Source organism: Myotis yumanensis, unplaced genomic scaffold, assembly GCF_028538775.1.
Source record: "Myotis yumanensis isolate MYYU_CA2020_CCGP unplaced genomic scaffold, mMyoYum1.0.hap1 SCAF_10, whole genome shotgun sequence".
NCBI lineage: Eukaryota > Metazoa > Chordata > Mammalia > Chiroptera > Vespertilionidae > Myotis > Myotis yumanensis.
The window spans coordinates 1,717,731-1,771,703 of NW_027223761.1; the positions used below are offsets into that span (position 1 = coordinate 1,717,731).

At 67.8% G+C, this 53,973-nt stretch overlaps 1 protein-coding gene across 1 annotated transcript; it reads left to right on the forward strand.

The window, feature by feature from the left end:
• The first annotated feature begins 3,460 nt into the window (after positions 1-3,460).
• MUC5AC (mucin 5AC, oligomeric mucus/gel-forming) lies at positions 3,461-42,268 on the forward strand. Its single transcript, XM_070426273.1, is given in 50 exon segments — positions 3,461-3,518; positions 16,831-16,946; positions 17,778-17,850; positions 18,372-18,431; positions 18,616-18,775; positions 18,777-19,227; positions 19,503-19,593; positions 20,293-20,402; positions 20,504-20,717; positions 20,822-20,947; positions 21,184-21,301; positions 21,473-21,611; positions 21,745-21,855; positions 22,224-22,293; positions 22,421-22,558; positions 22,665-22,829; positions 23,249-23,343; positions 23,778-23,904; positions 24,045-24,300; positions 24,410-24,462; positions 24,900-25,000; positions 25,199-25,350; positions 25,481-25,619; positions 25,722-25,835; positions 25,982-26,161; positions 26,729-26,968; positions 27,138-27,294; positions 27,765-27,893; positions 28,113-28,275; positions 28,664-28,707; positions 28,792-28,986; positions 30,091-34,509; positions 34,754-34,962; positions 35,410-35,584; positions 35,883-36,133; positions 36,407-36,590; positions 36,927-37,134; positions 37,569-37,747; positions 37,971-38,058; positions 38,145-38,248; positions 38,394-38,425; positions 38,710-38,881; positions 39,213-39,314; positions 39,563-39,600; positions 39,833-39,955; positions 40,038-40,136; positions 40,462-40,581; positions 40,768-40,831; positions 40,919-41,033; positions 41,693-42,268. Coding segments are annotated over 50 exon segments (11,310 nt in total). The 3' UTR covers positions 41,976-42,268.
• The last annotated feature ends 11,705 nt before the right edge of the window (positions 42,269-53,973 follow it).

The window sequence follows — 53,973 nt, forward strand, 5'->3', positions numbered from 1 at the left end:
GAGGGGTGCAATGCCCCGTGCGACCAGGAGGGGGCGCCAGCATGCTTGTGAACCGCAAGGCTGGTTTCAGGAGAAAACCCCTTAACAGACACAGAAGACACACCTGGGAAAGGTGCCCGCGTGTGTGTGTGTGTGTGTGTGTGTGTGTGTGTGTGAGAAAGCAAACGAAGACGAAGGAAACATGCTTAACATGTTAAGGGGTATTTGTCCCCCCCAATTCAGCCAACATTAGATTCAGGCTGGGCTTTCAGCAGCCTGTGGGGTCCTGGGGGTTCTCCCAACACGAAGGGACAGACGTGGAAAGAGGGGGCGCTGCCTGAGCTCCCGACACCGACTCTCCAGGCGAAGGGGAGCCCAGGGCGCACGGCCGTGACTGGCACCCGGAACCAGGTCGGGTCGGTAACACGGTAACGAGGAAACAACGGCTCTCGCTTACCCAGGAAACACCGAGTAGATATGATATCAGAGCCCGGGCCACGCAGCTCAGCTGACGGGAGCCTCGTCCCGATACTCCAAGGCTGGGGGTTCGATCCCCAGTCAGGGCACGTACAAGACTCAGCCAATGAAAGCACACACGAGTGGAACAAATCGATCTCTCTCTGATCAATCAATCAATAAAAAGAAACTATAGCCCTGGCCAGTGTGGCTCAGTGGGCAGAGTGTTGGCCTGTGGACTGAAGGGCCCCGGGTTTGATTCCCGGTCAAGGGCACAGGCTCCATCCCCAGTGTGGGGCGTGCAGGAGGCAGCCGATCCATGGTTCTCTCTCATCATGGATGTTTCTCTCTCTTTCCCTCTCTTCCTCTCTGAAGTTAATTCAAAAATATGTATTTTTTTAAAGAAACTGTAACAGGACATCACCTCTGTTGGGCGCCGTATGTGCTGAGCCAGCTCAGCCAGGTTCGGGAGCCTGAGAGGGGGCGATGGAGGATTGAGAAAAGACAGACGAGAGAAGAAAGCTGGGTCTAGTGGGACGCTGTCCTCCCTGACGGAGAGCCTCTCTGGTGGAGAGACAGCGCCCGGCCTGCAAGCCGAGTCTTCATTTTATAACCAGATTCCAGGAGGCACAGTCAGGGCGTGGTCAGATGTTTACAACATTCTCGCGGGTTTCGAATCCACTCAATCACATGCACCTGATCGAGCTTTGTTTACTCGCTGCCCCTCCCGCCGCCCACATCACTCAGCCACGTGGGCCCACAGGTTCGGACCATGAGGTCAGGCTCACAGCCACAGCCGTTGGCTATAACTGTGCTGGGACCTGCACGTGGCTTTGCCACGAGAGGGGATCGTGCCCGCTCATTAGCCCCAGGCTTGAACCTGTCCCCTCACCAGAGCAGCCGCGAAGCCTCCCTAGAACACAGCACGGAACACGTCCCAGGCCGTGCCTCGGGGCTGCGGGGAGAGGTGAGCCGCTGCCAACGGCCGGTTCCCTGTTGAAAAGGAAGGTCGGCCTCGCAAATGGCTGCCTCGCCCGGGACGCGCCTTTCCCACAGCGAGTGCCCTCCCTGCAGCCGCACGTGGAGGCGAAGGGCCGAGGAGAATCGAGAGTGTTCAGACTCCGGGCGCGGGGGCTCGGTGTGGGGACGGGCAGACGGGCAGGGGGGACAGACCCCACGCTCCACAGCGCCTGCGCGGGAAGCGGGGAGGGCCTCGGTCACTGCGGCCGCGCCAGGGCGCTCTCAGCGCAGAAATCCACGCCACCCTCCGCCTGCACCGGGGCCAGGGCCAGGCTGTCCCCCGGAACCTGATCCAGTGTGACCGGGGTCCTCATGAGAAGAGGGACCAGGACACAGGCACCCACAGAGGGACCCTGTGGGGACCCGGGAGGAGACGGCGCCCACACGCCCGGGAGAGGCCTCGGCTCCAGCCTCCAGGACGGGCAGTGCGTGTCCAGGGTTCCAGCCGCCCAGCTCAGGCCACGAGGACGCTCGCGAACGACCATCTTGAGGGGCCGGCCCCCATCTTCACTTCACAGATGGCGAAACCGGCTGAAACCGGCCACCGGCCAGGGTGTCACAGGGCTGGGCCCGCAGCACCCACCACGTGGCGCGTCTGCCGGAGACGCTGTGCCCGTCTGGGCGAGGGGTGGGGCACGGGGACCTGGCCAGGCACTGCCCCCCCTCAGAGCACCCACTTTGTCCCGCCCGGAGCACCTCCGAGCCCTGGGTTCCCGCTCCCCCAGCTCGGGAAGCCCGGCCCCTGAGACAGCCCCGCTGCCGCCCGGTCTTGTCCTGTAGCCGCGTGGCCCCCACAGCCGACGCCCCTCCTGCATTATCGATCGTTTGGGCCTTTCACCCCCTATCTCCTCGCACGGCAGCAGCTTATTTAACAAGGCCCAGAGCTCGCGGCCAGGAGGGAGGGGCCCCTCAGTGGCCGGGGACCAGCGGTGTCCTCTCATCTCAGCGCCCCCAGGCCTGCACCCAGCCCGGCGCCCCCAGGTCTGCACCCAGCCCAGCACCCCCAGGTCTGCACCCAGCCCGGCACCCCCAGGCCTGTACCCCCAGCCCAGCGCCCCCAGGCCTGTACCCCCAGCCCAGCGTCCCCACGTCTGCACCCAGCCCAGCACCCCCAGGTCTGTACCCAGCCCGGCGCCCCCAGGTCTGCACCCAGCCCAGCGCCCCCAGGCCTGTACCCCCAGCCCAGCGCCCCCAGGTCTGCACCCAGCCCAGTACCCCCAGGCCTGTACCCCCAGCCCAGCGCCCCCAGGTCTGTACCCCCAGCCCAACGCCCCCAGGTCTGCACTCAGTACGGCGCCCCCAGGTCTGTACCCCCAGCCCAGTGCCCCCAGGTCTGCACCCAGCCCAGCACCCCCAGGCCTGTACCCCCAGCCCAGCGCCCCCAGGTCTGCACCCAGCCCAGTACCCCCAGGCCTGTACCCCCAGCCCAGCGCCCCCAGGTCTGTACCCCCAGCCCAACGCCCCCAGGTCTGCACTCAGTACGGTGCCCCCAGGTCTGTACCCCCAGCCCAGTGCCCCCAGGTCTGCACCCAGCCCAGCACCCCCAGGCCTGTACCCCCAGCCCAGCGCCCCCAGGTCTGCTCCCAGCCCGGCGCCCCCAGCTTGTGCCGGCCCCCAAGACCTCACTGAGAAGGACATTGGGCAGGTCTGGGGGGTGCGGCCTGTCCCAGGCACCAGGGCCCCCGGGGCCTCCTATCTGTGAATCCAGGGCTCAGATAAGACCAGACCCAGAGCAGCCGCTCGGGGCCAAACCGCAGGCACCGCAGAGCCTCCGGCCATTGGCGGGAGACGGCCGCACCCAGGCCCCGGAAGTGCACCCACCTCCTGGCCCTCCCGTGGCGGCAGCTGCCAGGGCCCATTGAGCTCTGGATAAGCCTCGGTGGGGAGCCCGGTGCCGTCCCCCGTCCAGCCTCCGCCGCTGCCGGGTGGGGGCGGGGCCTGCCATCACTTCCCAGGGGGCCCGTCGGTGTCCGCTGCCACGCGGAGAGCCACGCTGCCCGCACCGATGGGGCAGCAGCGGGGGGAGAGGGCCGAGGGCTCTGAGCGCAGCCAGGTGGACGGAGGTGCCTCCCCCCGCTCTCCCTCCCGCAGCCCCGAGTCTGGACGCCCCACCGGGCCCCCCGTGGATCCGCCCCTGTGGCTCGGGCAACGGCAAACTCTCCCGCACGCCCTTTGGGACCGTCCGGCTCCTCAGTCCTCCTAGACCTGTCGTCACCGCGGTCTCTTCGTGGCTGGAGAACCGGACAGTTTCACGTCCTCACGCTGGAGTGACAATTCGGCTACAGCGGGGTCTTTCCTTTCAGCACTTTAAAGCTCTCACCAGTTCTTGGCTCTTACGAATAGAGTTGCTATAAACACACACACACACTCACACACTCACACACTCACACACACACAACTCACACACTCACACACACACACTCACACACACCCACACACCCACTCACACACACACACACACACACACATACACTCACACACACACTCACACACACACACTCACACACACACATACACACACACATACACACACACACACTCACACACACACATACACACACACACACATACACACACACACACACTCACACACATACACTCACACTCACATACACTCACACACACACTCACACACACACACACACTTGCACACGTGTGCACACACTCATGCACTCCTGTGCACACACACACGCACACACATGCACACTCACACACCCACACGCGAGCACACACACGCACACAATCACACACACACATGCACACAGTATGCGACCATCATGTCTGTTGGGCAAAGACCAGGAGCGGAATTGCTGGCCCTATGTGGGGGGCATGGCTTCCCACAGTGCTCACGGCCGCCAGCCCCGCCCAGGGCTCCACGTGCTCCCCACACGCTCCCCACAAGCTGCCGCTTCCTTGTGCCGGGCTGGGCCGGGCCGGTCTCCATTTCCCTCTGGCTGGGCTCCGTGTTCCCCCCCTCAGCCCCCAGGCTCTGAGGCTCAGTCCTTTGCTTTGGGAAGGTTTCCCGTTGTGGCTGTAACACGCTTCCTCGCCATTGAAGTTCTCAAAAACATTGTCTGAGAGGGTGGGGGTGTGGGGTGTGCACATGTGGGGGTGCACATGTGAGTGTGCATACACGTGTGTGCATGCGTGTGTGAGAGTGTGTGCATGCGGGTGTGTGTGAGTGTGTGTGTGAGTGTATGTGTGAGTGTGTGTGAGTTTGTGTGTGTGTGTGCATGTGTGTGCGTGTGTGTGAGTGTGTGTGTGCATGTGTGTGTATGTGTGAGTGTATGAGTGTGTGTGCGTGTGTGTGCGTGTGTGTGAGTGTGTGTGTGAGTGCGTGTGTGTGAGTGTGTGTGAGTGTGTGTGTATGTGTGAGTGTGTGAGTGTGTGTGCATGTGTGTGTATGTGTGAGTGTGTGTGTGAGTGTGTGTGCATGTGTGTGTATGTGTGAGTGTGTGTGTGTGTGTGTGTGTGTGTGTTTATAGCGCCTGACAAAATCTACCACCTTCGCATCTCTAAGGGCTCGGCTCAGGCGTGAGCACATTCGCGCTGAGGGGCAGCCGTGACCACCACCTTCTCCAGAACTTTCCACCCTCCCAGACAGAAGCTCTGTCCCCGTTAAACACTCACCCCCGGCCCCACACCTCCTACTTCCTGTCTGTGGGTCTGACTCGGGGACCTCCTCTGAGCGGGTCCCACAGGGCCCGTCCCTCTGGGTCTGGCTTATTCGCTCGGACAGCGTCCTCACGTCCGTCCCCCCGGGGCAGGCGGAGGGTCCCTTCCCCTTTAAGCGGGCGAGGTCCGCGTGCGGAGAGACCGCGTGCCGTGTGCCCATTTCTCGGTCAGCGACGGACACCCGGCTGCCTGCCCTCGCCCGCTGTGCCTGCTGCTGGGCCGGCCTCAGTGTCCGGGGGGCACTCGGTGTTTTCACGCAGAAAGGAGGGGGGCCCAGCCTTCGACCCCCTCGGCCAGGCCCCGCCGGTCGAACCCTCCCCTGAGCCCGCCCTGCAGGTCTGACCCCCGCCCGGGGCTCGGAGGGAAAGAGCGAACCCGGGAGCACCGGCCCAGATATCGTCATGGTCACCCACGCCTTCACCCCTCTGGCGGGGATGCTGATGCCGACCTCTGACCCTGACCTTTGACTTCCAATCCAGGCGCCTGATGCGGGGTGAGACCAGCGAGAGGCTGCAAGGCCCTCATCTAGCCTGCGGTGGCCTCCGACTGACCCCCGCCCAGCGGTGCCAGCTGCAGCCACTGCCTGACCCCCCGGCCCCGGAGGCACCCAGGTCTCTCAGCAGCTGCCTTTTCCTCGTTCCCTTTCTCTCCTTGTCTCTGTCTCTCCCTGTCTCTCTCCCTGTCTCTCCTTCTGTCTCTCTCTCTGTCTCTCTCTCTGTCTCTCCCTCTGACTCTCAGGCCGCTCCCTGGCCCGGGTGGTGCCCGGCGGCGGTGTCACCCGATACGGCTTAATTAAAACCCCATCCATCTAGCTCCCCGGCAGCTGGGCCAGCCCAGTGCGCAAACAAGCATTGTGGCCCCCGCCCTGGGTTTGGGGATTTGGGGACCGGCTGTGGGGCTGCAGGGGGACAGCCCTCCCCCCTGCCCTCCCCCTAAACACGCTGACACCTCCTCCCTCCGGGCCCCTTGGAAATGGAGGGGCCTGAGGCTGCTCCCCGGACCCGCAGCCTGCCCGGCCTGCCTGGTGTGGGCTCCCTAGGCGGCTGGCAGGGCCGGGGGAGGGGCGGATCCTGGGGTCTCCGGGAGCCACTTGGGGAACCGCTCGGGCTGAGGGCACCGGCCCCGCCCCCGCCTCCTCCCTGAGGCCCCCCTGCAGGCCGCTCCTGCCCGGCCGTGGGCGCAAGGTGCCTTCTGGGGGGCGGCTGGTGCTGCAGCCCCTCCTCTGTGGCAGCCTCGGGGTCTGAGGCCGAGAGGAGGGTCCCACCCACGGAAATCGCCGTCCCCGGCATCAGTGCTGAACCCCGAGTCCGACGGGGCCGGCCGCCAGGGTCCCACATGCAGACGGCCCGGTTGGGGGGGTGGCGAGTCTCAAGCCTCAGGAAGCTCTGCTTTGAGAGGAAGCCGGGCCCCTCCGCGGCCCCATTCCTGCTCCCCACCTGCTGTCATTCTCCCGTGGGCTGGCCCCGCCCGTCCTCACACCTGGGCGCCCCTCAGGTGTGCCTGTGGGACGTGGAGAAGGTGTCCGTGCGGGGCAGCCCCTGGGGCGGCCGGGCGCAGGGTCCCCGCCGCACAGCCTGCAGCCGCCCGGCCCTGGGTGACCACCACCCGCCCAGAGCCCCGGCCAGCACCGTTATGGACGGGCCCGCGAGTGGCCTTAGAGCCCACGGACACGCCGCCCAGGCAGCCCCGCACGCAGGGGGTGCCTTCCGCTCCGAACTGGACGCTGCTGCCCAGAGGCCCGGGGCCTTCCGACGGGGGCGTCGGGGAGCCTGACCGGGGCGGCAGTTCGGGGCTGGGTCGCGGTTCTGAGCCACACTCCCCGTCAACCTCGGCGACCTCTCCCCCGGTCACACTCCCAAGGCCAAGGGGACAGGGGGGCCCGGCCTGTTTTCCCGGGGGAATAGACGGGACTCCCGCTGCCCCCTCTGTGCCGACTGCCTGGCTCAGGGGCCCCTCGAACCCGAGGGGCTGTAGCCGGACTCGCCTCCCCAGGGACCCGGAACCGCCCGCCCGCAGGCGGGAAGAGGTCGGGTCAGCTGGACGGAAGGCGCACAGGGCCCGCCCTCTGCCTCCACTTTGGGGAAGCCGTGCCCCGCTGATCCACCGCAGGCGCCCACAAAGTGCACGTCCTCGGCCAAGGGTGCCCTCCGGGGCCCCAGGCTGGTCACCCCTCCCACCCCGACCCCACCTCCTACTTCCTGCCTGTGGGTCTGACTCAGGGACCTCCTCTGAGCGGGTCCCACAGGGTCCGTCCCTCTGGGTCTGGCTTATTCGCTCGGTGCAGCGTCCTCACTTCCCGCACTGTCTGGTTTCTCCGCCTCCGGGCGGCTGGGAGCCTGTGTGCAAAGGGCTGACTGTGACCTGAGGTCACAGGGGGCAGGCTGCCCGGGGCGAGGGCTCTCTGGGTGGGCAGCTCCCCGTGGCCGTGGCTGGGGGACAGGGCCGTGGTGCTAGAGGGGCCCGGGGGCACCCCCAGCGCCCACTGCCCAGGCCTGCCACAGCCGCAGAAGCCCACTGCCGCTGCCTCTCTGCCCACCACGGCCCGAGTGCTCCAGCGCCCACCGCACCCCGCTCCCCGTGCCGGCGGCAGCCTGGGGGCTCATTTCTCCCCGCAGGTCCCGGCTCACTGCCGGCGGGACCCAGCCCTGCACCCGTACCAACGCTCTCAGGTGTGGCCGGGGACTGAGGCCCAGGGTCCCCCAGCAGTGCCACTCTGCCCCCCGCCCGGAGCCGCCTGATTGGCAGGGACCCAGGGGGCAGGCCTGGGGTGTGCGGACATTGTCCAGTCTCGCGGGAGCGTCAGGACAGCCCAGCCTTCCCTCCCACTGACTGGGGGACACATGGACGGAGGCCACTGCCTCGCCCAGCCGTCCTGCCGGTGGGCACGGCCCCCAGGTGAGCCCGCAGGTGTGGAGAGCAGGGGGGAGGGCGGGAGCCTGCTGGACCCTCAGCTCTGGCCTCGAGGGACAGTGAGGCAGCAGCGAGCCACGCCCTCCCGGTCTGGGCCCAGCGGGCTCCCCTCGGGCGCAGCCTGGCCAGGGCCGCAGGGAGCAGATTAGTGCGTGGCCTCCTGCGAACCCGGCCTTATCGAGGCCAGGATGTTGTCTCAGGTGGAGCCGGGCAGGCCCGGTGTGCTCGGCCCCCACCCACGGCCGGGGAGCGGGAGGGTCACTGGATGGCCTGCTGGTCACGGGCGGGGACGGGGCCAGCGTTCCTGTCGTTGGGGCAGGAGGGGCCACGGCTCAGAGGTGGGGTGCGGTTAAGAGGGGTGAGTGGTGGGGGTTGGAGAAGTGGGAGCGTGGGGTTGCCCGGCCCGCCCCCCTCCCCCCATGCTCCTGCGTGGGAACATTCCCTCCCCGAATCACGGCCCTGGGACGCCTGCCCACTGCCAGCCCACGCGGAGCCTCAGCCCCGTGCGCCTTCCAGGAGACCGTCTGCCCCCCACGGGCAGTGGGCCCCTCCCCCGGATGCCGTGTCCACGGGCAGGCCCCTCGGCCGAGTCCCAGAACTGCCACGTGTGGGGGCTCGCTGCAGCCAGAGTCTGTGGTTGTCTGTCTGTCCCCCCGCGGTGGGCCTGGGCCTGGGCCCCGGGGCGGCTCTGAGCGGGTGGAGTCACTGGGAGAGGAAAGCAAACACCTCTTTGTCTGCGGCCTTGGCTTCTGCTCGAGGGGCACCGGGGACAAAAGCCCAGCGGGCCAGCAGCCTGCCGTCTAGACAGCCCCCCCCACCCCAAAGTGGGCAGTGGGGCTGGGCCCCCAGGAACCTGCTGAGGGGCCGGAGGAGTGACAGCCGAGAGCCGAGACTCCAGATGCCGGCTCGGTGGGCCTGTCCCATCAGACACCTCCTTTCTGCGTCCCCCCATTATCCTCCAAGCTCCTCTCGTGGAGCCAGGATGGGGCCCCCTGCAGAGCCTGAGCTGCCGGTCACCGTGTGGGGTCCCGTGTGGTCCCGTGTGGCCCCGTGTCCTCCATATGCACTTCAGACGCCCTGGGCCCACAGGGACCGCAGTGCGCCCACCCTCCCAGCATGCGTGCCCCCAGCAGCTGGTCTCCACTCCCGTCCTCACCGCACCCTGCAGGCCCCTCGCCCTCCAGGCCCCTCGCCCTCCAGGCCGTGTCCCTGTGGCCCACCCCCTCCCCTCCCGGCTGTGTCCCCATCACCCACCACCTCCCCTCCCGGCCACAGCCGCCTCCCTCATGCACCAGCTCCCAGACTCGAGTCCCGAGCCTGCCTGGGAACATCTCCGACACCCACGGGCAGCCCCGGAAGTCGCTCCCTGTTGCCTCTGCCCGGCTCACGGAGATGGTCCCCTGGCCAGGCCCAGAGCAGGACCCCCGCGGCAGCCGGCCAGCTCCCGGCAGACAAGCCGATGAGCCCCAGCCGGGAGGTCTCTGCTGTTCAGCCACTGCCGACTCACTCACACCTGGTGGCCTGAGAGGCCAGATAACCAGCCTAAACATGACCCACTCGGGCCTGGCGACCCACCAACAGCTGACCGCCTGCAGGAGGCCTGGAGCCCGAGGCCCCGCGTGCATCCGGCACAGGGTCCAGGTCCAAGACACCGGTGACCAGGGGCCTCGGCCACGAGGAAGGCAGTCGGTGGACACGCCCACGGACCACACACTGCAGCCTGGGCGGTGCACCCAGTGGGGAGAGCCTCCGCCACCCCCCAAAGGGTCACGGGTTCGAGTGCTGGTCAAGGGCACGGGCCCAGGTTGCTGGTCTGATCCCTGGCCCTGGTCGGGGTGAGTGCAGGAGGCAACCAATCGCTGTCTCTCTCATATCAATGTCTCTCTCTCTCTCTCTCTCTCTCTCTCTTCCTCTCTCTCTCTCTCTTCCTCTCTCCCTCCCACTGTCTCTAAAATCAATAGGCCCGGCTGGTGTGGCTCAGTGGTTGAGCATCGACCTATGAACCAGGAGGTCTTGGTTTGATTCCCGGTCAGGGCACATGCCTGGGTTTCGGGCTCCCTTCCTCTCTGAAAAATAAAAAAATCTAGCTATATTTAAATCAACAGAAAACTATCCTCGGGTGAGGATTAGCAAATTAATAAATAAAATAAAATAAATAAAACTCTGACGCGTCACCTCTTGGGGAACAGCAACCCGAGGGATAGCAGATTCCTCATCAGAAACCAAAGCCCCCAATGAAGCGCAACCCTGGGCAGGAGCAGGAGGAGGCCCTGCCCTCGTGAAAGCTGCCCCCAGAGCACACCCCCCGCCCCCCCCCCCCCCCCACGGGGAGGACAGACAGGCAGGGCCTGCCCCGGAGGCGCGCCGAGAGCTGCGGGCACGGGAAGAAAAGGGGGGATTACGGGTCAGCTCACCACCGAGACTGTAGCGCCAACACCCCTGTCCTGACAGCATCACAGAAACCAACACGGATGCAGGGAACCTGACACCGCCACCAGGATGTCGCGCGGCGTTCCCAGGACGCGCCCGGCCCCACGCTCAGCTCAGCGCCCGGGACCTGGGCCCAGACCGGCTGCGTCCCGGCCGGAGAACCGCAAGTTCACTTCATTGGAATCGCAGTTTCTCCTCTGACAACAAGGGAACCAGCTGGGAACCAGTAACAGGAAGTTAAAGGAAAGTTTACAGAAAACCCTCAAATACTCAGAAATATATTTCTAACTAATCCTGCCCCTGCCCCTGCCCCTGACCTGCCAGGGCAGGGCTGAGGGATGCGGCTGAGCAGGGAGGAGGGTAACGCAGACCAGCAGCCAGCGGCCGGGGCAGGGACTGAGGTCCTGGTGCAGGGACCCGAGGGTCTAAGGGCCCACGGCTCTGCTCGCTGCACTTCCTCAGCTCAGGGCACGTGGCCCCGGGGCAGGACCCGCAGCCCAGCACCGCCCTCTTCCAGCCCAGGGCTCAGAGAGGGCGTCTGACCTCGGGAGGGGCCTGGCCGTGCTGGGGGGCCTCTGCTGCCCGCCCCCCGAGAGCTCCCCACTCAATCTCCCGGCCAGAGGCCCGGCTCCATCTGGTGAGGATGTCAGGGACCCCAGGACCCTCTGCACCCCCAACGCTACTGAGCAGGCGAAGGCCTAGGGGGCTGAGGGGAGAGAGTCAGCTGTTCAGTGAAAGAGCTGCCACGGACGCAGGGGGCCACAGCTCAGGGGTCCACGGGGGCCACGGAAAACGGGGGCCACAGTGTAGGGAACCCAGATACCGGCTGAGGGAGGTGGGGAGTCAGAGTCCAGGCTCCATGCAGCCTGGGGGCCGAGGGCACCCCGACTGGGGGGGGAGGGCAGTGGCTCAGAGCAGGTGTGCGGGGCGCCTGGGGCCGTGCACCGCACATTCCTAGGGCCGGGCGGGAGCGAGCACACAGGCCCCTGTGTTTGCCAAGGGGGAGCCCGGGCAGAGCGGGCCCTGAAGTGGGTCCGGGGCTCGCGCTCCTAGAGGTGGGTGGCGCCGGCCTGGGAAGACCTGCCCCCGATCCTCTCAGCCACACTCGGTGAAGGGCCCTGGAGACACGGCTGGTCTGTGCCCTGGGGTGACACGGGGTCAGGGGTCAGGAGCGTGCCCTGTGACCCCCCCTTTCCAGGCCTGGTGGGACCTGGCCAATGCACTTACGGCGGCTTGCTGGGCGGGGGGGGCGGGTTTGCTGTGATTGTTTAATTTGTGCTGAAATACACATCACATGACAGTCTACCACCCATTGCCCATCACAGGGCACAGCTCAGTGTCTGCCCAACTGACACCGTCCCCATCAAACACTGGGCCCTCCCCCCGCGCCCGCCCTTGGCCCCCCGCCCCCCACTTCCTGTCTCTATGGAGCCCCTGGGGACCTCTTCGGCGGGGGCCACACAGCGTCTGTCCCTCTGGGCCTGGCTGATCCACGCTCCGTCGGGGGCAGCGCCAGGGCCCCTGCCTCTCCCAGGCGGAGTGAGGTCCGTGTGCGATGGGCCGCCTGTCATGGGTCCTCGGCTGCCCCCCCACCCCTGCCTGCTGTCCTGCGCTGTGGGGCCGTGGGGGCGCACGTGTCCCGGAGACCTCACCCTCCATCTGTTTGCAGATGCGCCCAGATCAGTGCCTGGACTTCTGTGTGTGATTGACACCGAGGACGGCGTCTGCTGAAGAGCTGAGCCCTCAGACAGCCTCCCCAACCCCTTCCCCGCCCCCCCCCCCCCACTCCGTGCTGAGGGTCCCCTCCTCCGGGGTCGGAGGGACCGGCTGCGCCTGCAGGTCCGTGCCCTGGGAGCCCCGAGGGGCGGTCACACAGCAGAGCCGCCTCCACCTGCCCCCTCGGGGCCCTTTGTCCTCACGTAGGCCCCCCGCCTGGCAGGCCCCCAGGTGCACGAGCTTGGGCTGCGGGGAAGTTGGGGGGGGGCAGAGGAGAGGGGTTCTGAGTGCAGAGAGCCACTCCGCACCCTCCGTGCCAGCACCTGGGCTTCAGGGAGCAGCACCCCTGCCCGGGCCCCGGGGGCAGGAGCGAGAGGCACTCAGGTCAGGAGGGAAGGGATCTGGGAGCAGCTCTGCCCCAGGGTCTGTGAACACCCCACCCCGATTCCATGGTGGGTGAGTGGCACCTGGGGGGCTGTGGCCTGTCGGGGGGCTGAGGACCTTTGCATTTCCTGGGGCTGGAGGAGGGCGGGGTGGGGGGGCCGGGCTGCAGGAGGCTGTGCCCAGGTGGGGAAGAGCCCTCTAGCCCAGCAAGGCCGGCCCGGCCGGGGCAGGAGAGGCAGGAGTTGGGGGGTGAGGGGGGTAGCGGGGGGCCCAGGCGGGGCCTCCCTGCGGCGGGAGTTGTGGGGGCAGAACCGGGTCCTGGGCAGAGACCTGGGGAGGAATTCTGTTTGTCCAGTGATTCAGACGAACAAACACGCACGGAGGCCCTGACCAGCGGGCCCCGCCACGAAACCAAACGTAATCCGCCACTCAGAGCGCACCCGCCCCTCGCCCATCGGGGAGGCGGGCCCCACCCGCGGGCCCCCCCCCCCCCCCCCCCCCCGTGCTCTCCCTCGGCCCCAAAGCCAAGCAGAGGGGCCCGGGCGCCTCCTCCTTATCGGGAAGTTCCCGGCCGGGAGAGAGGGCAGCCCACCCAGCCTCTGTCAACAGGCGATAATCCCAGAGCCTCCTCCACGCCGCCCGGCCCGGGGCCTCCCCGCCAGCACGGCCGCTTCCGCCTCCCCGAGGGGGGGCCGGGGTCCCCATCACACGGAGGCCCGGTGATGCCCCCACCTGTGACCTCGGCAGCCGCAGCAGCTGGTAGGGTGGGTGGCCCCTGACCCCATCGCATCGCATCCCGCTCACCGGGCGTGCGGACACTAAGCCAGGGCGATGGGCGGCCACGGAGATGTGCGTGCCCCCAGGACCGAAGGCGCGGCCTTAACATCCCGAGGCCAGCCGGATCCGGGAGTCACGGCCACTCCGGACGCATTAAACCTGCGAGGGTGGGAGCAGCCGCCCGCTCAGACTCTCGGGGGGGGGGGGGGGCAGTGGGGCAGGTGGGGGTGCTCCCCGGGCACCGGACAGCCCAGAGGGCGCCTGGCTGGCTCATCCCCGCGCTTGGTCCCGGGGCAGCCTCCTCTGGTCTCCGTTTCCCAGATGAGAAGCCTGGCGCAGAGAGGGTGGTGCGCTGGCCCAGGGCCACACAGCTGGTGGGTGCGGGGCGGGTACCACCTTCTCCCAGGTGTGGGGCCCCGGCCCTGGGCCTGGCCAGGCACCTCGCTCCCGTGTCACCTGGGAAGTGGGGATGACACCGCTGTGGTGTGAGGCCTGAATTAAAGACGCGACCAGAGCCTCCCCAGGGACTGTGCCTGGAGACGCCGTCCAATCGCCGTGTGGGGGACACAGAAGCCGGGGGGGCGGAGGGGGACTCCTTTCGGATGTGTCCGGGCCGGGCCCTGCCTTCTGGCCTGAGGGGGGGTCGGGGTGCAGCTGTTGACCTCTGGATTGGAGGCGCCCCGAGTGGGGTGGAATTCGAGGTTCTGCGCTGCGCTCGATTCTCCTGGGCCCTGAGGGTGAGCGCCAGCCCCACGGAGCCTCTTTTCTGCCCCAAAGCCAGGCCGGGCAGAGGAGAGGCAGGCAGCCCGCGGGGGGCGGGGGGGGCAGCCCCAGGTCCCCACCAACCAGTGACCCCTGTGCCAGGACCTCGGCTGTGCCCAAGACTGGAACATCCCGGCCGGCCGGCGGCTCAGGGCTTGAGTGGGGACCTGTGAACCAGGAGGTCAGGGTTCGATTCCAGGTCAGGGCACAGGCCTGGGTTGTGGGCTCGATCCCCAGAGGAGGGCGTGCAGAATCAGTGATTCTCTCTCATCATTGATGTTTCTATCTCTCTCCCTCTCCCTTCCTCTCTGAAATCAATAAAAATTATTAAAAAAAAAAAAAAAAGGACTGAAACACAGCGATGAGCAGGGAGAAGCCAGCACAGGGACAGGCCGGGCGGGAATAGCCCCCTGGTGATCTTGACAGGAACAGGCGGGGTCAGGCTGGGCCGGGTCAGGTCGGGGTCAGGGCTGGGGTCAGGGCTGGGGTCCGTCCAGGGCTGGGCAGAGCCGGTCCTCGTGGTGCCGGCAGCCCAGCGCTGCCTCCTTTACTGGCGGGTGTTGAGGGTTGAGGGAGCAGGAGGGCAGAGGAGTGGGTGGGACCCCCCAAGAGAGACCCCTGAGGAGAGAGACCCCTGCGGGGGCGGGGGGCTGCGTCAGTCCTGTCACGAGTCCCGGGGCCCAGGCCTCATCCTCATCCTCCCCTGAGAGGGGCACGTGGAGGGGCAGCTGGTGCCGGGCCAGTGGGTCCCCCGGCCCCACAGTGCACCCCACCTGCAGGTCCGAGTCCCTGTTCAGGGCGGGACCCGGCTGGCGGGTGCCTCGTCCTCACCTGGGTGGGCTGGCCGGCACCCCCACACACAGATTATCTGTTGCCCGCTTCCTGTCCCGCTCCCAGTGCCCCCGTGAGTCATGCCCGTGATAGCGTGGCAGCAAGAGCGACACTCTGGGATGCAGCCAGGGCCTCCTCCCAGCTCCCCACACCCCCACGGTCCTCCCGTCCCCATGGCAACGCCTAGGACATCCTGAGGGTGGGACCCCAGCTCGCTCTCCCTCTCTCTCTCTCTGACTCCGAGAGCTTATCAGACCTGGGAGGGGGGCTGGCACGACCCAGGCACCCAGGGAACAAAGCCTGCTTGGGCCGCCGCCCTGGGCCCGGGTGTCCTCACATGTCCCCCCCCCCCCCGCCCCCCGCTCCCTGCACACAGCCCCGAACTGTGAGTCCCCTGCCCGTGTGACCCTCTTCCTGCGGGGACGTTCACAGACCCCCTTTCCAGAGGAGGAAACTGAGGCTCAGAGAGCCAGCGGCTCGTCCCAGCTGGGCCTCCCTGCACGCCCCTCCCTGAGCGGGAAGCCCCCAAGAGGGGGGCAGAGCGGCTGCCAGGCTGCGTCAGGGACCCCACTGGGCTCGGGAGGTCACAGGGCGGACCCTGAGTTTCGAGTCCGGGCCAGGACCCAGGCCAAGGGAGTGTGAGGGACACAGGCCTGTCCCTGTCACACCCCAGAGGCTGGGAGGCCACAGGTCAACCAGTCACAGGCCTGAGCCCACGCCACAACCCCTGACCCACCTGACTCACCAGCCTGGCCCTCAGAAGGCCATGCCCTGCACGTCCGAGGCCGAGCTGACCCGCCCCGGCAGCGGGCACAGCCGGCCGCCCGGAGCTCGCACCCGAACTTGCACGCTCATAAGATGCCGGCCTGGCCGCGCTGGGCTTCCCCCTGGAGCCCCCCTCGAACCACCTGACGCGGGCCACCAGGCCGCCCGCCTGGCCCCTGAGACTCTAACCCAGATGGACACCTCGGGGGCCAGGCCGGGGCGCTCAGCCTGAGGGTCCCTGGCTCCCGAGGGGCCACGGGGAGGGCCGGAGTCAGGCCCTGGTTCCCACGCCCCTCGTCTAAGGACAAGCAGACCCGTCCGCCTGCCCGACCCCTCCGCCCGGCTCAGCACCAGGTGACCGGGAGCCTGGGCAGGTCCAGAGCGCGGCCGCAGATTCTCAGAGCAGCTCTGAGCCCCTTGGGTCCCAGCCCCCAGCCCAGCTGCCCCCACTCCCTGAGCTGCCTCCCCTCCTCCGGGCGGGGGGGCCGGGGGTTCACACACTCTGGTGCCGTTTCTGCCGGAGCCATCAGGGCTGAGACCTGGGGGGACGGTGCCTGGCCAGGTGGCATCGCCGCACAGCTGGGCACCAACACCCCTGCCCTCACAGCCACAGGCCACCGTGAATCCAGCTGCCCACTGCCCGCTGCCCGCTGCCCGCTGCCCGCTGTCCGCTGCCCACTGCCCGCTGCCCGCTGCCCGCTGTCCGCCGGGGCGAGGAGCTGAAGCACAGCAGGTAGCAGTGGGCTGGGCTGAGCGGGTGGGGGGTGGGGAGGAAGGGCCTGCCCTGGGGAGCTGCCCCCCCAAGGCCCTCTCCAGGGCGCGCGAGGCTGGCCTGGTGAGGAGACCCGTGGCCTCTGGCTGCATGAGCACGGGCCAGAGAGATCCCCAGGGCGGGGGCCCAGCAGCAGGACGCCTGAGCTAGGACTGGGGGTGCCCTCAGGAAGCCAGCCCCCCCCACCCCCCCCACCCCCCTGGCACACACGCTCATCTCTACCTGGTTCTGGCCGCCGGCCAGCCCACAGCCCGTGCCCACTGTTTACCTGGGTGAGGGGGGCCGCGGCCGTGCCCCGCCTGCCCGTGGAGTCACGTGGCCTCAGCCCCGGGTACAAAGCCTCCTGCCTGCAGCCCTCCCCAGAGGCGGCCACTTCTCCCACCTCTCGCCATGGGTGTCGGCCTCAGGGAGCCCGCGCGGCTCTGGGCCCTGGCCCTGGCCCTGGCCCTGGCCTGCGCCCAGCACACAGGTGAGGCTCTTCCAGGGCCGCCCCATCCATGGTGGCCCTGGGCCCGGTGGGAGCGGCGGCTCAGGGGCCCGGCCTGCTCGCGACCAGCTGAGGGTGCCCGCCAGCAGCTCCGGGAGCTCGGCCTCCGCCTCAGCCGCCCGCCGTGTCCAGCTCCCGGGGCTGGTGGGCGCTCGGGCTGCAGGCCTGGGGCTGAGGAGCGGAGCCCGGGTCCCGGCCCTTGCCCGCCCGCCGCCCTGTCGGTGGGCAGCCCCAACCCTCAGGACTCGCCCTCCGGTTCCCCTGGCTCACAGCTCTCGGCCCCCTTCCCCTCGGGCCCCGGGGGTGGGCTGGCGCCCCTCCTGCCATCTGGGCTGCCTCTGAGGACCCCAGAAATCAGCCTCCAGTACTTGGGCGGCCTCGGGGCTGACACCACCTTCCCTGGGCCCCCGGCCTCGCCAGCTGCAGCCCCCGCTGCGTGGCCGGCACCCCCTGTAGGGTCAGCTCCTCCCCACTCTCGGGCCCTAACCTGCTCCCCGTTTCCCTGGGGAGCCTGGTGCCTCCTGACCAGCTGTCGGGACCCTGGGTTTACTGACGGGCCCCTCAGAGGCCGCGCCCCGGGCGCTGCTGGGCACGGTGTCTGCCGTGTGGACACGCATTGTGAACGAGGGAATAGCGAGTGGCTGCCCTGGAGATCCCAGGTCTGGCTGGAGGACCCCCAGCTGGTGGACTCAGCTGAGGGGTGCTCCTGGAGGGCCCAGGCGGCCGGCCCAGAGCCCCCGCAGACGGCCCTCCCTCCAGGCACCGCACGCCTCTCGCCCGCCCGGCTCAGGCCAGCGCCTCCTCTCCCCACAGGCGGGGCCCAGCTCGGCTCTGCACCCAGCGAGGAGCACCCGCACCCCCCCTCCCGCCCTCCAGGGGCCCGGCGGTGAGTCTGCCCCTCCTCTCAGGGCCGCCCCACCCGTCCCGGGACCCGAGGGGCCACCCACCCTGCGTGCCTGCCAACCGGCCCCACCGCGGGGCCAGGGCTTGGCTGGGGACACCCACGTGCAGGCAGGGGGCTGGCGGGCGCCTCTCGGGGTGTGTCTGTGTCCACGCTGCCTGTGCGGGGCCCAGAGCTCGGCCTGCTGCCCTCCCGGCCCTGGCGCGGGGGGAGGCGAGGATCACCTCCCAGGGGCTCCCAGGGGCTCCCTGCCCCGACCTCGGCACCGTGGGGCCCGCTCCAGCGCTGGGCCCCTTTGGGCGTTTTGAGATTCTGGGCGTAAGGAGCCTCCGGGCCACGTGGGCATGAGCGCCGCCAGCAGGTGGAACTGGGCGAAAGCCTGAGGAAGCAGAGCCAGCTGGTGTGGGAGCCACAAGACGCGGGCAGACCCCCCCAACCCCTCCCCCCCCCCCCCCCGTGGGCAGAGGAGCGGGAGGGGCTGTGTGTCACCTGCCCTGTCCCCACAGGCGACGCCCTGCGCGGGGTGACCATCCTCCCGCCTCTGAGGACCGCCCCGGTGGTGCGCGGTGAGTGACCCCGCAAGGCTGGGGGCTGTGGTCGGGGGTCCTCCTCCCTCAGGCCGGGGCCCCGCTTCCTGGGTGGACAGTAATTGTCGGAAAGGGCCCCCGGGTGCTGGCAGGACCCCCCAGGCGCCCGGGCTCGGGCAGGTGCCGCCGGAGGGGGCCCTCAGCACGGCCGCGCTCCCCACAGCCCTGAACCCCGCGCACAACGGGCGGGTCTGCAGCACGTGGGGCGACTTCCACTACAAGACCTTCGACGGCGACGTGTTCCGCTTCCCCGGCCGCTGCAACTACGTCTTCTCGGCGCACTGCGGGGCCGCCTACGAGGACTTCAACGTGCAGCTGCGCCGCGGCCCCCGACGGCCCGCTCAGCGTCACCATGAAGCTCCGCGGCCTGGTCCTGCAGCTGAGCCCCGGCTCCGTCCTGGTCAACGGCCGCGCCCGTGAGTCTGGGCCCCGGGGCAGTCCTGGGGGGGACGTGGGGTCACCTTCGGGAGTGAAGACGGGTGGCGTGCCCCCAGGCCCTGCGCTTGGACACCAGGGCTCTGTGCTGCTCCTGGAAGTGTCCCTGTCCCGCCCGCTGCCCCGTCCGCGGCTCAGGGAACTTGTCACAGCCATGGCCGTAGGACCCTCCCTGCCGGGGTCCAGCCCCCGCCACCCTGTCCACTCCGGCCCCTCTCCCCGCAGGACCCAGCTGCCCTTCAGCCAGTCGGGGGTCCTGGTGGAGCACAGCGCCAGCTACCTGAAGGTGGTGGCCCGGCTGGGCCTGGTCTTCATGTGGAACCAGGACGGCAGCCTCCTGGTGAGTCGGTGCGAGCGCAGGCCCCGCGGTGGCGCGGGGAGGGCGGGCGGGAGGGCTCGGGTGAAGCTGGGTGGGCAGGTGGGGGCCGGGGCCGGGGCGTTGCCTCCAGGGCTGGACGCCGCTGGGTCCGTGGCTCCGTGGGGCGCGCGGGCGGGTCCCCAGCCCAGGTGCCCTCTGAGCGGCCCGAGTCCCTCCCTGGGGTGCCAGGCTCCACCCTCGCGGTCCCTCCTGCCGGACGCCCTGGTGGGCCCGGCCTGACGCGGCCTCTCCCTCAGCTCGAACTGGACACCAAGTATGCCAACCAGACCTGCGGGCTCTGCGGAGACTTCAACGGCGTCCCCGCCTTCGACGAGTTCTTCTCCCACGGTGAGCCCCGCGCCCCGCGCCCCGCGCCCCACAGGGTGCCGCCAGGGCCCAAGTCCAACTTTGTGCACCTGCACCCACACACATGTACACTCACACATGCGTGCAGACCTGCACACAGCTATGTTCAGGCATGTGCATGGATGCACCTGCACACATCCACACGATCCCAGCATACACGCACACACACACGCACACACATGTGATCCCGGCCCAAGGCATGCTCTCAGCATGCTCATGTGATCCCAGCTGCCGGCTCTTTCTCAGTGAGGTTGCTCAGGGCTGTGGTAGACCCTGAACACACACCCTCACCTGACATCGGGCCCTGTCACTGCCCTGAATGCTGAGGCTTTGCCACCCAGCAGTGCCCCAGGCCCCCTCGGCCAGGCCCTGGGAGCCCACCCATCAGGGGTTCTCAGCCCTGGGGGACCGAGCCTGCCCAGCGTCCGGGGGGCCCTGGCCAGGGAGCTCCAGCGCAGGCGTGGCTGGGCTCCGAGGGCGGGCAGGCGCTCAGGGTCACTCTCCCGCCCTCTGGGCTGCGTGCCCGCCTCAGCCTGTGCCCAGTGGCTCCTCATGTCATCTTCACAGCCCCGCATGTCCATGTAGCCAGTGTGGACAGGGCGGCGGGCATGGCCGGGATCCCTCGGGTGCAGGGCGGGAGGGGCCCCAGGGCCTGCACAGCCAGCCCGGTGCTTCCCGCAGGTACCAAGCTGAGCGCCGTGGAGTTTGGGAACCTGCAGAAGATGGACGGCCCCACGGAGCAGTGCCAGGACCCCGCCCCTGAGCCCCCGGGGAACTGCTCCATCAGCTCGGTGAGCCCCGCGTGGCCGGGCCGGGCCAGGGTCACTGGCCAGGGTGAGGGGACCGGGGACCCAGGCCCCGAGCCCGGACTCAGGTGCCCGCTCTGCCCCAGGGCCTCTGTGAGGAGCTGCTGCTGGGCGAGCAGTTCCTGGGCTGCAACGCCCTGGTGGACGCCGGCAGCTACGTGCGCGCCTGCCAGCAGGACCTGTGCCTGTGCGAGCACGCCGACCCGGCCCGCTGCGCCTGCCCCACGCTCGCCGAGTACTCCCGCCAGTGTGCCCACGCCGGCGGGCGGCCCCTGGACTGGCGGGGCCCCGGCCTCTGCCGTGAGTGTCCCGCTGCCCCGCCCCCCCACCCCCCCCCCCGCCCTCCCCTCGCCATCCTGCCCCGCGCTGGGCGGGGTGTGACGAGGCCGGGCTCCTCTCCACAGCCCAGACCTGCCCTCACAACATGCAGCACCGGGAGTGCGGCTCGCCCTGCGCCGACACCTGCTCCAACCTGGAGCACTCCCAGCTCTGCGAGGACCACTGCGTGGCCGGCTGCTTCTGCCCTGAGGGTGAGCCCCCTCCCCCCCGCACTGCCCTCCCCCAGGACCGCACGGTGCCTCCTGCATCCCGCTGCTGGAAGGCCCCCCGACCCGGCCGTGGCCGCTGAGCCCTGGGACGGAGGGGCCGAGGCGCAGGGCCACAGAGCAGAGGGCCTGCCCCCTCCACACGCTCACGTGTGGACAAGCCCCCCCCCCCCCCGCCCCCCCCGCCCGGCACCTGCCACACAGCCTGCCTGCTTCCTCAGGGACGGTGCTCGATGACATCGGCCAGACCGGCTGCATCCCCGTGTCCCAGTGTCCCTGTGTGCACAACGGGGCCACCTACGCCCCGGGGGCCACCTACTCCACAGACTGCACCAACTGGTAGGACCCCATCCCTCCCCCCACGTGGTCCCCACCCCCCCCGCCCCGTGCCCTGGGATGGCCCCTCCTGGGGCTGCCGTCACACTCCGTCCTCTCCCACTCGGCGGTCTGGGGGTGCCCGGGGGGCTGGGGAGGACGTGGGGCGGCACCCAAGGCCTGTCTCTGCCTCAGCACCTGCTCCGGAGGCCGCTGGAGCTGCCGGGAGCTTCCGTGCCCCGGCACCTGCGCGGTGCTGGGAGGCGCCCACTTCTCCACCTTCGACGAGAGGCCCTACACGGTGCACGGGGACTGCAGCTACGTGCTGGCCAAGGTGCGGCGGGTCCTCGCGGGACTGCTGTCAGGCTGCGGGGGCCACCCCCCTGGGCCCTGGGCGTCCTGGGGTTCGGCGTGGGCGGGAAGGGGAGGCGGCGGGGCAGAGTCTGAGGCCCGGTGTCTGTCCGCAGCCCTGCAACAGCAGCGCCTTCACCGTGCTGGCCGAGCTGCGCAGGTGCGGCCTGACGGACAGCGAGACCTGCCTGCGGAGCCTGACGCTGAGCCTGGACGGGGGGCGGACGGTGAGTGCAGAGCCGGGCCGGGGAGGGGCGGGCCTCATGGTGGGGACACTGCCCCCGCCCTGGCCCTGGCCCCAGGACCTCCCGCCCCGGCCGCTGCGTCCATCCCCGAGGGCAGCACGGTGGGGTGGCTGCTCCAACCGCCCACAAGGGTGGTGGCTTCTCTGTGGATAAAAGCACCTCGGATTTTACGTGATTACAAAAGCGCATCCTCGGTCCCTGTAGAAAACTTGGGGTGAACATGAGTCCAGGGGACACCGGGCATCCGCTCTGGTGGGGCCAGAGGCCTCAGGCACATTTCACAGCCTCCGGGGCGGCTGGGGCCCCGCAGAGCCCCCCCTACCCTTTGCTAACACGCCCGCTGCCCCCAGGTCGTGGAGGTCAAGGCCAGCGGGGAGGTGCTAGTGAACCAGCTAGTCACCCAGCTGCCCGTCTCGGCAGGTGAGGCCCCGCCCCGCCCCAGCCCCGGGACGCCCCTGAGGCCCGCCCCGGGACCCCCCTGAGCCCGGCCCTGGGACCCCCCTGAGGCCCGGCCCGGACCCCCCTGAGCCCGGCCCTGTGTCCGCAGCCGCCGTCACGCTCTTCAGACCGTCCACCTTCTTCATCGTGGCGCAGACGCGGCTGGGGCTGCAGGTGGAGGTGCAGCTGGTGCCCGCCATGCAGGTGTTCCTGAGGGCGGCGCCCGCGCTCCGAGGCCAGACCTGCGGTAAGAGCCCCCCATTCCCGCCCGCCGGTGCCCCGGGGCCGCCCCGCCCCTAGGCCGTTCCCCGTCTCACTCCCCCGCCCCCCCCCCCCCCCCCCCCCGCCCCCAGGCCTCTGCGGGAACTTCAACCAGAACCAGGCGGACGACTTCCGCGCCCTGAGCGGCGTGGTGGAAGGCACGGCCGCCGCCTTCGCCAACACCTGGAAGACCCAGGCCGCCTGCCCCAACGTCAGGGGCAGCTTCGAGGACCCCTGCGCCCTGAGCGTGGAGAACGGTTCGTGCTCGCACCCGCACCCCGGCTGCCCACGGGGCAGGGGATGGGGACAGGGGCGCTCCAGCTGCTCACGGGGCTGGGGAGGGCAGGGGCGCTCCAGCTGCCCACGGGGCGGGGGGGAGGGCAGGGGTGCTCTGGCTGCCCATGGGGCGGGGGGGGGGGGGCCCGGGGGCGCTCCAGTTGCTCACGGGGCTGGGGGGGAGGGGTGCTCCAGCTGCCCACGGGGCGGGGGAGAGGGGCGCTCGGCGGTGAAGGTGGGCGCGCGGTGCGCCCCGGAGAAAAGGAACCAGCGCTGGGGGCTGCGGACCCAGACAGGTGGGCGCCCGGGAGCCCGGGGGCGCGCGCCCCAGCACAGCGGGAATTCGGGTAGAAGCCCGGCGCCCCGGCTGCCCGCGACCCCCTCCCTCCTCTGCCCACAGAGAAGTACGCTCAGCATTGGTGCTCGCTGCTGACCGACCCGCAGGGCCCCTTCGCCCCGTGCCACGCCGCCGTGAGCCCCGGCCCCTACTACTCGGTGAGCCGCCCGCCCCGTGTGGTCCCGGCCGTGCAGCGGGGTCCGGGCCGACCAGTCCCCATTCAGTCAGTGGCGCACACGGTCTCTGGAGTGTCGGGAGCCTCCAGCCCTGCCCCCAGCCCGGCAGAGGATGGGGGGGCGCCCGGATGCCCTAGCCCAGTGCTCCCCACCTTTTCTTGGCCACGCCCACCCAGGCGTCTCTAAAACCCCGATGCCCCGCCCCCCGTGACATATCATTCTTACTATTCAAAAAGCAAACTCCTGCTCACGTGGAGGAAGCCCAAAAGGCCATGAACTTGGTCCAAACCAGCTTCCCAAGAACATGGCAGCCACGGAGGAAAAAATCAAAGAACGGCAGTTCTGCTGGGGGTGGGGGTGCGGGGCAGGCTCCGGGGTGCGGGCCGGGTCCCTGACACCCCGCGCCCCGCCCCCAGAACTGCCTGTTCGACACGTGCAACTGCGAGAAGAGCGAGGACTGCCTGTGCGCCGCGCTGTCCGCCTACGTCCGCGCCTGCGCCGCGCGGGGCGTGCTGCTCCGGGGCTGGAGGGCCGGCGTCTGCGGTGAGTGGCGGTGGCGCCCGGGCTGGAGTCGGGCTCCGTGGGTCCCGGCGCGGGAGGGCGGCCGGTGGGGACGGGAGCGGGGCCCTGGGGCGGCGGGCTGCGTGCTGAGTGCCCCCCCCCCCCCGCCCTGGCTCCTGCAGCGGCGCCCATGGACACCTGCCCGCCGTCCATGACCTACCGCTACCACGTCAGCACCTGCCAGCCCACCTGCCGCGCCCTGAGCGGCGAGGACCCCACCTGCGCCATCAGCTTCGTGCCCGTGGACGGCTGCGCCTGCCCCCACGGCACCTTCCTGGACGACGCGGGCAAGTGCGTGCCGGCCGCCAGCTGTCCCTGCTACCACGGGGACGCCGTGGTCCCCAACGGGGAGTCTCTGCACGAGCGGGGGGCTGTCTGGTAAGGGCCCCTGCAGGGTAGGAGGGGGCAGGAGGGCAGGGGGGTGGGCAGGTGGGCGGGGGAGGGGCAGGAGGGGCGGGGCGGACCCCTGACCGCCCTCTCCTCTCAGCACCTGCACGCAGGGCACACTGACCTGCATCGGAGGCAACACCCCCGACCCAGGTGAGGGAAGGAGGGAGAGGGGTTGGGGGGGGGGAGGGGGCAGGGGGGAGAGGGGGCAGGGGGGAGAGGGGCAGGAGGGAAAGGGGGCAGGGGGGAGAGGGGCAGGGGGGAGAGGGGCAGGAGGGAGAGGGGCAGGAGGGAGAGGGGCAGGGGGGACGGGCCCTTGGTTATCTTCCGGTGAAACTTCAGGGTTAAACACCCCGAATGCCAGCGGGTGGGTGCTGGTCAGCGTCGGGGCCAGACAGGCCCTGCCCTCGGGGCTCAGGGTGGGGGTGTCAGGGGGGCGTACACACACACGAGCTACACACACACACTGCACACGCACACACGCGCACAAACACATATTCCACACATGCGCACAGCACAGCCTAGGTTGGAGGGAAGCACGGGTGGGGCGCCGTGGGCGGGTCCCCTGAGCGCCCCTCCCTCCCGCGCAGTCTGTGCCCCCCCCATGGTGTACGTGGACTGCCGCAACGCCACGCCGGGGGCCGCGGGCGCCGGCTGCCAGAAGAGCTGCCACACCCTGGACATGGACTGTGTGAGTGACCGTGCCCCCCACGCCCAGGACCATAGTGACCCCACACCTGCTGGGCCTTGGGGGTCCCTGTGGAGACCCCCGCCCAGGCTGGTCCCAGGAGGAGCCCCGCTGGGAGTGTGCGGGCCTCGGGGACCCTCCGCCCTCGGGGCAAGTCTCTGCCCGGTCCCTGGGCACTGAGTGCGTCTGCCCCGCCCACAGTACAGCCCCCAGTGCGTGCCCGGCTGCGTGTGCCCCGCGGGACTGGTGGCTGACGGCGAGGGCGGCTGTGTGGCGCCGGACGCCTGCCCCTGCGTGCACAACGAGGCCAGCTACCGGGCCGGCCAGACCATCCGCGTGGGCTGCAACACCTGGTACGTGCGGCCGGGGCCATGGGGGGGGGGGGACGGGGGGGAGCCGGCAGGGGGTGCGAGGCCTTGGGCTGGAGGTGCCCCCCAGCCAGCCTGGCTGGGGACTGACCACCCCGCCCCGCCCCTCCCCCAGCACCTGCAAGAGCCGGAAGTGGCAGTGCACGGACCAGCCCTGCCTGGGCACCTGCGCCGTGTACGGCGACGGCCACTACCTCACCTTCGACGGGCAGCGCTACAGCTTCGACGGCGCCTGCGAGTACACGTTGGTGCAGGTACGGCGGCCGCCCCTCCCGGAGGCCCCAGCCCCCGGCCTGCAGGCTGGCCCCGCCTCCCCCAGTGCGTGAGCTGTGAGCGTACCCTCCTTGTCCCCGCAGGACCACTGTGGCGGGAACGGCAGCGCCCAGGACGCCTTCCGCGTGGTCACCGAGAACGTCCCCTGCGGCACCACGGGCACCACCTGCTCCAAGGCCATCAAGATCTTCCTGGGGGTGAGCGGGGCTCCGGGCGGGGCCAGGGCACCCGTGGGGGCTCCAGAAACCCCGAGGAGGCCGCACGCCACGGCCGAGCCAGGATGGACCCTCCCGGGAGGTGGCCTGGGGTCCCCCCAGCCCCTGAGTGACCCCTCCGTGCGCAGAGCTACGAGCTGAAGCTGAGCGAGGGGCAAGTGGAGGTGATCGAGAAGGGCCCGGGGCAGGAGGCGCCTTACTCCATCCGCCAGGTGGGCATCTACCTGGTGGTGGACACCGAGGCCGGCCTGGTGCTGCTGTGGGACAAGAAGACAAGCATCTTCCTCAGACTCAGCCCCGAGTTCAAGGTGAGGCTCCGCCCACCTGCCACCCCCTTGCCCAGACCCACAGGGAAGCAGGGGGTGTGGGGTGGGGGAGAAAGACAGACCGACAGAAGAGAGGCGGGTGTGGGCCCGGGCTGGCCTCCCGGGAGGTGGGATGGGAGACCCCGAGTTGTGGGTGGCAGGTCCTGTGGCTGCGGGACACGTCAGAGCACCGGTCTGCAGCCGGAGGTCCCATCCAGGGGTCACAGGGCTTGTGGCCACATCACCCCACCTGTGCCTCCGAGACCGCAAGCCTCCCCGCTGTGCGTTGTCTGGCTGTTCATGTCCCTCGTTCGAGGACGTCCATCCCCGCCGCCCCTCCCAACAGCATGCTTTCATGTTCACTACCTCTCGCCTGCAGGGACCGTGTTTCCACACAAGGACACACCCGGGGGCCTGAGCCTGTCTTAGGGGGACACCATCTAGCCCTCACCCCTGTCCCCTGGGAGGGCCCTCAGCCTCAGGCGCCCCTCCTCTCCTGGGTCCGGGTCAGGGGCAGGGGCTCCGGCCCCCGCTGCGCTTGCCCTGAGGCCCCCCACTCTGCGTCTGCAGGGGCGGGTCTGCGGGCTGTGCGGCAACTTCGACGACAACGCCGTCAACGACTTCACGACGCGCAGCCAGTCCGTGGTGGGCGACGCTCTGGAGTTCGGCAACAGCTGGAAATTCTCCCCCACCTGCCCCGACGCCCCGGCCCCCCGGGACCCCTGCACCGCCAACCCCTACCGCAAGTCCTGGGCGCAGCGGCAGTGCAGCCTCATCCACAGCGCCACCTTCCAGGCCTGCCACGCCCACGTACGCGGCCCTTCCTCTGGGCGCCTGGTGGTGTGGGGGGGCGTCCCCTCGCTGGGGCCGGGCCACCCGGTGGGGGGCCTGCATTTGCTGTGCCTGAGCTCCACAGCGCAGGCCTGAACCCGCCAGCACCCTGGGGGCGTCCCCGGAATCTGAGGCCTGTCCCCCACAGGTGGAGCCGGCCCCGTACTACGAGGCCTGCGTGAGCGACGCGTGCGCCTGTGACTCGGGGGGCGACTGCGAGTGTTTCTGCACCGCCGTGGCCGCCTACGCCCAGGCCTGCCACGACGTGGGCGTGTGCGTGGCCTGGCGCACCCCGGACATCTGCCGTGAGTTTGCACGCTCACCCCCTGGGAGGGGAGGGGTGAGCTGGAAAGGAAATGGGTGTGTATGTTGCTGATGGAGAGAGGCAGCTGTGGTAGAATCTTCTGGAACTTCGAGGTAGCAGAGCCCCCCAGCCCCACCTCTTTCTAGACAGACAGTTTGTCCAGAGGGCGACATAGCTGGGGAGCTGCTGTGAGCGAGTCCCCCACCCCAAGGGGGTGCCTCTGAGAGGCAGGGGGCCCCAGCGGCCACCCTCCCCACTGTCCGTCTGAGCCACAGGAGTCTAGGCCACGCCCTCCGAGGCCACGTCTGAGAGTCACAGGAGGGAAAAGTCCAGAACAGCCGATGGGACTTGCTCAAAATGGGGGTACAGGGAGCCGGCTGGGCCAGCGGGGGGCCCCAGCTGTCTCTCTGCGGGTGCTGCCCCCTGGGCTGGTGGGAGGCCGGCTCAGGCTGGGTGTGTCCCTGCCCACAGCCCTGTTCTGCGACTACTACAACCCCGAGGGCCAGTGCGAGTGGCATTACCAGCCCTGCGGGGCGCCCTGCCTGCGGACCTGCCGGAACCCCCGTGGCCAGTGCCTGCACGACACGCGTGGCCTGGAAGGTGGGCTGGGCTGCTGGCCGGGGGTTGGGGGGCGTCCTGGGGGGCCTGGGACCCTGAACCGGCCGGACTCTCCCTGACCCCTCGTGATGCCTTTGTGGGTGCAGCCTGGCACCCCCTGTGGTGCTGCGGGCAAAGCCCAGGGCTGGGGACAGTGCTGAGGCCGCGGGGGGCGAGGCGGCGGGCAGCCGTGTACTGGAACTCAGTCTCCCTGGCCCCCAGGCTGCTACCCCAAGTGCCCGCCGGAGGCTCCCATCTTTGACGAGGACGCCATGCGGTGTGTGGCCACGTGCCCGACCCCGCCCCCGCCGCCACCCTGCCAAGTCCAGGGCAAGTGGTACCGGCCGGGTGCAGTCGTGCCCTCGGACGAGAACTGCCACTCCTGGTGAGCGACCCCATGAGCGTTCCCCCGGCCCCCACCCTCAGGATGGGGCCCCCACAGGCCACCTCCCAGAGGGCCCAAGGGGAGGGGTCCTGGTGGCCTGGGTTTCCCTGGGTCACAGAGCCTCCTGCTGCAGGGCGGGGAGGGGCCTGGAAGGTGAAGGGAAGGGGGTGAAGGGATGGGGCTGGGGGCGGAGCCTGAGGCCACCCAAGGACCCAGGACAGACACCCTGCGGAGGAAGTCAGTGGGGCTCACGGGCCATTGATTGGAGGGGCCTCCCTGGGAGGGTGACCTCAGGTTCCCAAGGGCACCCCAAGGGGCTGCTCCTGCCCCCCCCCCCCCCAGCTGGGATGATCTACCCCCCAGCCTCACCTCTTCCCTCTGCCGCCAGCGTTTGCACGGAGAGCGGCGTGCGGTGCGCCTACGACGCCGAGGGTGAGCAGGGCGCCTTCCTCAGGGCCAGGGTCTGGGTCCTCCCGCACCCCAGCCCCTGACCCGCCTGGGGCTCTGTTCCCACAGCCTGTGTCTGCAGCTATGACGGGCGGCGCTTCCGCCCGGGAGACGTCATCTACCACACGACGGATGGCACCGGCGGCTGCATCTCCGCCCGCTGCGGGCCCAACGGCACCATCGAGAGGACCGTCCACGCCTGCAGCTCCAGTTCCCCCGCTCCCCCCACCACCTTCTCCTTCTCCTCCTCCACGCCCCCCAGCGGTAGGCAGCCCCCCACCTCCTCCTCCTCCACGCCCCCCAGCGGTAGGCAGCCCCCCACCTCCTCCTCCTCCACGCCCCCCAGCGGTAGGCAGCCCCCCACCTCCCCCTCGCCCCCCAGCGGTAGGCAGCCCCCCACCTCCTCCTCCACGCCCCCCAGCGGTAGGCAGCCCCCACCTCCTCCTCCACGCCCCCCAGCGGTAGGCAGCCCCCCACCTCCTCCACGCCCCCCAGCGGTAGGCAGCCCCCCACCTCCTCCTCCATGCCCCCCAGCGGCAGGCAGCCCCCCACCTCCTCCTCCACGCCCCCCAGCGGTAGGCAGCCCCCCACCTCCTCCTCCATGCCCCCCAGCGGTAGGCAGCCCCCACCTCCTCCTCCATGCCCCCCAGCGGTAGGCAGCCCCCACCTCCTCCTCCACGCCCCCCAGCGGTAGGCAGCCCCCACCTCCTCCTCCATGCCCCCCAGCGGTAGGCAGCCCCCACCTCCTCCTCCTCCACGGCCCCCAGCGGCAGGCAGCCCCCCACCTCCTCCTCCATGCCCCCCAGCGGTAGGCAGCCCCCCACCTCCTCCTCCATGCCCCCCAGCGTAGGCAGCTGTGCCAGGACCATGCAGGGCGGCCTGGCCCTGAGACTCGGGGAGGGACTAGAGCGGGCAGAGGGCAGTCACCTGCGTGGAGGTCGGCCTCCCTGGGCCTCCCGGGGGACGGGCCCCAGGCAGCGCTGCCAGTGCAGGCTCCCAGGCTGGCCGAGAGGAGGGTGCCCCCGTCCTGCCCCATCACAGCCGCCGCTCCCCGCACACCGCGGTCCTCACCCGCCTCTGGGGGCATCCTAGCGCCTCGTCAGAGGTCCCCCAAGAGTGAGGAGTCCCCAGAACTCTGGCTTTTGGGTCCCCGTGTCCAGGGTCCATTCAGGGCGAGCCTGGGGGCGGGCTTCCCGTCATGGAGGTCAATTGCCTGTTCATTCAATGCTGCGCACGCGCCCCGGGACCGGGTGCCCATCTGGACAGAGACAGGCCGCTGACAGGCAGGGGGCAAGGACGGGTCAGTGTGGGGGCCGAGTGCATGCTGGTCCCTGACGCTGGGCCCTCTGCCGTCCCTTCTTCCCGCAGCCGTGAGCTCCACAGGCCCGCCCGGCCCACGCCCCAGCCCTGCCACCAGCCCGGCCCCCACCAGCACCCCCAGGCCGCTGCCTTCGACTGCCTCCGTCGCCCCCGGCCCAGCCTGTGGGGAGGACTGCCAGTGGTCATCATGGCTGGACGTCAGCCGCCCGGGACGCGGCCTCGACAGCGGTGACTTCGACACGCTGGACAACCTCCGTGCCCACGGGTACCGGGTCTGCCAGGCCCCGAGGGCGGTGGAGTGCCGGGCCGAGCACGCCCCCGACGTGCCGTTCCAGGTCCTGGGGCAGCATGTGCAGTGCAGCCCGACCGCAGGGCTGACCTGTTACAACAGGGACCAGGTCTCAGGGCTCTGCCACAACTACCAGATCAGGGTCCTATGCTGCTCCCCCCGGGCCTGCCCCACCTCCCGGGGCCCTGCCACCTACAGCACAACCAACACATCCGTGCTGACAGCCCCTGTCACCACCACCACACCTGCCCCAAGAACCTGCACACCTGCCCCAGGCACCACCTCACCTGCCCCAGGTACCACCTCACCTGCCCCAGGCACCACCTCACCTGCCCCAGCCACCACCACACCTGCCCCAGCCACCACCTCACCTGCCCCAGGCACCACCTCACCTGCCCCAGCCACCACCACACCTGCCCCAGGCACCACCTCACCTGCCCCAGGCACCACCTCACCTGCCCCAGCCACCACCACACCTGCCCCAGGCACCACCTCACCTGCCCCAGCCACCACCACACCTGCCCCAGCCACCACCTCACCTGCCCCAGGCACCACCACACCTGCCCCAGCCACCACCACACCTGCCCCAGGCACCACCTCACCTGCCCCAGGCACCACCTCACCTGCCCCAGCCACCACCACACCTGCCCCAGCCACCACCTCACCTGCCCCAGCCACCACCACACCTGCCCCAGCCACCACCTCACCTGCCCCAGGCACCACCTCACCTGCCCCAGCCACCACCTCACCTGCCCCAGGCACCACCTCACCTGCCCCAGCCACCACCACACCTGCCCCAGGCACCACCTCACCTGCCCCAGCCACCACCACACCTGCCCCAGCCACCACCTCACCTGCCCCAGCCACCACCACTCGCACCTCTACACCTGCCCCAGCCACCACACCTGCCCCAGCCACCACCTCACCTGCCCCAGCCACCACCACTCGCACCTCTACACCTGCCCCAGCCACCACCACACCTGTCCCAGCCACCACTCGCACCTCTACACCTGCCCCAGCCACCACCACACCTGTCCCAGCCACCACTCGCACCTCTACACCTGCCCCAGCCACCACCACACCTGTCCCAGCCACCACTCGCACCTCTACACCTGCCCCAGCCACCACCTCACCTGCCCCAGCCACCACCACTCGCACCTCTACACCTGCCCCAGGCACCACCTCACCTGTGAAAACAACTGGCTCAGCCCCCAGCCCAATGCCAGTTTCAACCACTGCTTCCACCACAGCCTCCGTGGCGACCTCAGCCCCAGGGCCCTCCGAGGTCCCGGGTGTGCCCACCACCTCTCAGCCCAGCCCCGTCTCCTGCCTGCGGAAGTTCTGCAGCTGGACCGAGTGGCTGGACGGCAGCTACCCCGAGGCTGGGATCAACAGTGGAGATTTTGACACGTTCCAGGATTTGCGATCCAAAGGGTACGCGTTCTGCGAGCGGCCCAGCCAGGTGCAGTGCAGGGCCGAGCGCTTCCCGGACACCCCGCTGGCGGAGCTGGGGCAGACCGTGGTCTGCAGCGACAGCGTGGGCCTGCTGTGCCTCAACAAGGACCAGCTGCCCCCCATCTGCTACAACTACCAGATCCGGATCCAGTGCTGCGAGTGGGTGGACGTGTGCAGAGAGAGGACCACCCCACCGGGGACATCGAGGGCCATGCGCTCGACCCCACAGGACACAACCCAAACCCAGGCCCCCGGGACCTCCACACGGCGCTGGACGGCCAGCTCGATCCACCTGCCCCCGGCCACCAAGACCATACCCAGCACACACACGGTCATACCACGCGGGACCACCCGCTGCCAGCCACAGTGCACGTGGACCAAGTGGTTCGACGTGGACTTCCCGTATCCGGGGCCCCACGGAGGAGACCTGGAAACCTACAGCAACATCATCCACAGTGGACAGAAGATCTGCCGCCGGCCCGAGTACATCACCCACCTGGAGTGCCGAGCCGAGAGCCAGCCCGAGGTCAGCATCGACCGGCTGGGCCAGGTGGTGCAGTGCAGCCCCGACGTGGGCCTGGTGTGCCACAACCGAGACCAGACGGGCAGGTTCAAGATGTGCCTCAACTACGAGGTCCGCGTGCTGTGCTGTGAGCCCCAACCGGGCTGCCCTACCTTCGAACCAATCACAATTCCCAGCACCCCAACTGTGAGCATCACCAGTCCTACTGAGACAACCACCCACGTGGCCACTTCCAGGACAACTTCTGTGCCAGAAACCAGCACCACCTCCGTGCCGGAAACCAGCACCCCTGTGCCGGAAACCAGCACCACCCCCGTGCCAGCAACCAGCACCACCTCCGTGCCAACAACCAGCACCACCTCCGTGCCAGCAACCAGCGCCACCTCCGTGCCAACAACCAGCACCACCTCCGTGCCAACAACCAGCACCACCTCAGCTCCCATAACCACCACAACCCCTGTTCCTGCACCTCAGACTACCCACCCCACACCGGGGACCACCCGCTGCCAGCCACAGTGCACGTGGACCAAGTGGTTCGACGTGGACTTCCCGTATCCGGGGCCCCACGGAGGAGACCTGGAAACCTACAGCAACATCATCCACAGTGGACAGAAGATCTGCCGCCGGCCCGAGTACATCACCCACCTGGAATGCCGAGCCGAGAGCCAGCCCGAGGTCAGCATCGACCGGCTGGGCCAGGTGGTGCAGTGCAGCCCCGACGTGGGCCTGGTGTGCCACAACCGAGACCAGACGGGCAGGTTCAAGATGTGCCTCAACTACGAGGTCCGCGTGCTGTGCTGTGAGCCCCAACCAGGCTGCCCTACCTTCGAACCAATCACAGTTCCCAGCACCCCAACTGTGAGCATCACCAGTCCTACTGAGACAACCACCCACGTGGCCACTTCCAGGACAACTTCTGTGCCAGAAACCAGCACCACCTCCGTGCCAGAAACCAGCACCACCTCCGTGCCGGAAACCAGCACCCCTGTGCCAGAAACCAGCACCACCCCCGTGCCAGCAACCAGCACCACCCCAGTGCCAGCAACCAGCACCACCTCCGTGCCAGCAACCAGCACCACCTCCGTGCCGGAAACCAGCACCACCTCAGCTCCCATAACCACCACAACCCCTGTTCCTGCACCTCAGACAACCCACCCCATACCGGGGACCACCAGCTGCCAGCCACAGTGCACGTGGACCAAGTGGTTCGACGTGGACTTCCCGCATCCGGGGCCCCACGGAGGAGACCTGGAAACCTACAGCAACATCATCCACAGTGGACAGAAGATCTGCCGCCGGCCCGAGTACATCACCCACCTGGAATGCCGAGCCGAGAGCCAGCCCGAGGTCAGCATCGACCGGCTGGGCCAGGTGGTGCAGTGCAGCCCCGACGTGGGCCTGGTGTGCCACAACCGAGACCAGACAGGCAGGTTCAAGATGTGCCTCAACTACGAGGTCCGCGTGCTGTGCTGTGAGCCCCAACCAGGCTGCCCTACCTTCGAACCAATCACAGTTCCCAGCACCCCAACTGTGAGCATCACCAGTCCTACTGAGACAACCACCCACGTGGCCACTTCCAGGTCAACTTCTGTGCCAGAAACCAGCACCACCTCCGTGCCAGCAACCAGCACCACCTCCGTGCCAACAACCAGCACCACCTCAGCTCCCATAACCACCACAACCCCTGTTCCTGCACCTCAGACTACCCACCCCACACCGGGGACCACCCGCTGCCAGCCACAGTGCACGTGGACCAAGTGGTTCGACGTGGACTTCCCGTATCCGGGGCCCCACGGAGGAGACCTGGAAACCTACAGCAACATCATCCACAGTGGACAGAAGATCTGCCGCCGGCCCGAGTACATCACCCACCTGGAATGCCGAGCCGAGAGCCAGCCCGAGGTCAGCATCGACCGGCTGGGCCAGGTGGTGCAGTGCAGCCCCGACGTGGGCCTGGTGTGCCACAACCGAGACCAGACGGGCAGGTTCAAGATGTGCCTCAACTACGAGGTCCGCGTGCTGTGCTGTGAGCCCCAACCGGGCTGCCCTGTGACTTCCGTGACCCCTTATGTGACTTCTACCAAGTTCCTGCCCACCACAGAGCCCTCCTCCGTGGTTCCTACGGTGACCGCCCGCAGCTCGGCAGCGCCGTCAGTCCCGACGTGCTACTGCAGCGTGTCCGACAAGCTCTACCCCGCAGGTAGGTGACGGCCGCCTGGCTGTGGTGCGTGCTGCCCCGTCATGGGTCCCCCTTCCTCACACAGCCACCGTGTGACCCACAAACAGGCGCTGTGGTCACAGCTTCACCCGGGCCGCTTTCGAGCCTTTATCCACAAACATCTGCTCGGAAGGCCGCTGACCAGAGCAGCCCTAGGTGGACCACGTGGGCGGTTGGCCCCGCCCTGGCCTCCCCAGCACCGCTGACGGCCGTCCCTTGTCCGCAGGGTCCATCATATACCAGGAGGCGGACCTCGCCGGCCACTGCTACTATGCCGTGTGCAGCCTGGACTGCCACGTGGTGCGGCAGACGGACCACGCCTGTCCCACCAGCACGCCACCTCCCGCCCCAGCGACCCTCCCCCCTGGCTCTTCCACTTCGGCCCCTGTGCCTGTCACTACGCCGGGCTGCCCCAATGCTGTCCCCCCAAGAACGGTAACCTCCCCTTCCCACCTTTCTTGGGGGCTCTGGGCTGGTGTGAGACCTCAGCCCCCTTCCAATTAGGCCCTGGCTTCAGTGGGTGATGACCAGGCTTTGCAGCTGAGCGCGGGGCCGTGCCCACCAGGTGGCCGGGAGAAGGGGGCCGGAGCGGGTGGCTGGTGCTCTGGGCAGGGCCCGACAGCGAGGGAGGGTGTGTGGGGTCAGGGCAGAGGACCAGGAGTGGAGCCTGGAGAACCCATGTGTGGGGAACAGGGTAGAAATGGAAAGAGAGGGAGGCGGCAACCCTCACACCCTCTTATCGGGGACCCTCCTGGCCAGCCCAGCAGTCTGCACTCAGTGGGATGGAGGCGGGAGGCCTGGCCAGTGCTGGACCCGACAGCACGGTCCCTGGGCGCGGAGGGGCGGCCAGGCGGGCGCCTGCAGCTGTCTTTGCTCCCGCAGAGAGGAGAGACCTGGCCCATGCCTAACTGCTCCCAGGCCACCTGCGAGGGTAACAACGTCATCACCCTGGGGCCGCGCCCGTGCCCGCACGTGCCCGAGCCGACCTGCGCCAACGGCTACCCTGCCCTGAAGGTGCCCGACCAGGATGGCTGCTGCCTGCACTACCAATGCCAGTGTGAGCCAGGGAGCCCGAGGGCGGATGGGCAGGGACTCCGGTGCGACACCAGGAAGGGCTTCCCAACAGTGGGCAGTGGCTGGGCGGGCCGCTCTGCCAGGGTGTCCAGGGCAGAGCTGCCCCAGGCCCCCCTCAGGCCTCCTCCAGCACCTCCCGGGCGGCACAGGGTGATGACCTGGCGGCTCAGAGCCCGGCCTCGCGGCTCCCGCTGGTGCCCGGGGCAGATGTGTCCTTGGGGAGGGCCCGGGCGCGGCTGGGGTGGCTGCTGGCTCCGCTGATGCCCTGCTGGCGCCCGCAGGTGTGTGCAGCGGCTGGGGCGACCCCCACTACATCACCTTTGACGGCACCTACTACACGTTCCTGGACAACTGCACCTACGTGCTGGTGCAGCAGATCGTGCCCGTGTACGGCCACTTCCGCGTGCTCATCGACAACTACTTCTGCGACTCCGAGGACGGGCTGTCCTGCCCGCAGTCCATCATCGTGGAGTTCCGGCAGGAGCGCGTCGTGCTCACCCGCAAGCCCGTCCGCGGGGTGATGACCAATGAGGTGGGGCCATGCACAGGGTGGGCGGGGCGATGGGTGATGACCAATGAGGTGGGGCCATGCACAGGGTGGGCGGGGCGCTGGGTGATGACCAATGAGGTGGGGCCATGCACAGGGTGGGCGGGGCGCTGGGTGATAACCAATGAGGTGGGGCCTCACGTGGGGTGGGCGGGGCTTACGGGCGCATTTGGTTGGGGGGGGCGCTCGGGTGGGCGGGGCGGAGGCTGACGGCCTGTCCTGTTCCCCGTGTGTCGTGTGGCGTGTCGCCGGGTCTAGATCATCTTCAACAACAAGGTGGTCAGCCCGGGCTTCCGGAAAGGCGGCATCGTGGTCTCCCAAGTCGGCATCAGGATGTACGTGACCATCCCCGAGATCGGCGTCCAGGTCATGTTCACGGGCCTCATCTTCTCGGTGGAGGTGCCCTTCAGCAAGTTCGCCAACAACACGGAGGGGCAGTGCGGTGAGCCCCCCTCCCCCATCCCTGCCCGGCTCCGGGGACGCCAGCCCCGTCCCTGGTCGTTAAATGCTGCTGACAGTGTCCACTGGGAGGACGCTCCCCGCCGGGGAGTCCCTGGGAGGGGCCGGGTGCTCGGCAGGGTGCAGCCGCCCTGAGCTCTGAGCCTGCGGGGACCCCCCGTCCCCAGGCCCCACCTGTCCCTCCTCCTGGGAACTGTCCAGGGTCCAGCCTCCCGGGGTGAGGGAAGCACAGGGTGGTCGGGGACCCACTGGTGCAGCTTGAGGACACTGGCCCCGGAAGGTGGGCGTGGCTGCCTGACTCCGTCCGCCCTCTCCCCAGGCACCTGCACCAATGACCCCAAGGACGAGTGCCGCCTCCCTGGCGGGGCGGTGGTGACTTCCTGCTCGGACATGTCTGGGTACTGGAAGGTGACAAACCCCGACCAGCCGTCCTGCCACGGGCCTCCCCAGACACGCCCTACCGTGGGGCCCACGACCCCGCCTGCCCCGTGCCCGCCCTCGCCAATCTGCGAGCTGATTCTGAGCGAGTGAGATTCTGGGAGCGGTTGTGGGGGGTGGGGGCTGGTGGAGAGAGGTGGGCCTGCGGGCTCCCGGGGAGGCGGGCATCTGTGGAGAGAAGAACTGCCCCTTGGGCCGGCCTTGGTACCGCCCACGGGCGCTACTGCTGCTGGCACGCTATGTGCAGGGCTGGCGGGGGCATGGGGGGGCGGGCGGGCGCCTCTGAGCTCTGGCGGCCAGCTCACAGTGGACCTGTGCATAAGGCATCACCCAGGTTTGCAGGGCGAAGGGGAGCCCAATGGGGAATTTGCAGAAAGAAATGGCCGTGCTGTGGCCACATGAACCGGGGGCACCAGGCACTCAAGGGGCTCAGCTGCCCCTGCCCCCGGGCCGTCTCCTGGGGAAGCCTGAGCCTGGCAGCCGGAGGCAGGGCCGCCCCATGACCGCCTGCCCCTGGCCGCAGCGTCTTCCTGCCGTGCCACGCCGTGATCCCCCCGAGGCCTTACTACCAGGGCTGTGCATTCGACCACTGCCACATGACCAACGCCGACGTGGTGTGCTCCGGCCTGGAGCTGTACGCCTCGCTCTGCGCCTCCCTCGGCGTGTGCATCGACTGGCGCGGCCGGACCAACAACACCTGCCGTGAGTGCCGCCCACGGGCAGCATAGCCGGGGCGGGGGCGGGGGGGGGGCTCCTGGAGGAGGAAAAGGAAGAGGGTGGACCCCAGGGCAGAGCACACTGGCCCCAGGGTGCAGGGGTGAGGCCTGAGGGGCCGGCTTCCGGGCTGCAGGCCCCCAGCAGGTGTCCGCACTCCACCAGAGCCCGGCTGGAGCCGTGGGCTCAGGTGTGGCTTCTCTCTCCACAGCCTTCACCTGCCCCGCCGACAAGGTGTACCAGCCCTGCGGCCCCTCCAACCCCTCCTACTGCTACGGGGGCGACAGCGTCAGCCTCGTGTACGTGCCTGCCCCTCCCTCCCGTGCCCCCCAGAACCCCAGGGGGGAGGGCACAGGAGCCAGAACACCCCTCCGCTCCCCTGCAGGGCCCTTCAGGACGCCGGCCCCGTCACGGAAGGCTGCTTCTGTCCGGAGGGCATGACGCTCTTCAGCGCGAGCAAGGAAGTCTGCGTGCCCACCGGCTGCCCCCGTATGTCCCCACGCTGGGCTTGGGGCAGCGGGTGTGCCCTCAGCGGGACGGGGGCTTCCTGTGGCTGTGGGTCCGCGGGTTCTGCCCTGGAGACTGGAGGGGGGCCGTGGCTGACCAGCAGTGACCTTAATCTCTGTCCCTCCAGGCTGCCTGGGGCCCCACGGGGAGCCGGTGGAGGTGAGTGTGGGGCTCTGGGGGGCAGGGCTTCCTCTCAGTGTCCCAGCAGGACGGGGAGCCCTGGGCCCTGGAGAGTGTGGGTGCTGGCCAGCCCCATCCTCACTGGGACCCCTCCTGCTCTGCTAAGAGGTGAAGGAGGAGCTGGTCACCGGGGGGCCCCCGGGGGCCTCAGGCACTACCCCACTTTTAAAGCCCCTCCCTCAGGCCCCCTGCGCCCCTGCCTCTGGCCACCTCTGGGACAGGCAGGTGACGGGGGCCGGGGCTCACGTGTGCCTCCCCTGCAGCCTGGCCACACGATCAGCTCCGACTGCCAGGAGTGTACCTGCGAGGCCGGCACGTGGACCATGAGCTGCCGGAGACAGCCCTGCGCGCCGCCCCCCGCCTGCCCCGAGCCCGGACTCGTGCCCGTGCCTGCGTCCCCTCAGGCCGGCCAGTGCTGTCCCCAGTACACCTGCGGTGAGCCCCGGGCTGGTGGGGGCGGCCACTGTCCTCAGGTCTGCGCCAGCTCAGGGCTGGCCACTTGCCATGGGGCTCTCAGCGCTGGCACCTGGGCAGGGGTACAGTCCAGGAGGACGGGCAGTGCCTGCCCCTGCTGTGGCCTCATCGGGTGACCCCAGCAGGTGTCCCGGGAGGGTGGGGCTCCTTTGCCCAGGCTGCCAGGAAGCCACACTCTGGGGGCCACCAGTGTTCCCTGGAGAGCCCGCTCCCCACCCACTGGGCAGTCAGCACCCTTGGAGACCCCTGGGGACGACATGCAGTCTCTGAGCGCGTCCTTCCCCCCTCACAGCCTGCAACACCAGCTACTGCCCAGCACTCCCGGCCTGTCCCGAGGGCACGCGCCAGATCCTGACCCACGAGGAGGGGGCCTGCTGCCCGAGCCAGAAATGCGGTGAGTGAGGCGACCCGCGGCCCGCGTGCGGCCAGGCCTGTCCCTGACGCTCCAGCACGGGCGCTGCCCCCTGGGGCCGGGCCTCGCTCGGGCACAGCTAGAAAGGGCCACTGTTGATGAGCATGGGCACTGCCCCTGGGAGGCCCGGGGGCGGGTGGAGGGGGCTGGCGGGTGCAGGGGGAGGGCAGGGGGAGGGCAGGGGTGCAGGGCGCCCAGGGCGGGGCTGCAGCTGCTTCTCCTCCCAACAGCCTGGACGGCCTGCAGCGTGAACGGCACCTTGTACCAGGTGAGGAACCGCCGGAGATCAGCGCCTGGCTCCGTGCTGAGCGCGACCAGGCCCTGCCCGTTACTCCCGCCGGGCTGGGAGATGGTGACCTCCACGGGGGCGCAGCCTGGGGGCTCTGACCCTGAGACCGAGCTCCTGAGGGCCACCCGGGGGGACAGGGCACCAGCCATGAGGGGATGTCCGGGAAGGCAGGGCCACCAGCTCGCTGACGCGGCCACCCTGCCTCCCGCAGCCCGGCGCCGTGGTCTCCTCCAGCCCGTGCGAGACCTGCAGGTGCGAGGTGCCCGGCGGGCCCCCGGCGGACACGTTCAGGATCAGCTGTGAGACCCAGACCTGCCACAGCCACTGCCCAGCGGTGAGTGCCCGCCGCCGCCCCCACGCTGAGCCCCCTGGCGGCGCTGCCCGGGGCTCAGGCCGCACGTGCCCTCTCCCCGCAGGGCTCCGAGTACCGGGTGCAGAGCGGGCAGTGCTGCGGGTCGTGCGTGCAGGTGGCCTGCGTCATGAACACCAGCGACGGCTCCGCCCGCCTCTTCTCCGTGAGTAGTGGCAGCGGGACTGCTGGGGCGTCCGCTGGGGAGGCAGGGGCTGCAGACAGGCGGGAGGGGAGCAAAGCCACCCCTAGGAGCCTGGGGGGGAGGGGGCAGCCCCCCCCCGCCCGTGGGGAAGGCCCTGTGAGGACAGTGCCGGCTGAGAGGGCGGGATCCCGGGGCACTGGGGTCCCCGGGGAGACATCCCTGCCAGGCATGCTCCTGGCAGAGGCCAGGGAGACCCTCGGACGCCACAGGCTGGGGACAGACAGACGCAGGGCCCCTCTGCTGGAGGTCCCTGGGGAGATGGCTCACCAGCTGGGGGGCCCTGCAGCCCGGAGAGACCTGGTCGGAGCCTGGGGACCGCTGTGTGACCCACGAGTGTGAGCAGCACCAGGACGGGCTCGTGGTGGTGACCACGAAGAAGGCGTGCCCCCCGCTCAGCTGCCCGGCGGTGAGTCCGGCCTGCCCCCTGCCCGGCCTGCGCCGACGGGATGGGGAGGTGCAGTCGGCCCCGCAGGGCTGCAGGGCCGCCACCCTCCCGCCCGGGCGCGGTCCACTCCCGTCCGAGCCTGGCCCTGCGTCCCGGCCCCATTTCCGGGGCTGCCCGGCACTGATGGCACCCCCTTTGTTGGCCCAGGACCAGGCTCGGTTGAGCGAGGACGGCTGCTGCCTCTCCTGTCCGCCACCCCGGCCCCAGAACCGTGAGTGGGCTTCTCCGTGGGGGCCGGGGGGGGCTCAGGGAGCACTGGGCAGCCCTGACCCTCTGCGCCCCGCCCCGCCCCTCCCAGAGTCCACCTGCGCCGTCCAGCACAAGCACCAGGTCATCCGGCTGCAGGGCTGCAGCTCCGCGGGCCCCGTGCACCTCGCCTACTGCCAGGGCAACTGCGGGGACACCGTCTCCATGTACGTGAGCCCCCCCCTTCCCGGGACAGGGGCTGCGGCTGGCTGCCCGGGGCTCCGTGTTTGCAGACGAGGAGGGGTGGGGGGGAGGGGCAGGAAGGGGAAGCAGTAACTACTCCCCCAAGTGGCCCGGGGGGGCAGGGGCCAGCAGGGGTCCTGGGTGGGCTGAGGGGTCGGGGCTGGGGTTGGGACCGAGGCCCTTAGCTGTTAGGAATCACGTGACCCTGTTTACCGAGACCAGATGCAGCGTCCCCCTCGGTGGCTTGCTGAGCCCCCCGTGCGCCCCCCCCACCAGCCCTGAGACCAGCCGTGGGGGTAGTTTTTAAAAATATACATTTATTGATTTCAGAGAGGAAGGATGAGGGAGGGAGAGAGAGAAACATCAATGATGAGAATCATTGGTTGATTGCCTTCTGTACGCCCCCTACTGGGGATGGAGCCGGCAACCCAGGCATGTGCCCTGACCAGGAATCGAACCAGGACCTGGTTCATCATAGATGCTCAGCCACTGAGCCACGCCGGCTGGGCCAGCCACGGGAGTATTGACACGTGGTTGTTGGACGATGGCCAGCGTGCCTCCGAGAGCAGGGTGTCCCCCCAGGCGGTGCTGGGGATGCGAGGTGGGGTGCGTGGCTCCAGGCTGAGCCCCCTGCCGCCCGCAGGTACTCGCTGGAGGCCCAGGCGCTGGAGCACAGCTGCCGCTGCTGCCAGGAGCTGCGGGTCTCGCCCAGGAACGTGACTCTGCGCTGCGCGGACGGATCGCGCCGCGCCTTCAGCTACACGCAGGTGGAGGAGTGCGGCTGCGTGGGCCAGCGCTGCGACGCCCGCGGGGACCTCCACACGGAGGAGCCAGCGCCCCCGCAGAGGCGGGACCCTGAGCCTGGGCACTGGAGCCGAGGGGCCTGGGACCTGCCCCTGCCTGAGGGGCGCCTCCCTCCCCGCTGAACCCCCTGTGTTCCCTGCGAGCCAGCTCCCATGGCCAGGAGCCTGAGCCCCCTGGCCCGGGCTGGCGGCCGAGCCTGGGGTGTGCTGTCCACCCGCCTGTCTCCTCTCAGGGCCCAGTCTGGCCGTGGATCCAGCTGCTGCTCCCAGACGTAAGCCTCGCGTGGGGTCGTATCCACGACCTCGCTTGGACACACGGCCGGCTGCTCGGGGCTGCGGGAGACAGAGCCCCCCTACCTCCGCCCTGGGCCTCAGGAGAGGCCGACCTCCGGAAATAAACGTGGAGCATTTTGCAAGCCCCGGCTCTGTGTGGTGTTTAAGCTTGTCCATGGGCCTAGGGGAGGGAGGGGAGGGGAGGAGGCCCCCACGTCTATCCACCCACTGACCACCCACCCACTGACCACGTCCGGCACCAGAGGGCCCCCTGGGGGTGGAAATTTCTAGGGGAGGGTTCCATCTCCTCCCCATAAAGCTTCCGGACCCTCCCACCACACGGATGCAAGCTGAGTGTGTGCATGTGCAAACGTGTGTGTGTGTCCATGTGCATACCCATGAGTGTGTGCATACCCGTGTGAGCATGTACATGCACACACGTGTGTCCATAACCACAGGAGCATGTGCAGATAATGTGTGTGCATGTGTTGTGCATTCATAGCCGTGTGTGTGCACCTGCAGGCACTCTGAGACCAATCCCCTGCGGAGGGCAGACATGCCCTGATCAGTGAAGGTCCTGCTGCCCCCTCCATCAGCCGGCAGGCCTCAGCCTTGCCCTGAGCACCCACATTCCCAAAGCCTGGCCCCTCCCTGGGCGGCTCCAGGGGAGCGTGCAGACCCCCCATCCACACGCTCGCCAAAGGCTGCACGGGGGGCGGGGGGGCTGTTGGAGGCTGAGAGTGTGGGGACAGGGAAGCTGAGGTCAGCCCCAGACACAGGCTGGTCCCACGCAGGAACCCTGGGGGGGTCCCAAGTGTGGGGAGGGGTCACCCAGAGCAGACCAACCGACAGGACCAGGCACCAGCCAGCTGATGGTGCTGAGGGTGCTGCGGGGTGCGTGGCTCCGGGCTGGCCACTGGCCGAGGCTGGCCGACAGGACTGGGGGCCCGCAGGCCGGACAGTTGGGCCGCCAGGGGCCACTCTCAGGCTCAGGATCCTGTGGACACCGGGCAGGGGGCTGAGGAGCCTGGAGAGGATTCAGGGCGGAGGGTGAGGCCTAAGCACCGTCCTCTGGGACTGCAAGAGGCTCCTCCCCTGGTCTCACAAAGGGAAACTGAGGCCAGGTGGGGGTCCGCAGCCCGGGTGCAGGAAGCTGGTGCTGTGGCCCCCAGCTGGTGGGCAGTGTCCCAGCCCCGTCCTGGAACTAGATGTCCAAGGCTCTGTCCCCCAAATCATGCCGCCTCAGCTGCAAGAACTGGGTTGAGTTGGGGGCGGAGGTGGGACTGGGGCCACAGCCCAACCCTCCATCTCCGGGATTCAGTCGCCACGGGGCCAGCACGTGGCCCACGCCTCCAGCTCAGGCCTGGGCGGCGGGAGCCGTGTCAGGGGCCCCAGGAGTCCCGGCGTGGACTGATGTCCGTGGAGGCTGGGCCAGCCGCACCGGGGGGCGTGGCAGGGCTGAGCCTCGGAGGGGCTGAGGCCCCAGGGTCTCAGGGCAGAGAGGTCCCGGGTGAGGCTGGATGTATGTGGCCGCGCACTTGTCTCACGCTGCCTCTCCCACCCCCGGCCACCCTGTCCTTCGAGTCTGGGCCTGAGCAGGAGGTGCGGGTCCTGCCCCAGTCCCCCAGCTGCCCCTCTGATGGGCTGTTTGCCCGGCTGCGGGCAGTGGAGCAGACCCAAGCCTGACCCTCCTGTGGTGGCCCCGGCCAGACGGGAGCAAACAGGGAGGGGTCAGCGGTGAGGCCAGGCAGCCGCTCACGCCGGAGATGGCCCGGGCGTGAGGAACTGACCCGGCCACAGGGCGGCAGGGCACCTCCCTCCCCAGCAGAGAGTTTGCAGCCGAGGCTCCGGGAGCTGCTGGCCCCGTGACCTGCTGACCCGCAGCCTCAGAGGCCCCCTGAGCGGATCGGGTGTCGGAGCGAGCCGCCCCTTCCTCTTGGGCGGGATGGGCGCCAAGGGTGACTAATCCCCCACCGTCAGCAAGACCTTCCTGCCTGGAACCCAGGCCGGTGGCAGGACGTAACCCGAGCGGGTCCCTGCCCGCCCCCCACGGCCGCAGCCCCCCCCAGGTTATGCAAGTGACACTTTCCGGAAAGAGCTGCAAAGCCGGGCGTGGCCCACGCGGCCACCACACCGCCAGCCACCGCGGTGGCTCCTCCAGGCCCAGGCCCGGGCCTCCCCCTCCCTGCTGGGCACCAGGAGGGGGCGGGGGTGACTGCCCACCTGGCGTGTGGGCACATGGCCAGAAGGAGCCCCGGCGCCTGGACCGCTCTGGAGCCCATGCCCCCCGGGGTCTCACTGGGGGGCCGTCCCGGGCACGATGCCCGACTCGCTGGGCAGCCCGTGACCGTGGTGGGCAGGGCAGGTCACAGCCACCTCCGGCCTCTGCCGCCAGCGCCCGCCCACCCGGGACACCGGGAACTGGGGCCTCCCACCCTGGCACCGAGTCACCGGAGAAGGCCGCTTGGTCTGAGGCCCGCGTGCCGGACACCCGGCCCCTGCCCTTGGGTGCGCCCGGGGCCGGACAGCCTTCCACACGGGCAGGGGCCCTGCGGGCGGGGACACACCTCGTGGGCAGGACGCTGCAGGCAAAGCCCAGGGTCGGGAACGCGGGCACCGGCGACAGTCAGGCGGCCGGATCCGAGCAGCCCCTGAGCACAGCCCTGAGCGGCGCCTCCCCTCCCTCGGCCCCGCGGGCCATGTCCTTGGGATGCAGCCGCCTCGCCCAGGGTCCAGCCGCCCTGCGGCCCAGCACGAGTGCCCACACCCTGGGGGGCAGGCCCGGAGCAGGACCCGCTGAGGAGGGAGCAGCTCCGTGAGTCAGCGCGGCTCCCACCGAGTGGCGGGTGGGTCCTGAGGAAGTTGGCAAACTCCCTGTGGAATCTGCACGACGTCAAAGTCTTACTCAAATATCCTGTCGGCTGACAAGGAAGGACAGGAGGGCACTGCCCGGCCCTTGCGGGGAGGGGAGGCGGGGGGACAGCGGCCTTGGGGCCAGGGGTGCACCGTGGTCCCCGAGGGCCACCCTGTGCGGCCGGTGCTGCTGTGGGACGAGCGGAAGGGACCGAGGGGCGTTGGGTGAGGGCGGGGGTGGCTGGGTCCCAAGGGGGCATCCAGGCAGGGGGAGGGTGGGAGGCCGGGATGCCAGGTGCCCTGACGGCAGGGCAGGGAGGGGGGCGGTGGAAAGGGCCAGGCCGCTGGGCCCTGCTGCTGGGGGTGGCGGGAGCAGGAGACCAGCTGGGGGTGGGCTGGGAGGGCAGAGGGAGAGGAGGGGCTGGGCGGGAAGGTGAGGATGGCCCAGGGGTGGGCGCGGATGAAGGGCCAGGACCACTCCACGGGGAGGAGACGGGGCTGGGGGAGGGTCTCGCGGCTGTGTGACCGCAGAGGCAGGCGGAGGTGGTCCGGGCCCAGGGCTGACTCCGGAGCTCACAGCTCTCCGCCGGGGAGGCCATCAGGGAGGGTGAGAGGAGCGTGAGCCTCGTCCCACTGCCAGCGACTCGGGACCTGGGCCGGGAGGACTGGGCCCTGGTTTCTAGGACCTGAGGGGGCGGGGGTTCCTCGAGCAGGTATGTCACCAGCTGTGGGCAGCAGCGCGGCTCCGACACCCAGGGGGTGACCCGGCTGCTACAGAGGCACCTTCTCCCGGCCTCTCCCGTCTCGGTCACCCTCCCCGCCACCTCCACCCGCCTAGAGGGCCACACCAGGTTTATATTTCCTTACAGAAAAAATAAAAAATAATAAAACGTAAAGCCCGGCCGGCGTGGCTCAGTGGTTGAGCGTCGACCTAGGAACCAGGGGGTCACAGTTCGATTCCCGGTCAGGGCACAGGCCCGGGTTGTGGGCTCGATCCCCAGTGTGGGGCGTGCAGGGGGCAGCCGATCAGTGATTCTCTCTCATCATTGGTGTTTCTCTCTGCCTCTCCCTTCTTCTCTGAAATCAATAAAAAGATATTTTAAAAAATAAAGGAAACATGAAGGGTTCCTGTTGCAAAGTCCGTGCGTCCCAGGCCCCTGGAGGGAAATCTGTTGACGACTAAAGTTCCAAAGAGCACGGACGTGACCGAATACACCCAGGACTGCGGGTCAGAACCAGCCGGACACACGGACAAAGGCCCCGGGGACCCACCTCATCCAGTGCCCACCCCTCCCTGGGCCTCTGTCGCTGGGCAGGGCAGCCTGGGTGGGGCTGGCCCGAGGGTTCAGGGACGGCCCCCAGGACAGGCCAGAGCTGACGCAGCCGGACACAAACCCACCCCACCTCCAAGGCAAACAGCCCAGCGGGGGGACTTGGCACCACGAGCAGGGGCTGGGGGGCCAAGTCCACTCCCCATCAGCAGGCCCGAGGGGTCTGCCTCCCCCTCCACCCCCTGGAGCCAGGCTCAGAGCCACCCTGTCCTTCTGTGAGCCGCGCAGTCCCTCGCCCCACGCAATGGAGGAGCAGGCAGAGCGCCCAGGAGGCCCAGCCTGTCCGCGGTGTGGCCCCCCTCAGGGGCCCCTCTAAGTGGGGGACCCAGCCCGCCCGGGGGCCAGCAGGGGAGCCCGCCGCTGTGCATGCGCCGGGCAGCTGGGCATCTGCAGATGGTCCCCAGGTGACAGCGATGGCCCGGGCCCCCCATCCCCTAGGCTCAGTCTCATGTGCCCCAAGTCAGGCCCATGGAGGGGGTGACTTCCCGCCCAGTCTCCAGACTCAGGCCCCTTCCTGAACCCCCACCCCAGCCTGCGGGCAGCTGCTGCCCCCCGGTCTCAGAGGAAAGCAGGGGCTGGCGGGATGGGCCAGGGCAGCGGGCAGGGCTCGTACCAGGCACCTTTCAGCACCACAGGGAGGGAGGGGGCCGGGGCTGTGAGGGGCCATGTCTGGGCTCCTCTGCCAACTCTGCGGTTGCTGAGCCAACACCGGGGTTCCTGGAGGGAAGGGAGGGCCTGTTTGCCGGCGGACACTCGGTTAATCTCCGCCACGGACCCAGGCGGAGGTCCCGCCGCTGTTTGCTCGACCCTGAGCTGGCTTAATCCTGAGCAAACGGGCCCGGGGCTGCCTGACCTCCTCCTCTGTCCACACCGTCCACCGCAGGGCCGCGCCGTCCCCACCGAGCTGGCTGCGCTCCCCATCGAGGGGACCCCGGGAGACTCTGCAAACCTGGCCCTGTTTGGGGCGCTGCTTCTGCAGGGCAGTCACCAGGGCTGGCGGGGGAGCAGGGGGAGCGGAGGAGGGGGACCTGCCGCCCCCCGCACACCTGCTGACAGCTCAGGCGGCTCTGCCCAGAAAATGGAGGGTGCCCCTCCCCCCACCCTCCCCCCTCTCACCCCACCAAGGCCTCCCTCCCTTGGGTTCCTCTCCCCACCTCCCCCTTTCCCACTTCCCCCTGCCCCTCCCCCACTGCTCACCACTGTGTCCCCCCGGCCAGGTCCAGGACCAGCCGGGGCCACTGCACCCGGCCTCCCGCCTGGCCGTGCAGGGAGCATCCACGCCCAGCCAGCGCGGACCTTCCGGGAGGACGTGCGCTTTGCTGGGGTTTCCAGCTTAAGGATGAGCCGCAGAAACAGTAGGCTGCCTCCCCCAGGTCACACTGTCGGCCTGCGGCCCCCTCCTCCTGTTTGCTCAGGTGTGTGCGTGCCGCTCCCTGGCTCCCTCGCTCTGCGTCTGCCTGCCTTTCTCAACCTCTGCTGCGTGAGAGGACGCCCCGGCCCCCTCGCCACCAAGGAGGCGGGTGCGTGTCTCCCAGAAGCAGGGCAGGGTCCTGGCGGCACCTCTATTCCACTGTCCTGGCCGCGCTCACGTCTCCGCGTTCGAGATCTGACCCGGGACCCGAGTCCCATGAGCAGTGCCTTTCGTCTCCTTCCACCCGGAACCTGCCCCAGCCGTTCTCCGTGTTTCTTGACCGAGACCTTCGCGGGGGGCGCTGACTCAGACCTGGCCTCTCGCAGCCTCCCCCGGCTCCGGTTGGAGCAGGCGCTCAGCAGGAACGACGCCGTGAACCCGTGTCCTTCTCGGGGCGTCGAACCCAGGACCATGGGCCAGCGAGCGGGCCCGGCGCTGGGCTGCTCGCCTGCATCGCTGTCCGCCAGGGCCCGGGGAGAGGCTCAGGGACCAGGGATGGTCCCACTCTCCCGGCCGCACCACGGGGTCGGCCCCGCAGGGCCCTTCCATCCCCCCACTCCTCTCCGTCGGCACCCCGCCCAGGGAGAAGGTCTTGTCCTCCCACCCGTTCGTTTTTATCTATTCATTTATATCAGCACCCACATGTGTAATACTTCCACAACAAAGATTTTATAAAAATAATAAAAAATTAAAAACACAAAAAACTATATGGTGGACTGGAAAGCCCTGGTTTCCCACAGAAACATTGAGAGAAAGAGAGAGAAAGAAAGGGAACCGACTTTTCAGAACTACAGAAGACAGTCCATGGTGTGTGGCGACCAAGAGAAAATGCCGTCTCCAAGATGATAGGACAGTTTGTGGCATTTTTCACTTCTGCTCATTCTTGCACTGCCCCCCCGCAACCCCCACCCGGAAGTGGTAGTTTTGGTCTTGAATTGGCAGCCCAGTCCCCATCCCACCCCCACCCCCACCCCCACCCCACCGCACAGCCCTGAGGCGCAGAGAACACCGCACTTGCAAGCTTTGTGGGCGCCCGTTCTCATCGTGTGCAGGGTGTCTGAAGGGCTGGCGCCAGGGCCTCCGTTTTGCTGAACTAGGAACTCAGGTGCCAAAGCAGCAGGCCCTGCTCACAAAAGCTGCAGGTGACCACGGACCCACAGGCTCCCGGGGAAGCGATCACAGGTGGGGGCGTACAGGTGGCCATCTGACGCCTGGAGAAACTGAGGTCAGATTCTGTGGGCCATTAGGACATTCTAGAGCTGCCATGAAGGTGAGGGAATTTAGAGAGCCATCCCCATGCCCAGCCACCTGGGGCAGGCCTTCGGCTCGGGGCTGCCTCAGCACAGAGCCAGGCTGAAAGGACGGGGGAAGCCTCTGATATTCATGTTCACTGTCAGAACCTTAGCGAAGCACGAACCAACGGGACAGAAACCTCAGTGATCACACACAACAAGGAACAGTCTTCGTAAAAGTTGTTGGGGGAAGTCTCAAAACAAAGGGAGCACTACGGCCTTCAGCAATAGCAACAACAACAAGAAAAAAGAAAAGAAAAGAAAAAAAAAAGAAAAGAAAAGAAAAGAAAAAGGACAGTAGACACTGGAGGAGAGGAAGAATTGATTTACCCTATTATAGGATTGAACTCCCCAGTTTTCAACAACAACAACAAATTCACAAGGCTTATGTATAAAAATATATATATGCCCCATTCAAAGGAGCAAAATAAATTTACAAAAATCATCCCTGAGGAAGTCCAGCTATCAGCCTTACTAGACAAAGACTTTAAAACAACTGCCTTAACTATGCTCAAAGAGGTAGGGGAAACATGGGCAAAGGACCAAGGGAAATCAGGAAAACTGTGCATGCACCAAATGAGATATTAACAAAGAGGTGGAAATTATTTTTGAAAAGACAAACAGGAGTTGAAAAATATAACTGAAATGGAAAATTCACTCGCGGGGTTCAACGTAGACTTGAGCAGGCAGAAGAAAGATTTAATGAGCTTGAAGACAGGACAATCAAAATTATCAAGTTTGAGGAGCAGGAAGAACGAGAGAGAGAGAGAGAGAGAGAGAGAGAGAAGTGAATAGAACCTACAGAACTGGTGGGACATCATCAAGAAGGTCAACATATGTATAATGACAGTCCCAGCAGAGAAGAAAAGAGACAGAAATATTATTTGAAGAAATAATGCTGAAAACTTCCAAGAAGCTCAACAAACTCCAGCAGGACAAACTCAAAGAGCCCCCTTCTGACCTGCATTGTAACCGAACTGCTGAGAGCCAGCGTGGAAATCTTAAGAACACCAAGAGAGAAGCCATGCGTCCCTTACCGGACATCCTCGGTATGGTTATTCGCCCATTTATGGTTAGAATCCTTGGAATGCAGAAAGGCTGGGGACAGCCTTCAGTATGTGAAGTATTGAAAGAATAAAAAAAAAAAACCCCAGTTAACAAAGAATTCTATATCTGGCAAAACTTTCCTTCAAAAAATGAGAGAGAAATGAAGACATTTCCAGGTAAACAAAATTTGAGGGAGTTTATTCTCGCTGGACCTACTCCAGGAGACATGCCTTAAAAAGCCCTTCAGGTTGAAATAAATGTTCACTAGGCAGTAAATTAAAGAAGAAACGAATTTCCAATAAAGCTAAATATGTGGGCAAATATAGAAGCCACTGTCATTGTAACTTCTGCTTGTAACTCCACTTTCTATTTGCTACCTGATTTAAGAAGGAATGCATGCAAATAACTGTAAGTCTATGTCACTGGGGACACAGGTGCAAATCTGTCCTTCTTTACAGCGGCATGAGGGGACTGGAGTTTTCGAATGCCACCGAAGTGAAGTTGGTGTCCATCCAAACTAGACTGTTCTAACTTTAGGGCGTTATATGTCCGCTCACGATCACCACAGAGAAAACTTCTGTACGATACACACAAAGGAATGTGAAGAAAATCAAGATCTGTTGCTACACGACGTCGACTAAGCACAAAAGAAGGCAGTGACCGGGTAAACGAGGAACGCAGAGCCAGGCGGCCCACAGGAGCCAGCAGGGCACCGGCAGGGGCAGGCCCGTCCTCAGCAGCACCGACTTTAAACCTAAGTAAGAAACCTCCATCCAAGGGCAGCGATGGGCAGACTCGGTGAAGAAGAACGTAACCCGGCCCCGAGCTGTCTACACAAGAGACGCACTTGAGAACGAGAGACCTAGGGGTTCAACGTAGCAGGTCGGGAAAGGGCGTTTCTAGAAATAGGAACCCAACGACCGGCCAAAAGAAACTCTAAGTTTAAACAGGTAACAAGGGACGAAGAAGGATGTAATTTATTGATCGAGAGTCAATGCAACAGGAAAATATGACCATTTTAAACCTTCTATGCGTCAAACAAGATAGCCCCCAACGTACATTAAGAAGAAAGCGGCAGAATTAGTGAAAGATGATTGTTCTAAAGCCATCGCTGGAGATCTGGACACCACACTCCTAGTAACGAATAGAACCACCAGACAGAAGACTAACAGAGAAATGGAGGATGTGAACGACATTATAAACCAGTTATACCTGGTACCTAACCTGCATGTACAGAGCACGCCGCCTAACAACGCAGAACACGCATGCTTCTCAAGGGCAGATGAGACATTACTCATGATAAACTGCAGCCTATGCTCCAAAAAAACAGTCTAATAAATTTTAGCCCGGCCGGCGCGGCTCAGGGGCTGAGCATCCACCTATGAACCAGGAGGTCAGGGTTCGAGTCCCGGTCGGGGCACATGCCCGGGTTGCGGGCTTGATTTCCAGTGGGGGACATGCAGGAGGCAGCCGGTCCATGATTCTCTCTCATCATTGGTGTTTCTCTCTCTCTCTCTCCCTCCCTCTCCCTTCCTCTCTGAAATTAATAAAAATACTTAAAAAAAAAAAAAGGACAGAGAATGCTGACACCTGCTCCAACGTGGCTGAATCTTGAGGACACTGTGCTGAGGGAAGAAGTTGAAACACGGTGTGACCCCCTCCCAGGAGGTCCCGGGGCGGCAGCTCCATAGACGGTGGTGAAGACGGGGTGGGCGAGGGGGAGTTTGTGTGTCAAGGATTCTCAGTTTGGAGGACAGCACCGTCCTACAGTGGACAGGGCGGAAGTCGTAAACACCACGAACGTATTGACGCCGCTAATGTACTTAACCGTGGGTGAAATGGCGAATTTTGTCACGTTCTTTTTACTACAAAAAAATCACTTCCTATGGTTTCCCTGCTTTACTAGTAAGAGCTCCAATAGCCCCCAAATTCAGAGTAAGCCCAAGCCCCCCCACACCTGACCGAGCCCCACCCCATCTCGGGCTCCGCCTCCTCCCCATGTGTCAGTCCCAGCCCCACCAGGGCCTTCAGACCCTCCAATGGGCCTGGTCGTCCCTGCCCAGGGCCCGGTGCCTGCTGTCCCCTCCCTGGGGGAGCTGACCCCTAACACACAGCTGTCACCCCCGCCCCCAGCCACCATCCTCTCCGGGTCCCTCCCAGGTGCCTCCCGCCGCCCTCACGGTGGCGACTGCGCATCGTGAGCTCCGTGGAGCAGGACCTGGCTCTCCTGTCCACTGACCCCAGTGCCCAGGGCAGCACCCCCCCCCCCCGCCCCCGGGCTCAGCACAATTTGCTGGAAGGAAGAAGGAAGAGGGAGGGAGAGACGGAGGGAGAGGCAAGGGCCAACGGCCAGGGGAGGGATCTTTGTGGAAACCAGGAAGACTCAGAAGACGCTGGGGCTGGGTCACCGCCCCCCCGCCCCGCCGGGACCCCCCAGCCCTGGCTCACGGCCCACGGGTCACACCACCGGGCCCCTCGGCTCACTGGGAATGTGGGCCCCTTGGGAGACAGACCAGGGCTGCCGGACCCCCTTGGCCACCCGGTGTCCACTCAGCCCTCTGGGGAGCAGGAGGCGGCGCCCCCAGAGCAGCGCAGGGGGGCTCCGAGCGGACCTGCAGCCAGGCCTGTGGCTCCCAGAGCTGTGCCCATCCTCCCGGCGCCTGCTTGGTGCCCAAGGGCGGCCGGGCACCCAGCCAGCGCTCAGCAAATGCCCCAGACCCCCCGCATCCAGGGGCCGCGTCTGGAGTCTGCTCCCTGGTGGGGGGCAGCGGGCAGCTGGGGGGCTGAGGCCTGGGCTGGGGGGTCTTTATTCACGGCCCGGGGTCACTTCACCTCCGGGCTCTGCTGGCCCAGTGAGGTCGTCCCGCCGCCCCAGACCGCAGGAGGCAGGGCGTGCCGGGCGGGCGGCTCCTGGCACGTCCGCAGAGCCTCCCGAGCCGCAGAGCCGCTGGCCCGGCCTCGTTCCCGGCAGCCGCGGTTCCTCTCGCCTCTGTTCTCGGCTCCCTCAACTGTGAAGGGGTAAACTCGCTGAGCAAACAGGCTGGGCCGGGCATCCGGGATGTCTCAATCGCTGGACCCTGAGCCCACACTCTCCGGGACGGTGCTCAGGGAGGACCAGCTGGGTCCCCGCGCCCCTGGGTGCCAGCGCCCGCCTGCTGGGCGGGGGTGGGGGCAGGGAGGGACGGAGATGGACACGAAACCTAACGAACACTCGGGCCCCAGACCCAGGTGCCGGGGCCGCTCACAGGAGGGCCCTGTGCTCCCCGAATCCCTTGCCAGGGACCAGGGATGTTGTCAGGTTTGGGGCGAGGACACTGGATGAGCCAGAGTGAGAGGCTGGGGTGTTGGTGACCAGGTGGCCCCGAAGCCCGGCCCGCCAGTCGGTCACATTCGGGGCAGGGGCTGTGGAGACACCCCGGTCCCTGCTGAGGTGACCCGTCGGCCCCGAGGGGCACATCGCCCGGACCCATTGGTCCTTCGTGGCCTGCCGTGGGCCGGCCCAGGCGGGTCTGGGACCCCCGTTCACAAGCAGCCTCGGGAGGGAGGTGGGGTCCCGGGGCCCCCACTGGGAGCCTCTGCCGGGCCGTGACCAGTGGCGCCGGGCAGGGGCCGCTGAGACAGTGTCCACTCCCGAGGCCCCGTCTCCCCTGGACGTTGAACTTGATGACAAAGAGGAGCCCAGGGACTTGCAAGGGGCACAGAGCCGCCTCCTAGCACCCCCCACGCCACGCAGGCCAGGTGCCCGGCCTCCACAGCCGGCCAACCCACCCCCAGCTGCGCAGGGGCCCAGGGCCGCCTGCGGGCCAGCAGCTCTGCCCTCGGCCTCGCAGCCCCTCCCCACTCCTCGGACAGGACAGGGGGTGCGCTGTCCCCCCCAGGCCCACCTCTCGGCCTCCCCCAGGCTCCCAGGGCTC